The sequence below is a fragment of the Engystomops pustulosus genome, chromosome 1, assembly GCF_040894005.1.
Source record: "Engystomops pustulosus chromosome 1, aEngPut4.maternal, whole genome shotgun sequence".
Taxonomy (NCBI): Eukaryota; Metazoa; Chordata; class Amphibia; order Anura; family Leptodactylidae; genus Engystomops; species Engystomops pustulosus.
The window spans coordinates 184,886,200-184,958,288 of record NC_092411.1 but is presented as its reverse complement, the minus strand read 5'-3'; the positions used below and the strand labels follow the sequence as shown (position 1 = coordinate 184,958,288).

The 72,089-nt window shown below is 41.0% G+C and overlaps 1 protein-coding gene across 2 annotated transcripts; it reads right to left on the bottom strand.

Annotated features, from left to right (window-relative positions):
* Positions 1-14,463: 14,463 nt before the first annotated feature.
* Positions 14,464-62,950, bottom strand: UBA6 (ubiquitin like modifier activating enzyme 6). Of its 2 annotated transcripts, none has more exons than XM_072114985.1 (33): positions 62,778-62,950; positions 61,036-61,099; positions 59,106-59,200; positions 57,581-57,609; positions 57,406-57,500; positions 56,793-56,904; positions 56,508-56,588; positions 56,309-56,431; positions 56,009-56,132; positions 55,493-55,596; positions 54,298-54,360; positions 53,754-53,830; positions 51,219-51,285; positions 50,345-50,488; positions 48,575-48,642; positions 46,470-46,548; positions 45,237-45,317; positions 43,854-43,931; positions 40,710-40,891; positions 40,516-40,621; positions 39,704-39,793; positions 37,843-37,923; positions 34,215-34,343; positions 32,774-32,825; positions 32,309-32,372; positions 30,329-30,398; positions 29,424-29,495; positions 28,538-28,655; positions 26,068-26,261; positions 22,691-22,818; positions 21,817-21,904; positions 20,565-20,659; positions 14,464-18,965 (listed from the first exon to the last, which is right to left on the bottom strand). In XM_072114985.1, exons 2-33 carry the CDS (start codon positions 61,074-61,076, stop codon positions 18,830-18,832), a joined length of 3,066 nt encoding a protein of 1,021 aa, XP_071971086.1. In that variant the 5' UTR covers positions 61,077-61,099; positions 62,778-62,950; the 3' UTR covers positions 14,464-18,829. The 2 variants fall into 2 exon arrangements, with proteins under 2 accessions (XP_071971086.1, XP_071971095.1); XM_072114994.1 differs by having other exon boundaries at positions 62,851-62,916.
* Positions 62,951-72,089: the final 9,139 nt, after the last annotated feature.

The following is a 72,089-nucleotide window of genomic DNA, read 5'->3' as shown; positions in this document are numbered from 1 at the left end:
AGACTTCCTCTGACAAAACCCTGCATATGTTTTATGGGGGTCGTGTGCTCTGGGAACCCGATATCCATCCTGTGAAGTTAAGGGGCATTATTATACTTCCCTATAAAGGAATAAATTGCAAGAGTGAGGTGCACTGATATTATTTTTGTTATCATAATTTTGTACAAACGGAGATGAAGAGACTCCAATGGAATATGTGGTGCTCAGTCTTGCACATTGCAGCAAACAATGACTTTAAAAGCTAAAGCAGAAACAGATGTCACTTACCAGTTCCTGTACCCAGACCACAGCTTTACCAACTTGTTGTTACAAAAACATCACTGGACAAAGAAAAAAATTTAGTGGATGAAAAGTTAAGAGGCAACAAAGGATTCATGCCAGAAAAAACACTAAGTGGCGCAAAATGGTCATTGCCTATGCACCTTTGCTCCACCACATTTCTTCTCTTCCCATTGATGTTTTTGTAAGAGCAAAGTAGATACAGTTCTGGTTTACACACAGTAACTTGTGAGTGCTGTCTGATTCTACTTCTCCCTTTGAAACAAATTATACTTAGACATGCGGTCTATGCACTTTCGCTTTCATGCGTTCCACTGATCGATATATCCGGTCTTCCCGCTAATCTTAGTAATCTTAATAATTCTAAGTATTTTTTTTTTTTTTAATTTTATTATCCAACATGTATATAATACCTTATCCTGATAGGTCATGTTTTCAGGCAGTCATGACATCATTTCCTAGCAGATACATTTAAAAGCTTCCCCAGTTGTATGCTCACTATGGACCTGATGAAGCGTCCAGTAGGTTGACGCGAAACACATTGTCATTTTATTGTTTTTTTTAAACTAATTGTGTTTTAGATTATTAGTGTTTTTATGCTAATTCAATAAATTGAAATACTGCCTGTACCACGTGCCACACCAGAAAGGCAGCGGGAGATCAAGGAGGTAAATAAGTGGCTCAAAAGTTGGTGTAGGAAGGAGGGGTTTGGGTTCATGGAGAACTGGGCTGACTTTTCTGTGGGCTACAGGCTCTACAGTAGGGATGGGCTGCACCTCAATGGGGAGGGGGCCGCTGTTTTAGGGGAAAAAATGGCTAGAAGGTTGGAGGAGTGTTTAAACTAGAGACCTGCGGGGAGGGCAATTACACTTGTGCAGGGCAAATAGACGGTGTACATAGAGAGCTGGGAAGAGTCATAGTCCATGGGGGAGGAAGGGGGGCTGGAATGAGATTGGGGAATAAGGACAAAAGGAACACGGACAGGGAAAACCATATAAAGTTTATGTACACAAATGCCAGAAGCCTCACAAACAAAATGGAGGAACTGGAACTCCTGATGTTGGAACGGAAATATGATATAGTGGGTATCAGCGAGACATGGCTGGACAGTAGCTATGACTGGGCTGTTACTATAGATGGTTATAGTCTTTTTAGAAAGGATCGTATAAATAAAAAAGGGGGAGGGGTTTGTTTATATGTGAATTCTTGCCTCAAGCCCGTCTTGCGAGATGACATCAGTAACGCAAATGTGGAGTCCCTATGGGTGGAGATAAGAGGAGGGAAAAAGAATAATAAAATATTACTAGGGGTGTGTTATAAGGCTCCAAATATAATGGAGGCAGCAGAGGAAATGCTGATAAGTGAAATGGATGCGGCTTCAAAGCATGGTGAAGTACTTATCATGGGGGACTTCAATTACCCAGATATTGACTGGGGGGCAGAAACCTGCAGGTCCTTCAAAGGCAGCAGGTTCTTGTCAACAACAAAAGACAATTACCTGTCGCAACTAGTCCTGGAGCCAACAAGAGGGGGGGCACTGCTGGACCTTATCCTTACCAACAGACCTGATAGGGTATCAAAACTACAGGTTGGGGGGAACCTGGGGAATAGTGATCATAATATCATTGATTTTGTATTACGCTTTACTAAGCATGTTAGTGAAGGGGCAACCAACACTCTAAACTTCAGGAGGGCAAATTTTCATCAACTAAGGGAAGACCTTAAAGGCATAGACTGGGATAATGCTCTCAAGGACAAAAGCCCCCCCAAAAAATGGGACTTTTTCTCATATATTCTGAAAAAGTCCTGTGAGAAACACATACCTTATGGGAAAAAGCATAAAAGGAACAAGAAAAACCCTATGTGGCTAACTAGTCTTGTAAGGAAAGCAATAAGCGAGAAAGATAAAGCGTTTAAGGTGCTAAAACGTGAAGGTAGCGATGAGGCATTACAGGATTATAGAGAGAAAAATAAATCCTGTAAAAAGCAGATAAAGGCCGCAAAAATAGAGACTGAGAGAAATATTGCCAGGGAGAGCAAAAATAATCCCAAATTATTTTTCAAGTATATAAATGATAAGAAACTAAAAACAGAGAGCGTGGGTCCCCTTAGAAATAACATGGGGGTCATGGTGGAAGGAGATGAGGAAAGGGCCAATCTACTGAATGTTGCCTTCTCAACTGTCTTTACCTGGTGGAAGACACAATGAGGAATATTGTAAATTCTTTTTATAATGTCAACAGTTTAACCCAGGAAGAGGTACGGCGCCGCCTCGCAACCACTAAGATAGATAAATCACCTGGGCCAGATGGCATACACCCCCGGGTTCTGCATGAATTATGTACGGTGATAGACAGACCGTTATTTTTAATATTTGAAGATTCACTGAGGACTGGTTATGTTCCACAGGAATGGCGCATAGCAAATGTGGTACCAATATACAAAAAAGGATCAAATAGCGATCCTGGAAACTACAGACCTGTAAGTCTAACTGCTGTGGTGGGGAAAATATTTGAGGGGTTTATTAGAGATGCTATCCTGGAGTATCTCACTGTGCACAACCTTATAACCCAGCGTCAGCATGGGTTTATGAGAGATCGGTCCTGTCAGACTAATCTGATTGGTTTCTACGAGGAGGTAAGTTCAAGACTGGATCTGGGGGACGCTGTCGATGTTGTATATCTGGACTTCTCAAAGGCATTTGACACCGTGCCACATAAAAGGTTGGTATATAAAATGAGACTGCTGGGAATAGGAGAAAATCTGTGTATCTGGGTAAGTAATTGGCTTAGTGATAGAAAACAGAGGGTGGTCATTAATGGCACATTCTCAGATTGGGTTGATGTTACCAGTGGAGTGCCACAGGGGTCAGTATTGGGGCCACTTCTTTTTAATATTTTTATTAATGACCTTGTAGTGGGTTTACACAGTCAAGTTTCAATATTTGCAGATGATACTAAGCTGTGTAAAGTAATAAATACTGAGGTCGATAGTTTAGCATTACAGAGGGATTTGTGGAAGCTTGAGGGATGGGCAGAGAAATGGTTGATGAGGTTTAATGTAGATAAATGTAAAGTTATGCACTTGGGCCATGGAAACAAAAAGTATAATTATGTTCTAAACGGTCAATTACTTAGTCAAACTGAAGCTGAAAAGGACTTGGGCCTATTGGTGGATGGTAAACTTAATTTTAGTGACCAGAGCCAGGCGGCTGCTGCTAAAGCAAATAAAATAATGGGATGTATCAAGAGAGGAATAGATTCTCATGATAAAGACATAGTTCTGCCCTTATACAAATCCCTGGTCAGACCACACATGGAATATTGTGTACAGTTTTGGGCACCAGTATATAAAAAGGATATAATAGAGCTGGAACGGGTGCAGAGGAGAGCAACCAGGATTATTAGGGGAATGGGGGGACTAGAATACAATGACAGATTACAAAATTTGGGATTATTCAGTTTAGAAAAAAAAAGACTGAGGGGAGACCTCATTACAATGTACAAATACCTGAACGGACAGTACAAGGATCTCTCCAAAGATCTTTTTATACCTAGGCCTGTGACCAGGACAAGTTGGCATCCTCTACGCCTAGAGGAGAGGCGATTCTACCATCACCATAGACAAAGGTTCTTTACTGTAAGAGCAGTGAGACTATGGAACTCTCTGCCGCAGGAGGTTGTTATGGCCGACTCTATGTACATGTTCAAGAGAGGCCTGGATGACTTTCTGGAGAGAAAAAATATCACGGGTTATGGGGATAAAACATTTATTTAATTCTTGAAGGTTGGACTTGATGGACTTGCGTCTCCTTCCAGCCTTATATACTATGATACTATGATTTTATATGCCAAATTTTATCGGATTGCGCCAACGAAGAGTCCATTTTTCTCCTCTACTGCCTGTGGAACGGTGTCGTCCTTCTCCTTGGGCTATTTCTGCATATACTTAGTTTGGTTTCCGAGGCCATCCAGAGAGACATGTTCTCCACTAGGGATTTTTATGCAGGTCCCCAACAGCCCTCTTGACTTTTGTAAGGTGAGTCCTAATTAACCCTAAAAGGGAGGATGAGATAGCTGCCGGCAGCGAGATGACAGAGTAAAACAAAGACACAGTCCAGTTTTCCGATGCACTCAAATTACACTGTTTATTTCAAAAAACCACAGCTGTATTTTAGATCAGAGAAAATGTTCACAGACATGCCTATCTACAGAATGGCTCCAGAAGCTTCTTCATAACCAAAACAAGAAACCAAGAAAACAGAGGCCGAAGGACAGTAAAAAATCCAAGGATAATGTGAAAGGCAAACAACACTTAAATAAGAAAATTAGCTGAATTAAAACATTTAACTCTATAGTTTCTGAGTGGGCAACATACCCCCCCCCCCTGGCCAGGCCTGTGTAATGGCGCCTTAGTTCTCTTGCTCAAGATGGCCGCCGTAGAGGAATATATCACCAACAGCCTTCCAGTGTGTCTGGGCTCTGCTCCTTAATCCAATGTGTGCACAGTGACAGTAGATGGTGGCAAGCAGAGCTGGGAACAATAATTGGAGGTACCACTGTTCTTTTCTTCTTCACTCCTGCTGTGCCTTATGCTGGGGTAGTCGATGGCCTGAAGTGCTGGTAGAGTCTGTTGTTTTCCTGGTCGCCCATTCTCCATTGTGGGACCACTGGAGAATGCAATAGAAATTCTTCCAGTAGGGTGGTTCTCACTCTTCTTCACCATTGAGAGGTTTGTGCCTAGAGCCTCTCCATGCCCCCTGTTGCATTTCAGGAAGTTACTTTATAACAGGCACTCTCCTTCTACCCTGACGTTTCTTCTTCTATACACAAGCAACATGCATACTTCAGAGATACACAGACAGCTCTGGATTAAGAGATATAAATACACTGTCCTGTATCCAGAAAAACTGTGACTGCTAGATAGGCACGTGGCAATTTATTTGTGAATCTGCTGAGTGGAGCCATCCTCCATTCCCCTACAGACTAAATACTGAGGTCTCTGGGGTCAATTTATGCATTGCTGCCTTATTTACATTGTTTTGTTTTTCCACTGCCTTGCTTTATTTGATCTGCTTTATATTTTGCTATTCTATCGTGGTTGCTTTTACGCTTCCTTCTTCCATCATTATTACCTGTGGTTGGACTTTATTATTCCTGGTTTTTTTTGTTGTTTGTTTTTGCTGCTTAAAATATTTAGCTGGAAATTAGATGATTAAATTTCAAGTTTAAGAGAGCTATAACCTTCAATTTTATAAAGAAATAAGCCCCCAATAGTATCTGTTCACAGGAGACCTACCTTACTGGGCAGAAAGTCATGTTTCTTAAGTGAGCTTATTGTTCCCTACTTCAGTGGTCCACAACCTTTTTACGACCAGGGTCCTGCCATTAGCATACATTTTCTTGAGGGATCAGTGAAGGGGGTGTTCTGGCTTTGTTCTTTTTGGAGCAAAAATCTATGTAACTATTCTATTACTCACTGTGTGGTCAGCTGATATTGTCCCGTTTCCTAAAGCAGTGCCCCCTGCTTATATTGTTCCATTTCCTGCAACATGCCCCATACATATATGGCCCCCTTTCATTTACATGCCCCACTTCTTATTTTCCACTGTTCCTTCAACATTTCCCCTGCTTATATTGCCCCATTTCCTACAACATGCCCAATCTGCTTTTATTTATATCTCTCCTACAGCATGCCCCCCCTTTATATTGTGCCCTCCTGTGCAGTATACCTCAACCTGTTTCTATTATGCCTTTTAATGAAGCACCCCCTGTTTCTATTGTCCTCTTTCTTGAAGCATGCCCTGCTGCTTCCATTGTCGAACTTTCTGTAGCTGCCACCACACCAAACCTCACTTCCTTTTCATTGTTGCATCCAAATTCTGTAAAAAAAAATCCAATACTTACATTCCCTGTTCCCTCGCAGCAGACTTCTCTTCCTTCCCTGCGTTAATGCACTGTTCTATTGTCAGCAGACACAATGTGATGATGTCACCGCACCTTCCTGCAATAGAGCCATGCATTGACAAGGAAGAGAAGACTGCTGTAAGGGAACGGAGAAGGTGAATTTTGGATTTTTTTTTTTTTTTTACAGAGTTTTACCCCAGACCGGTCTTCGGCCCAGGCCTATTTGCTTCTGCTTTTACAATGGTCTTTGCTTATATCCCCACATCCTTTCAAACTTCTTTACTGAGGGGGATTTTGGGGAGGCTGGTGCTACGCTAGGAGAAATGTGCCTTGGTGACTTTAATAAGGTCTCGGAGGTGGCACTGGACCCTGATAAGTTCTCAGTTTATCTGAATGCTTGTTCTTCAGCCCTCCCCCTTACTGAAGTGTGAGGTTAGAAATATCTGCAGGACCTAGCATTGCTCTTTTTATTCCCCAAGGCACACACCATTCTCTAGAATTGATTTGACCTTCAGCTCTCTTGGTGGTCAGATACACCCCACAGGGAAACTTTGAATTGAAGGGGTACTTTAATTGATAAAGTCTATCGCTTTGCTCTTGATACTCTGGTATATTTGGTGGATGACAGTCATTTCCTATTCTTTTTCCTTGGTCTTAAAATTTTTGTTGATCTGATATTGACCGATTCACTGAATTGAAAGTAATAGGGGAGACACAGGGCGCTACAACTCAGGTGTAGTATTAGATAAACACTAATTGAAGGTTAGGGTGCTTACCTTTGGGCCATCTTGAAGCCTAACATGTAGTATAATGGTTGTGAAGAGCTGCCAGTGGAGAGGTGGATCTACAAGGATTAAGTGCCCATGGGTTTATCCCGCTGGAGGTAAATTTCGATAGCAAGGCAGAATTACAATTAAAATTTTTGTGTCATTCTTCAGGTTTTGTTTTCATTGTCTCAAGACTGGGTTACAACCGGGTTTTTAAGACTAAGGGCCAAGGGAGGAACGGAAGGGGGTGAGGGTAAGAGAGGAATTTAAAAATACATAGAAAGCCTAGGTTAAGTCAGGTTAAGTCATAACTATATGTGAACTTTCTTATCCACCAGAAGAGTGGAAGGGAATGAAAACAAAGTTATGGTCACAATGGAAGAAAATAAACAATAGAAAGAGTTAGGATAAGTTCACACTACTGTCGGCATATCCGTTCTTTATCTCCGTTTAAATTTTTTTTAAAAAAGGATGATAAATAAAGGTAGATAAACTAAAAGTTACTGATGACATAGTTTACTTAACCGATACCCTAAGGTTTCCTTGTTAAAAAATGGATACTTGTCTTTTAGTCAGTGTCAGTTAGTATCTGTATTATTTTTGAAGAATCAGTTTTTTAAATTACACTTTTAATAAATCGATCTATAGCTTCTATATCTGTCTATCAATCATCTATTTATCCCTCCCTCATAATAAATACCATCTATAGATGTCTAATTTTTACCTACCTATCCATCTCCCTTTTCTATCTATCCATCTATTTATCTACCTACCTATCGGTCTCTCATTTCTAATAACCTATCTACCGTTTGATCTCTTATTTCTATTTGCCTACCTATCTTTCTTTTTATACCTCACGTCTATCTATAATCTATCCATCATCTTTTTTTTTTGTATTTATATAGCTATATATGGAATTTTTATCAAAGGCTCTGCTAAAACTAATTTTTGTCCAGTAATTTTACAGTTACACTTTAACTTTTTCTGTCTATATCTGTCTATTTCTTCATTGAAAAGAAATGTAAAAACTGACACTATCTGTTCCATTGACTTAAAAGTAAAAAAATCATAATGCCATCTGGTGTGGTCAGTTTGGACACATCCGTTTTAAATCTTTTTTTTTTTTTAACGGAAAAAAAGTACTGCAAGCTTACAAATATTGATACAAAATACTGACCAGAATACGGTCATGTTAAAATGGCCCTAGGGAAACTAGCTGTTAAATGTTATTTTTAATTTTAATGGCAATAAAGGGTGTGGTATTCAAGCCAGTTCATGCCAAAAGTAAAACAGAACAAAAGTTCTCACTTAACATTTTGTTCCCTATTTGTGTTGGCATTTATGCAACTTCTTATTTTTAACAATGGCTTCCTAAGAAATAAAACTAGTCTTTTTTTTAGCCGACCATATTTCTGTTGAATCAGTGTTAAATCAGTCTAACCATATTTATTATAGTCAATAACTCTAAATAATCTTAAATCAGGTTAAGCTGACATTTGTAATAAAGTACTAACTGAATGATACAGCAATAAGATACTAACCTGCAATCTTAATTTACAATTTTGGCTCCAAAAGATTTTCCAGAGAATTACACTAACCACTAGGGGATTGAGCCCTTATAGAATGTATTAATTGTCTTTATGTGCATTTATAACTTGTAATGCATTTTAGTTTCAACAAGATTTTATTGAATTAAAAGCATAACAGTGCCTTACAATAGGTCATGGCATAACATATGCCCCTTACAGGGGGATCTGATAGAAGTGATTTCAGAGTGATGCATAACCAGCTACTGTATAAAACAAAATGAACAAATGATAGGGGAAAGACAGTGGGGGAGGGTAAAGAGTTGGCAAAGGTTGGGTTGACTTGATGATGGAGTTAGTACAAGATCAGTATAGGTGGTCACTAAAGATGAGAGTGGTAACAAGCATACGTATCGATGAGCCATGTGTAATCTATCAATGTCCTTAAGGGGACAAAGTCAGAGCCCTCTCAAGGGTAGGTGAACCCTGTGCAGTGATCCATGGGAACTTGTTATGCATTTTAAGGTATCTGATCTAAAACCATTACCATGTGAATGTCTGTGTAGAAGTGATCAAAGTAAACCTCAATAATCTGAGTTTAAAAATTTAAAATATAAAATGTGTTTTCAGTGCTCATCCTTTTATCAAAAATCCTAATCTGTTTGGCTCCAAATGTCAGTCCTTTCTTTCGCTGTATTCTTCGTATACCACTGTGTCTTTCAGATCTTGGTGTGTTAACCCTTTCACGACCTGTGACGTAATAGCAAGTCACGGGTCGGCTGCGGGTGCATGGAGAGGACTCAGCCGCACATTGCCGCCAGCACAGCTGCCAGCGGCTTCAAAAATATGGTGGTGCCCTTGCCGAGGAGCGTTGCTCCCCATGACGTCATCGCCATGATCCGTCGCTGTCTCGTTTTAACCCTTTCATTACAATGTGCTATCAGTCCCATTAGGTTCAGTTTTTATATTAATCTAATTTATATTATCTAATTAAAATCATACATGTGATTTTCAGAATTTTTTTAGATTTTGTCTTTCACAGTTGAAGCCTACAATTTATAGATTGATACACTACAAATGTTGCAAGTCTTTCTAATATTTATTATTACCACTGTAGTTGGATGGGAAAAGATTGTGTATAAGACTGCATTCTCACGAATTAGGGGAACCTATGTACGGCCACAAACATGTCCTATCTTTTCCCGTGCTACGGCCCATATGTTGTGCATTTCAATGGAGAGGGGTCAGCCCTCCTACTCTCCATCGTGGCGGACGTATGCCCGCCCAGCCGTAGCTGTGCATGTGGCCTTACTGGTATATTTTTCATTTACTTCTTTGTTTGGAGGCTCAACAACTTCTGCGCCTTTAACATCTTAAAGGACATCTACCACCAGAATACTGGTGGAAGAGTGTCCTAATTAGGCTGCTTGTTCGGTGTGGAGGATTGGGGGGGTTGTATTTCTTTTCCAAGTTTTCGAGACTTTTCTAGACTTCAATAACAAAATATTAACCTTGTAAAACAGCCTGAAGAGCTTAGGCTAACAGTGCCTGAGTGCCTCTTGGCTTGCCCGGCCTTTAATTTATGCAAGCCCCCCCCCCCGTTGCTAGTCTCCTCCTTAGGATCCAGACGGCGACGCCGGAGCTGCAGTTTGGAGACAGTGGGGGCGTGTGCTCTCTCTTAGTTCCCCCACCAGCAGCAGGAGGAGGCTTTCAGCGGGGGCGTGCATAAATTGAAAGCTGGGGAAGGCGAGAGGCACTTGGGCGCTGTCAGCCTAAGCGGCTCCAGCTTTTGTACAAAGTTAATATTTCGTTATTAAAGATGCCTGAAAACTTGGAAAAAAACCCCTAAAAGTTATTTAACTCTTTCCTATTACCTATTTTATAAATAAACCTAGTGCTGTTAAAAAGATACCAAACAAAATAACCCTGCCAAAGAAGAAGAAGAGCTATAACTACCTTTTTTTTAAATTCCCAAATCAAAAGAACATCATTGGGGCTAGTGTGGCATAGTTTTTTTAATTTTTATATGCCTCTCACAGTTCTGGTAAAATAATCAATACAGATTTAGTTTTTTACTTAATATATAATAACATGAAAATAAGTTCATTTGTTAACAAATAATTTTTTAAAATATTTTTTAATAAAACTTTATTTTAAGGGGCCCATCGTCGTTCTCTGAGATGAGCAGACCAGACTTGCTGCTCTATTCATCTCCATGGAGTTGATAGAGATTGCCGAGCAGAGCGTCAGCTCCATATAGACGAATGGAGCAGAAGGGACATGCACGGGCGCCTGCTCTGCTCATCTATGGGAGCAATGAGGAGTCCAACAGAAGTACCTCAGACCCGCCCCCCCATTCTCATGATCTGTGGAGGTATTATCATGGAGCCCCTCACTTATCAGCAAGTTAGATATCCACAGGATAGGGCCTAACTTGTTTTGTGGGAAAACGCCTTTTAATGAGTAACTACCTTATGTACTCGTGTATAAGCACAAAAAGTGTGCTGAAAAAGCCTAACTTGGCTTATACTCGAGTAAAAAAAAAAAAAAGTGTACACTCCTTCTGACGTTCCCTCGGCAGGTCCTCCTCCATCCATTGCCGCTCTGGCATCGGCTCCGTCGCACCCATCTGCACACACTATGATGTCAGCCCCGTCGCACCCATCTGCCTTAAGGCATTATATTGGGGGAAGGGCTGGCAGGCTATATTCTGGGGGGCTGGCAGGGTTTATACTGGTGTGACTGTGACCAATGCATTTCCCAGTCAATAGGTATTTCCAGTTTTTTGTTTTAAAATTAGGAGTCTTGGCTTATACTCGAGTATATATGGTAACTTATTTTCAGAAGTATACAGAGCAGATAGGAATAGTAAACTTTGTAATATAGTTAATTCAGGAATGGAGTTTCTTATCACTTTTGTCTGCTTCATTCGCCTGCATTGAGTAGTGTGTTTGAAGGCCTTCATAGCTCTGTTCAACTCTTTCCATGCCTAGAGAATATTTCCCTTTATGGTTCAGCTCTCAGAGATGAATTTAATCAAGGACAAACTGAAAAGTTTGAAAGGAGGCGATTCACAAGTAAGCAAAAAAGCAGTGGGGCTTACATCAATGCAGGGGCGTTGCTAGGGTGCAAAAAGATCCGGGGCACGGGCCCCAATGCATGTGTATCAGACTTTTCGTACATAACCCCCTCACATGTACTTGTGCCAATAACAACCTGACAGTGTATACAGCTACAGAAACCACAGGAGAAATCCCTACTTTTTCCTTCCAGTGACTGCAGGTGACGCATCCTCCATCTTCTCCATTAGACATCACCACATCTTATGTTCCCCATTGTCACTACATCTTGGACAGTGTTATCCTGCTGCTGCCCCAACAATCTCCCCCAAATACTGTAAGGCTTGCATTTAAACACCAGGAGCTTGTTACCCATGACACTGGTCTCACTAGAAACGCAAATGAGATCAAACTGAGGCCTTTTCTAGTGCCACGTGTGAACACGCCCCAAGAAATGTCCCCCACACAGCCCCCCAGTAACGTGCCCCACACAGCCACAAAGCAATGACCCCCATACATCTACCACCCCCAAAATGTTCCCCACACAGCCACCCTCAGTAGCTAATGTGCCCCCACACAGCCACCCTCAGTAGCTGATGTGCCCCCACACAGCCACCCTCAGTAGCTAATGTGCCCCACACAGCCCCCCCCCCCAGTAAGTAATGTCTCCAACACAGGACCCACAGTAAGTAATGTCCCCCACACAGCCCCCCCCCCCAGTAAGTAATGTCTCCCACACAGGACCCACAGTAAGTAATGTCCCCCACACAGCCCCTCCCCCCAGTAAGTAATGTCTCCCACACAGTACCCACAGTAAGTAATGTCCCCCACACAGCCCCCCCCCCAGTAAATAATGTCTCCCACACAGCCCCCCCTGTAGGTAATGTCCCCCACACAGCCCCACTTACCTCAATGATGCAGGTCTATGTGTTCACTGTGTTTCCCCGGCAGGTCATGTGACCATGACATCATCACAGGGTAAAGAGTATTTATTCCTCCAGCGGCTGCAGCCCCTGCTGGGGTAAACAGTGACTGCACTCCTTCTTATCACGATCTGTGGAGATCATGATGAGAGAGAGGAGGATGCGTAGGGGGGATCCGGGGCTCCAGCCAAAAGATCCGGGGCACGAGCCCCGGATCTTTTGACCTAGCGACGCCCCTGCATCAATGAGCATCTGGGTCTCCCGGGTGTCTCCTGGGCCTAGTAGGAGATGTCCTCCAAGCAAAATTTGAGCGGGTTCTGTTCCGGGTACTACTATTTTATGGTAGGAATGTTATCCTGCTAAATTGGAAGCCTCCTAAGCTCCCCACGTTGGCCAAATGGATATCACTGATCAATGCAGAACTCCCAATGTACAGACTCACTTACGCGACTAGAGGTGCTCCGGACCTTTTTTCCTTGATCTGGGATGTGTGGGTGACCGCTCAGACTGCTTCAGGAGAGGAGAAGGGATAGCTGTGTGTGTGAGGTGTGAATAGGAGAGTGAATGAGTGTTCTCCGCCTTGGGGAGGGGGATGCCTCCTGTGAGGCAGGATACGGGTTATTGCATCACTGACCGATGTATTCCCTAATTTTATGATTGTGCCTTATACTGCCCTGAGGTGGATGTTGTTGCCTTTTGTGTGTTGTTATAATTTTGAAAAATGAAAATAAAATCTTTAAAAAAAAAAGCAGTGGGAAGAGAACACAAGAAAATATTTCTTCAACAATGTAAATTACAATGTTTGATCAATAATACATGTACTAGTAAATGGTATATATTGGTACTGTAATTTGGTTGAAAGTTTAGTTGTGGTCCAAATCAAAAGTTGTGCTATGACAAATACGTCCTTTGTCTTTATAATGGGATTCTTGTTAATGACACCTGTCTATTTGTATTTCAGAACAAATCACTGTGGAACAAAATTCTGGATTACATCATACTGGAATAAATGAAGAACCATTTATATATAGCTGAACTAAAAGGAAACAAGTGTTACCAGTTATGTTCAAATGCATGTAACAACCAAAGTCATTGTAGGAACACCAGTAACTGTATAGCTGCTTTGTCTTTTATAATACACTTTTATAACTCCTATATCTCTCTGTGGTAACCGCTTTGTTCTGGACGCCACCAAAGGCACTACTATTACCGCTGCTTCAATAATATTGTATATAAAAAAAAAAAGTAAAAGTCTATGAATAAAATAAATGATTCAGCTATAATATCCCTATCACTTCAAACAGAAATAATGTGAAGACAAAAAATGCCATTATTTTTAATGATAGATTAGGGATTGTCACACGCAACGAGTTTGCTGCCACCAACATCATGTTTCCCGATCAAACAAAAAGTAAGGCCCTATCAGATCTCTAAAGCGAGAGGTCTGGTGGGGTCCCACGTACCTCCGTCGGACCCCTTGTCTCTCTGTCAGAGTAATGGAGCAAACGGCCTTGCATGACCATTCTGCTCCATTAATCTCTACAGAGCTAACGGAGATCACCTAGATCAGTGGTGGCGAACCCATGGCACGGGTGCCAAAGGCGGCACTCGCAACCCTCTCAGTGGGCACCCAGGTCATCGCCCCAGCATGAAGTTCACCAGACAGGACTCAAAGAATCTTCCTGCAGAATCTTCCTTCAATGATAGGCAGATTTGCCCTCCTCCTTTAAACTGCGTTGGTGTCCTTAGAAGGCTGAAGGACTGAAAGTTGTCAAAGAACAAGGAGAAATAAATTACTGCTTAAATTGTTGCGCTGGCACTTTGCAATAAATAAGCGGCTTTTGGTTGAAGTTTGGGCACTCAGGCTCTAAAAGGTTCGCCATCACTGACCTAGATGGTATAATTTTGAAGAAAATTTATATTCAACCCCCATAACTAGTTCACCTAGTTCAAGACAAAAAGGTGATAAAACAATGGTTATAAGGGTTCTATTTTGAAGTACCATAGGGCCTTATGGGCTAATAAATAATTTAACTGGGGGTGAGTGGCTTATTGTTGGAACGACAGGACATATCCATGTATTACATGGATAATTAGTAGTTGATTTAATTGTTCATCATTCAATGTCCAAAGGCTTTCAAAGCTAATTTAATGCAGCAATGTGTGAAAAAGTGGTTGGTCCTTTTGTATGTGTCCCAAAGTGAATTTAAAAATGCACCAATTCTTGAAATTCCACCCATGTATTGCAATGATCCAGTCAAAGTTAATATCTCAACCCAACCAAAATACTATGGCAGGACCTGAGAAAAGCTGAGCATTATGAAAAGGTCACAAAACATCAATGAACTAAAGTGACGTATCAAAATGGGCCAAATTTTCTTCTGAAAAAAGTCATACAAAAAAACCTACTTCTTCAAGTTATTGCTGGTATCAGAAAATTTACAATAAATATTTATACCTATACTTTATTAGAATGGACACTTCATGAAACACTGCATATTATGGCTATGGATGTAATGTGTTCGCCCCCCTGAGACTGCTTTCCTGAACTCCAATCTTATACATTAGTGCATATTAATGCAGAAGGGCCACTAGAAAATGACGTCATACAGTATCAAGTTATCACTTACGTGGTTAGATGTATATTCTATAATAGTATGATTTCACATCCCATAATAAAATCTAGATGAAGCACATCTGCTTCTTTTATCATGTTCCCATTTAATGTACTTTTCAAAGAGCTCATTTAAAAGGTCAAAACAGCTATAATAATGGAGTCACAATAAAAACTCACAAGAACTTAAAAATATGAACTGTTTTTTTTTATTCAAATATTGACTATTTTTATTCTGTGTACTGAAAAGTCAGTCTTTCAACCAAAATATTACATCTTTAAAACACTTCATAGCTGCAGTCGTTGTTGCAATGGCCTTTCTTGCATACGGCAATGAATGCCCCTGAGCATAAAAAATATATATACATAAGAAAACAAGGAACACAACTCTTATTTGATAACCTGGCTCATTTATCCACTTTCCATACTGACCTCTGGACTGAAATTTTATCAAGTTCAAGTCGTATGTAAGATATCATGGAGTTTATCAATTTTGCTGTGATTAAAAAAAAAAAAAAAGGTCATAGGCAGACCATGTATATCCTGGACCATATTTAGTCCAGTTTCTTGAAGACCCCCTCCCCCAGCTGTGTGATTTATGTCAAGAGGCTTTCCACCAGCCTCTACACCTGACACAGCATCTAATGTGTGAACATGTGGTCAGTGGGGGATATTTGTTAACCGGCAGCTTTTTGGTGGTAAAAAGTCACGGCACGGAACAATAACTCCTTAGTCTGTTGAGTACTCCAATGCTGCGCAAGGTCAAATTAATAAAACTGCGACTTTTTACGAAGTTGCAAGTCCTCTTAAGTCCCCCCTGTTGAATAAGTAATTTACACAACTTTTCACACAGCAAAGCCCCAAAGATGTCCCCCAATACCTCTATTCATGCAGCTGAGTAGCACATGCATGGAGCACATGCCTGAACCTTATCACTACATTCAGGTATCAACTGGATATCAACCCACCGACGTTTAAGTAATGCAAATCGTGGAAAGTGTTCATAGGAGAGTCTTTTCATTATTTTTATAAAATGATGCTTTATCAATATATAATGTCTGTGACATCAATTCTCTACCATTTTCAGTATATTTGCTTGCTGGCAGTAAATGTCAGTTTTGTCAAGTACAAACCATTACTAATTGATGTTAGCTTTAGGGGCAATCTACCAACAGGATCAAAGATTGTGAACCAAGCACACTTACATGTTGGTGTGTGCCCCCTCTGGCAGGAACTTATGCCCTTCATTTTTTTATTTAAAAAGTTATTTAGAAATGAGCGGGAAGGGCTCGAGGCTCCATTGCTGTTCATTGAGCCTGGAGCCCATGAGGCTCATTTGTATAATTTCTAAAACCTTTTTTGTAAATACAAGGGCATAAGAAACTAAAATAAGAGCAAATCCTGTCAGAGGGGGCACATACCAGTCTCACTTACAATAACTTGCATTAGACATAGGCAACATGGAGAATTATTGAACCTACTGCTTTCAGGAATGACAAGCAATGATTATGAAAACCATATTTCTCTAAATCCTTAAAAAATCTAAAACAAGAAGACTAAATGATATACATTATATGATATATAATTGGTCTCTGACAATTACTGTTACTCCTAGAACATTACTTCTCTAGACGTGAAAAGCCTCACAGATGTGGGTGAGGCATAGCTTGAAGGCAGTTTTATCAGAAGAGTTCTTTGAGTGCCATCATCATTTAAAATGTTCTGGCTATTAAGGTGGAAAAAGTTTTCTTCAGAGCTGTTCATGTCTATGAAAACATAAGACAAGACCATCCGGCCACGTAGTTCATTTACTGATGCCCACAGCAACAGGATTTTCCCATAGCAACAGAACAACCTGTAGAAATGACTGGATAACTCAATCACAATAGGTTATACTTGAGACAATATCATATGGTCTACATCTCATGCAGCCAAGCAGTGTAAGTAGGGGACTGGTAGGTTATAGATGAGACAGAGTTTAGGTGTAGGACTTTTCAACCTTAAAGGGCTTGTCTACTCTTATTATAAATGGGTTAGGGGAGGGGTTGATAAAAACCAACCACCTGATTGCTCCGCTGCAGTGGTAAATTAATAGCACATGACAGCTTTGTGTACAGACACCAACAGAGAGCAACGAAGACACAACCTGGGAGAAGGTGGACAAGTTGTTTAATGAGATTTAAAGGTCATCTGCCAGGATAAATATCAGGATAAAAGAAAAACTATGCAAATGAGCCTGAGGGGCTCCTGGCTCCATTAACACCTATGGAGCCTGGAGATCCCCAGGCTCATTTGCATTCAGTCCTTCATCCTGGTGGCCCTTTAAATAAAACCATAAAGACCAATGACAAATCTTTTCATTTAGTAGTAAAAGGGACAACTTTAGGATTAAAAAGACCCTGGTCAGTAACCCATTAAAAATGAACAGCAGAAAGACGAGTTGCATAGAATCTTGAAGCCAAAATTATACCTGACAATCACAGGTAGTGGAAGAACCGGAGAGACTCTGCTCAGTAAGATTCTCCTCCCCCTTCCCCCATGTTCCTGTATTTCCAGTTTATCGTTTTACAGTAAATCATTGTGTGTTGAAACAAGGAAAGTCAGAGCAGCAAAATACTACTCCAGTTCTCTTTTATGGCCACTCTTATAAAAACATTTAAAATAAATTAAAATCTCTTTTAAAATTTTAAATTAAAATCTCGTTTATCCTTTCCAAAATTAATGTAATAGGAGCAGAGAAGTAACTTAGATTAAGAGTCCGGGCTATAACTCAAATTAAAAACGTCCATGAGAGCAGATAGCCGGCATTCATGTGGATGACGCTTACACAACATAAATGGCAGATTCTCCCTTTTTCTATTGTAAAGGGGGTTCTTCCATAACAATCTGTACTGTGATAAAAGAGACAACCTTTAATATTATAATATTTATATTGGGAAATATCACTGTGTACATAAAAATACCTTTCATGACCATTTCACTCTAAGCTATTGAAATGTATAGTCTGACACCACCTAAGATGCTGTTTTGTGGTGTAATGTTCAGCTGTGAGAATGTGTATGTGATCTATGTATATAGAATACACACATAAGCCTTTATCAAGATAAAGGGGTGCGTGTTTAGGCATGAAGGAAGATTACCGCAAAAGTCACATTACACCACTTCATCACATGGTAAATGGCATTCCAGAGGTCAGTGACCTATAACACCTTATGATGTACAGCGGAGGTTACATTATCCAGTGTAAGTACGTACTGTGACCTCACTCACTCACAGTATAATTTAATGAAAAGGGACCATTTTGTAAATGGCAAAGTAACAGTACAGGTTACACAGAATAATACGCAGCTGGATGATCTCAAGTGCACATACTGACTACAAGGCACACAGACGTATTATTACTTTATAGCATTCTAGCACAATCCACTGTTATCATTTCAGGAAAAAGGTACAGTACAAAATGAGCCGCCAATGCTCCTCCTTATTCTCCTTCCTCCCTTTTTTTTTTTTTTTTTTTTTTAAATATGACTATTTTTGGGTTACAGCACAGAATATTGAATCTTAACATTCTGCAATCCAGTTGAAGGAAATGCATACATCAAAGCAAGGGGAGAAACTATAGGTGCAGATTTCATTATGTAAATATTAGTGCAAATCACTACTTCCACTGGTTCCTCTTTGTTAAGGCTTCACCCTGATGTGACAAGTAGTACCAACACATACACAGCAGAAAGTCAGCACTGCTGCTGCGGCTGTCAATTGCTTTCCCTGTTGAAAAAATATCTCACAGGGGGTCCTGGTAAGTCTTCATCTTCATCAGTCTCTGGGGCAAAAGACACCGTTAGGTCAACATATTTTCTTCCAGCTCCAGCCTTCACAAGCTTGTGCATTCTAGAGTAGGAAAAGAGGGGTCAATACACACTCCACGGCAGCTTAACATATGGACGCACACATTTTATTGGTAGCAAACTGAAGAATTTACTTCTAAATTTCAATACTTTCAAGATGTTGAAGTTCACGGATTATGTATAAAAAGTGCTGCCAGCGTATTCTAACTTAGGGGAAATTTGGCACCATTGGCTTGCTTAATGCACTAGCAAAACACTAATTCTAACACTTAGTCTAGATTCACACTGCCGTTGCCTGCCGTACCGTAGCACGGCGGGCACACAGCAGCGCGGGGAGAGGAGGAGGAGGTGAACGCTGCTCACCCCGCTCCTCTCCACAGGGATGTATGGTGCACGGCGCCATATGCCATGAACAGATAGGACATGTCCTATCTTTTCACGGGGCACAGAGCAGTATGGTGCCGCACGTGTGCCTCCCGTAGGGTGCCGTGTGACCATTGCCGTCTATGGGGGACGTATATTGGCCGTATATACATCCTCCTTATGGCAGTGTGAATGAGGCCTTAGGGGGAGATTCATCACCATCATGGGTTTTTTTTTTATTCGTATTAAATTTTTATTTATTTTTCAAACTATTTTTACATTTTTACAAACAGTGCTCTTTAGGAGCGTCTAGAAAACAAAAATAATCCAGCAATTACAACTGGGTTGAATCACCATCAGGTTTTGACAGTTTTCACACCTTCTGAAAACCTGCCCCTAAATTCTTCCTGTTCAAGGGGACCCTGCAGGGTAACTACATTGATTATCCAAATTTCCCCTCCTTCAACGTGTTAAGGAGATCGCACTGGTTTCGGACGCCATCTTGACTACTGTCCGCCATCTTAGATACAGCGGCCATGTTCCCTGACCATTGTCCAGTTAATGTCATGATTCAAACTTCATTTTATGTAACCTGTTTGCTGGCCTGTCAGCTAATACCCTTTGACATTTAATGAGAAGCCAGTCTGCCCTTGATGTTACATTATATTATGATTCTGGAGTCCACTTATCTCCTTCTCACGAAATTAGTCTAAACAATATCTGTGTACAAGGTCTCTGAGAACTGAGCACAATTAATTAATTGTTTTTCCCAGAATGTGCTGATGACCAATAGCTTTGCAGTATACTATTCACGCCCCTTTCAAGACTCTTCTGTCTGTGATATTATGCATTTTGGGAGATTAAACGAGAGAAGATCTTTACATACACTAAGAGACTGACGTGTCTTAGTTTTGTGTTGAAGTTCCTGGTACCAGGACAACCATGAAATGGTTAATTAGGACTCACCTTACAAAAGTCAAGAGGGCTGTTGGGGCCCTGCATAAAAAATCCTTATCAAACGGTATTGTTGTTCTCAAGATTCTAACACGAAAGCAGTGGCAAAGCAGGGAGCGATATGATGTTGACTAATCTGCTTTTAAAAAGTTCACTATCGCTGCTCTAGGAGAAATGCTTGCAATTCTTCGGTAAAAACGGAAAAAAATAAATTCTACAAGTTAACAAAGCCTAAAAAGCTTACTCCCAGCAGCACATTTTATGGTCTGTAACTAAGTGATGCAACTTATTACTTGGTACTTATTATTGCTTGTGAAAAACTTACGTAAGTTTCAGTCTTTTTGCATGACCAGGCATAACTGGGATGTACAACATTTTGACTCCTTGCACAACCATTGTTGGTTCTATACCATACTTCTCCTGTAATAAATAAGCAATTATGAAAAAAAATGGCAAATCACAGCTAGTTTACACACATAAAATCTTACATCTGACATGGTAGTCTTATAAAAGTATTCTCTATCACGAGTGAAATTGCAGGAAAGAGAAATGATCTCTAACATACATCGCAGTCATTTTAACTTGTTTTTCGAACTGAACCGTTTCTATGGAAACAAAAATAGTCTTTTTAAGTGAAAAGTTCAGAATCTGCTCATATAACCCTGCAATACTGCTTATCTTTGGAAAATGGAGGCAGCACCACATTGCTTGATGGTTAACTGCGCTATTTTCCCTTGCATTTGTTTAATGGTGCTGTGTGACCAGGGCACAATCAAGAAAAGTGACGCAGACCTATAGAAAGTCTACATCGTCTTTTGGACAATAAAATCCATAAAACAAAAATCCAAAAATAGGTTTTTAGAGTTTGTCCATAATCAGCAATGGGGTGAGCTCATGGCTTAACCCTAGGTAAAGTTCACAATTGCCCTCACATTTCAGGTTTCTGTTCCACCACGGGAAAGAAAGTCAGCATTGCTGGATTACTTACATAATGCAAGCAATTACCGTATATACTCGTGTATAAGCCGAGTTTTTCAGCACAAAAAATGTGCTGAAAAACGTCCCCTCGGCTTATACACGAGTCATACAAAATCTTTAAAAAATAATAAACTTATATACTCACCCTCCGGTGGCCCCGACCTGCAGCGCTGCTCCCCTGATGTCCGCGCGGGTCCTCTTCTGGCTTCGGCGCCTGTCTTCTGTCTTCACTAACTTCGTGCCGGGCGCCGCCATGTTTTTCCACCAGGCGGCACCTAGTATGACGTCAGCAGCGGCGCGTCATACTAGGCGCCGTCCAGGGGAGAATAATGGCGGCGCCCGGCATGAAGTTAGTGAAGACAGAAGACGGGCGCCGAAGCCAGAAGAGGACCCGCGCGGACATCAGGGGAGCAGCGCTGCAGGTCGGGGCCACCGGAGGGCGAGTATATAAGTTTATTATTTTCTTTTAATGCTGGGCTGGCTGTATACTACTGGGGGCATTTCCCACCCTCGGCTTATACTCGAGTCAATAGGTTTTCCCAGTTTTTGATGGTAAAATTAGGGGTCTCGGCTTATACTCGAGTATATACGGTACTTACTTTGACAGCATTGATGAAATCCAGTAGCGTAAAGTCTTCCCTGCCATGGATCGTCCATCTGTCCCAAATAGTAAAGGAAATGCCATTTCTGCAAGGTAGAAAACAAAAACAATTTTTTAATTGAAAAACAAAAACGAAAAGACACAACTAAAACAGCATTTAATCCACCTAAAATTCCAAAAAAATAAAAGTTCCCCTTAGGTCCTGTACTAGACACAATGGTCCAGTAATACCTCCCAAAGCCCCTAAATTACTTGGAATGGTTTCATTTAATAAAAAGGCATGCATATAGTCATCTCAAGTCTGACAGTTGCCATATCTATGTATCAAATGAGGTCTTGCACCTGCTAGGACTGTAGTGATTATTTAACAAGACTTCATTATTTGGAAAGGCAAGCAAACTGAAGTGCATAGTGCTGCAGCTCAGTGCCGTTCATTCACAAAGGACTGAACTGCAACCGGACCATCTGACAGATGGATAGAACTTCAATGGCCTGTGAAATAGAAGCAGATTCTGATGATTTATGCTAAAAAGAGGTCAATATTTAGATAATGGAAGTGTCCCTTCATAATATTGTATGGGGGTTCAGTATGACAAGACGTCAACACCAAGACGTCTGGTTCAAGCCTGACACACAATGTAGATGCAACACAACTTACACCAAAGCCGCATACTGTACATCCATGCTATAATTTAGAACAATTGTGTCATACTTGAAGAAGGTCTGTTAACAATGAATTTTAGAATTGTTCTCCCCTATCATAAAAGATTTTAAGGTTGGTTTTGGTTCAGTGATTGCTTGAAACAGAAAAACAACATTTAAAGTAAAATCGAGAAAAAAAACATGAAGCCGACTTGACTTCTTCACCTTACCTAATCTTGGTTCTTTTGACTTCTGCGGCCTCAGTGAATACAATAATTGGGATTGCCAGATTGAAGAAACAGTTCTTGTAAGATTCAAATGGATGTCGTCCTACAAGTTTTATCAACTCCAATGCAACCTGGAAAAGAACAAAAACTCTAACATCAACTCCGCCACTATTGTTTACAGGCTGTGGCTGGTAATGTGGTTCATTCTTCTTCTTTTTTGGCCTGAGCTTTAGAAATCTGCTCATTTATGTGACTGAATGGCCCAAAGCAGTTACGGTACTGTGCAAATCTGAAGCTTCCAGTGGTCAACAGAAATATTAACATAGTCATCAATAATATGATGGGTGGGGGGGTCTGACACCCCCCACCCGTGTTACCAGCTGTTCCTTATCATGCACAAGACTATCACATTTATCATGAACTTCTAGATAAGAAAGCTTACTAGGATTAGAAATAATGGACATGTTTATCAATAAGAACACTGAAAAAGGATAGAAAAGTAAAATGATTTGTGTAATACTAACTAGGCCTAGGGGCGTCGCTAGGTCAAAAGATCCGGGGCCCGTGCCCCGAATGTCCTAGATCAGTGGGACACTCGTCCCGCTGTCCAGACATATTTCCCTACTCTCATCGCTATCTACGTGCTCAGGACGTAGATAGCGATGAGCACTGTAGTGGGGAAGGAGTCGCCGGCTCCGTTCTCCACTACAGAGAGCAGGAGACGCGATCACACAACGTCTCCTGCTGCAAGCAGCTCACTACAGCGCCGGGAGCAGGAGACGCCGGGTGATGACATCACCGCTCGTGTCTGACAGTGAACAGGGAGAAGCCAGAGGAAGAGCTAGAGGGGAGCAGTGTTTTTTTTTTTAATTATGAGTGGGTGGGGGGGCACATTGAGGGGAATTGGCATGGGGAACATTACAAGGGGCTGTGAATAAATGGGGGGGGGCGGCTTGGGGAACCATACTGGGGGTTGTGAAGACTTTGTGGGCTTTGGGGACATTACTGAGGGCTTTGGGGACATTACTGAAGGATTTGGGGAACATTACAGGCTGCTGTGAAGACATTGGCAGAGCTGTGGGGGACATTACAGGCGACCTTAGGAATACTACTGGGGGCTGTGGGGACACTATTGGGGCTCTGGGGGTCATTACATGGGGGCTCTGGGGGTCATTACATGGGGGCTCTGGGGGTCATTACATGGGGGCTCTGGGGGTCATTACATGGGGGCTCTGAGGACATCCGGGGGGCTCTGAGGACATCCGGGGGGCTCTGAGGACATCCGGGGGGCTCTGAGGACATCCGGGGGGCTCTGAGGACATCCGGGGGGCTCTGAGGACATTATTGGGATCTGTGAATGGACGTTACAGGGAGCTCTGGGACATTACAGAGGTCTCTGGGGAACTTCTCAATGGGGACATTACTGAACTCTAGTGGGACTTTGCTTACTGTATGTATTTTTATGTGAGGGGATTTTATGTGGGCACTATTAGGGATGGCATCACTTAGTTTAGGGTCACATTCTTACTTGTTAGTTCAAGAGCGAACATTATTAGGTGAGTGTCACAATAAGGGGATAATATAATGTAAATTATGGAGCAGGGGCAGTAATTGTCAGCTTAATTATAAAGTGTGGGGGCCACAATGGGAACCATGTATTGTGAGTAAACCTGTGTGTGTGTGTGTGTGTGTGTGTGTGTGTGTGTGTGTGTGTGTGTGTGTGTGTGTGTGTGTGTGTGTGTGTGTGTGTGTGTGTGTGTGTGTGTGTGTGTGTGTGTGTGTGTGTGTGTGTGTGTGTGTATGTATGTATGTATGTATGTATGTGTGTGTATATATATATATATATTTATATATTTTATGGCTTGTACAAAATGTTTTACTAGGAAGCGTTTATTGTTTCTGTGTTAACAGTATTTTAAGGAGGACTCTGTCTCTATTAGGCCCCTTTCACAGCGGCTAGCATACGGTCACCATAGGAGTACATTGTGCACAGTACGGTGTGTCGTGTGTCACCTTGCCATTTCGCCGTAAGAACGGCCCTGCTGCAGGGCTTCTTATAGAGATGGGAGGGGGGAGGAGAGCTCACCCCTCAACCTCCCCAACCATAGCATGTGTCCGTGTGAATGGGGCCTTACAGTAAAGGAGAGGGAGTGTTAGGGGTAGTAGCAGGATAACAATGTTAGGGGACCAAGATGTAGGAACAATAAAGAACATGAGATGTCTGTGTGGTGATCAACACAGGGAGGACATGTGGCTGAAGAAAAGACGTGGTGATGCCAGGACCTAATGGAGAAGATAGAGGGCACATCACCTGCAGTCACTGGATGTAACAAGTAGGGATTTCTCCAGTGTTTTCTGTAGCTTGTATATACAGGAGTGGGCATTACTGAAATTGTGATACATATGCATTAGGGCCCGTGCCCCGGATCTTTTACCACCCTAGGCCTATACTCTATATACATGCCTCACAGGTAAAATTCCTGCTGGATAAAAAAGGTTTACCTTTTATTCCGTGTTGTAATAAAAGTAATTTATAAACACAAGTGCAGTGCTCTCTTGTGAGCTTTAAGAACACAATTCTATGTCAGGATAATGTGTATGTAGTGTTCATACAACACTGTACACTTTACAGAGAGAACATAAACACAGGGATGAACATTTCGGACATAGGTTGAGGTCAGTTATAATTCACGTTTACTTGAAGGCATTTGTGTACATGGAGTTACTGTTTTGTGATTTTGCTAAATGTCAAATACTATTCCATAAACAGTCCATCATCCTATAGGGGCTATTCCAGGTTTTCCCTGAGGTCCTAAAGCTGTATACAAATGACCTGTGACATGTCCAATGAAGCATTAGCATATTCAAGCTGTCCACCTTATTCATGAGTGGGAGGCACAGCCACACCCCCAGTGCATGACTGACTGGTGCTGGTGGCCACACCCCCTGCAGCCTGTGTGTGCATGTGTGTGTGTGTATAGGAGAGATACAGCAGCTCCAGGCAGCCATGTTACAGCAGAACATGTCAGATTCATGTGTAGCTGATGTCTGTGTCTCTCACCTGTATATTAGGAGGATGCAGCAAGTCAGCAGATGCAGCACACACACTAGCAATACTTTACTTTACACACAGACATGAGCAGGGGGAGGAGTAACAGGGGTGACATCACTGCCTCTGACCATGTGACCAGCCTCATTTACATGATAAAAAATAGATGATTTTACAATGATTAATGTATGAATTGACTAGATAAAGGCTGTGATGGATCCTTGTGAGCTGCTCCAACAGGTAGTAGTGACAAGACTAGTGACAGACCTGATGACAGGTGTCCTTTAAATAATTGCATATAAAAAAACACATTCCCAATGATAACACTAACCAGGCCTGACACAGCTGCCGTAGCGGTAGCTATAGCTGGAATAATCTTCCCTGCAATGCGCTTGGTCTTCAGTCTGTCCGCTGGTTCAATGCTATACATCTTTGCTCTCAAATTAGAAGCTGCTGTGATGAAGTTGATATGTTCATTGCTGTCATCATCTTTCTCAAACGATAGCATCTTCATTTGAAGTTCCTCTACAAAGGCAAAGACACTTTATAAGTAAAACGATGACTAATCCAATCTACAAGTAAAAAGTCTGCTGTGCATATCTATTCACCCCCTGCATACCCATAATTACATCTAGGATGTCTAGAGATTACATCTGAATGTAAGTTGTTCTCAGTATAACTACATCTGCTTTGTGAAGATCTCAGAGGTTGGTTAGAGAACATTAGTGAGTCAACAGCATCATGAACACCAAGGGAACACCTGGAAATAAAGTGTGGCAAAGTGTATTACAGCGTTAAGTTTTGAAAAACTAGACAAAGCTTACAACGTCTCACAGCGCTTAGGAGTATGGTATAGCCGCTATCCTACCAAGACATAGCCATCCACCTAAGCGGACAGTCCAGACAAGGTGAGCACTAACAAGAGTAGCAGCCAAGAGGCCCAAGGTCACTCTGGAGGAGCTGCAGAATATCCATAGCTCAGGTGGGAGAATCTGTTCGCTACTACTTCTTGTGAGCCGCACAAATCTCGCCTTTATGGAAGAGTGACAAGAATTAGGCCATTTTTGGAAAAAAACCAAAAGAAGTCACATTTATAGTTTGCAAAAAGCTGTGTTTGAGACACAACATGCATAAAGATGAAGGTGGTCTGATCAGATCAAAGTTGGTGACAACACTGAATGTGGAATCTGGTCAGCATTGATCAGGAAGATGGACGGAGCTAAATAAAGGGAAATCCTGGAGGAAAACCTGTTAGAGAGTGCAAAAAACTTAACACTGGGGTATAGGTTCATCTTCCAGGAAGACAAGAACTATAAACATACAGTCACAACTACAATGGAATATTAAAGCATATCCCTGTGTTATAATGGTCCATTCAAAACCCAGACCCAAATCTCATTGAGAATTTGTGGCTTGAATTGAAAAATGCTGTTCACAAACGTTCTCCAACCGATCTGACTGAGCTACAGCTAACCTGCAAAGAAGCATTGGCAAACATTTTAGCTATTACTGAATATAAAGGTGGTCAAACTAATTATTGACCCAGGGGGCCGAACACATATAAATGCCACAACTTCAGTTTCCAAATCTAGAGAAGCACAAATCATATTCACTTATAACATAAAATATCAAAATACATTAACAGCATAACTATGAAGCAATTTTTAAATGATAATATTAAACTTTGGAATACATATACCAGTGATGGCGAACCTTTTAGAGACCGAGTGCCCAAACGACAATGAGTACCCACTTCTTTATTGCAAAGTGCCAACATGGCAATTTAAGTAGTAACTTATAGCTCCCTTCTCTGTGAGAGCTTTCAATCGGATCAGTGTCCTGATGACACTGATACAGTAGAAAGAAATTCTGTGGATCATTTTAACTTTCCTCCAGGGTCCCCTGATGAATAAGAAACACAGGACCTGGATTCGTAGCTCTAAAGGTCACCCAGCTGTGTCCACACCATCTCTCTCCTCCAGTCGTCTCAGGTCCAGGGTGTGTTTGAAAATAGAACCGAGCACGGAACGTCCTGGGTTTCCTTGGACTGCAGGAGGAGGCCTTGAGTCCTGTCTAGCAAACTCTGGGATAGGGTGACAGCCAGGGTGCCCACAGAGATTGCTCTGAGTGCCACCTCTGGCACCCGTGCCATAGGTCCGCCACCACTGACATATACTATTAAGTAAAAATGTCTGTGCTCACTACAGGAGAAAGAAAGAGCAAAGAAAAAGGCAGCCATTTTGTAGCTTAAAGCTCACCCCCATTTTTTGTATTCTGACTTGTGTCGCTTATAATTTTTGAACACTTTTACTTATAAGAAATGTCGAGGGAGGGGACAGAAGGACTTGGATTCTCTTATCTTTAGTTCCTGCCATTTACTTTCCTTATGTGGTCAGCTGCTACTGGGCCCTGGGATAAGGGGAATGCCTGAAAGCGAGGTTATACATACGAGTCTTATTTTTAGTCCATAAATGTCCGAGGAGTTGGAACCAGGCACATAAACTATAACAATTAATATAAATTCGCTGCAAAAATCCATATAGCTGTAAATGGGAATTCTCCTAAAGGTTGGATTGACATTTGTCTGTGATCAGTCCGTGGTAATGGACTGTGAAAAGTGGCGTGCATAATACTGATATAGAATGAACGGAGTTCTTGTTTCCCCAATATGTGAAAGAGCCGACAAAATACAGACAAAAGGCCAGGGGCAGCACCCCGTAACCTGGAAGGGTCAATAAACCAATCAGGAGGCATAAAGATTTTTCATTTAATAATGAGATATACTCAATTACAGAACTAACCCTGTGTGGTCTGGCCCTCCTCAATGACTCCTTCTAACTGCATGACAGCAAGCCTCTCGTCTTCACTGCTCACTGGGATTTGGTCAGGCTTCTTTGCATTCTCATCTGTTTCGACTATCTAATATAGGATAAAAAATGAACAAACTGAATAATTAAAACAACATGTATTTTTCACATACAATGAACATTTTGAAAGTGACCACCATTATCTCTATTGCCAGATAAATAATAATACATAGTTATGGAACCTAACCTAATTTGTTAAAAACTCTTTTTTAGTAATATTTAAATTGACTGCAGAGGCTACTGGGGAGTGGAGTAGCCTTAGCTCCCAGTGCCTGACCAGGCTAGTACACGCCCCAGTAGCCTCTGCAGTTAATTTACATATTACTAAAATAAAGTTTTTTTTATCAAGTTAGATTAGGTTTAAGGATTACTAAATTACAGGTAAGGGCAGAGGCAGACAGGAGGAATCACATCTACTTCTGATAGTAGATACCTCATGGTAGGTTTCCTTTAATTTAAAGCCAACGCTAAGCTTCATGAGGAGAGAATGAGACAAACCATAGAACATGTTTTTCTTTATATGTAATGGGTGCCAACCTCTCCTCTAACATATGGTGTTTGGAGAAAGAGGGATCACTTCAATGGACATTCCTCTTATTTTCAGGGGCAGTAAGCAGACAGCAGAGGAGTGACAGCGATTCACTGCCCTTTCCCTTTTCAGAACACATGTACCCCTGCTTGAGTAGGCATGTTTACAGGGGGTTGGCAGGAATAAATGTCAAATGTTTGTTCAAACAACATCTACTGAAGGTGTACTGGCACTATTAGTTGTTGTATTAAAGTGGGTTCCTAAATCCATGGAAACATTTTATACTCCTACCTTGTTTGATGGTGTAAATTCTTTAATCTTCACCCCTGAAATGGTTTCCTTTATCATCTCCAATGACAGATCCTGTAGGGAAATAAACAGTTAATACCCTATTTAACTGGTCTTTGCAGTCCCTTGTATTGGTCACTCAAGAATCAAAACAGTGGGAAGAAACAGAGCTTAAGAAACCATCTGACCCACCGCACCTACACTATACCACATGGTATAGATCCTTCAGTTTAACATATAAAGGAGTTTTGGAATATGGTGGAATAGCAACAACATCCTGAATTTGATGACCTATGGTCTGAGGTAAACACTGAAGGACATAGAGGCAGATTGGACACCACTGAACTCTCAAAACGCACTACGTATTGTAACATTTCAGCACTAAGGAGATTTTGTTCTATACACAATTGGGTCATTTACATATGTGGGAACTGTGACGACTCAAAATAGTTACACAGAGTTGTGGAAATATTACAAGGGTTTGCCAAACATTCAAGAAAAACAAGTTTGTCTGTAGAAACATGCCATCACGTACGCCACTTATTCACATATTTCAGAGCTTTACAGGAATAATATTTGGGTGTTTTAAAAAGGAATTCCAATGTAAATGTGGGGGAATGAAAAGTGTAAAAGTGACGACACTGCTGAACATACACCGTACAGCAGTAACATGGTGGTAGCAGTAATGACGTTATTTAAAAAGGGCACACTACGATCAATAATACAGTTATGAAAGAAATAAAAGCGGTGCTTTTTTTTTTCTTCCAATAAATAATCTTTTAGCAAATCTACCAACAAAAACCAACATGATAAACCAAGGGCACTTGCTCACAGATCCAGCCGCCATAATCTATGTTGGGTATGAAGATCACAAGTTAAGAAATGCTGGTTTCCATACAGTACTTTACCTTTTCAGTGAAGTTGAGGCTGTAAACTTCTGCATATAGTTTGGCCGCACTGAGAATAAAGCTGAAATGCCTAGGGAAGTGATTGATACTAGATCAGAACATTCTGTGCATAATAATACCTCTGTTAAAGTTGTCAAAATGACAAAGCTTGTATTCTTCTACCAAAACAAATCTGGCAACTTTACATTAATTTGGTCATGGAAGCAGAGGCATGACCATTTCTTCAGTGTCAAGCTATTCCGGTACCTGGAATATAAAGTTAGAGGGGCCTGGCTACTGTATATTATGCCGCTCCACACCATAATCAATAAGGTAGGTCTGGTCTGGTGTGATGTGATGTTCCCAAGTGAAGACCTCTATGTGGAGTTGTCAAAATGGTCTCCAGTTAAATCTCTGTCTAGTATGGTGTCCACGACTCCTTGCTGAAAAGGACAGACCGCCATCCCAGCCTCCACAGCACTACTCCAGGATACACTTGTGAGGGCATGAGGAAAATAACCCCTGTAGGCGGTAAAATCATATGCCAATGTTATTCCTACTAATGGTTTGTACCATGGATATTCTTCCCTTTTACATCCAACAGATTCACAACTGATTTCAGATCAGTCAAAAGACTAATTCATCCTCTTAAAAAGAGAACCTTTAAGCACCACCACAAATCTCAAAAGTTGTCCCACAACACTTTCCAGAGCAGTTTGTCTGCCTGTGTACCGAAACAGGACACTAAAACCAAATATGGATATAAATGAAAAGTGATGCACCAGACCAGACTACCTTCGTCTACTGTTCCATCTTTGATGTTTCTGTGCCCATTGTAAGAAATATGCAAATTATGATAAGAAAAATTTCAAGGTACATCTTACACTGGAGTCACTGCATATACAAGTATAAGTGGAGGTACCCAATTTTAACACAAAAAAAACTATTGACTCTAGTACAAGAGCAGAGTGGGAATTGTATTGGTCACAGCCTTCCCCCAGTATATAGCCAGCCAGCCTGCCCCCCCCCAGTATATAGCCAGCCAGCCCTGGCTCCCAGTATAGAGCCAGCCAGCCTGCCCCAGTTTATACCCAGCAAGCCCTGGCTCCCAGTATATAGCCAGCCAACTTGCCCTCCCCCAAGTATATAGCCAGCCAAGCCCTGGCTTCCAGCCTGCCCCCCCCAGTATATATAGCCAGCCAGCCTGCCCCCCCAAGCATATAGCCAGCCAGCCCCCAATAAATAGCCAGCTAGCCCGTCGATGCCCCCAGTACATGGCCAGCCAGCCACCTGTCCCCCAGTGTATAGCCAGCCAGCCTGCTCATGCCCCCCAGTACATAGCCAGCCAGTCCTCTGCCTCCCAGCATATAGCTGGCCAGCTCATGCCCATCAGTAATTTTGACTATGTATTGGTGCAAATCAAGTTATTGTAGCCTGTGTACTTCAGGATTATCCAACTCCAGATAATGTTAAACATAATCCAAGCACTACAAATTTTCTAATTGCATATCAGAGTGCTTGGTTTATATTTTACATGCCCCCCAGTATATAGCCAGCCCCATGCCCCTCAGTATATAGCCAGCCCCATAGTATATAGCCAGCCCCAAGCCCCATAGAATATAGCCAGCCCCATGCCCCATAGTATATAGCCAGCCCCATAGTATATAGCCAGCCTGCCTCTTTTTGATTGCTGTGGGTGGCTGTGATGGTCGCGGAAACCTCGGATGACCTCAGCCGCTTGCTGATATCATAGCGTTTGTTCTGCTGTCAAGCAAGAACCACTAATGGGTGAATGCAGTATGATGTCAGTAAGCAGCTGACATCAGTGTGTCTGTGACCAGCAAGCAATGACCTTGGATTTTTTTTTTCAGCACATGTTTTGTCCTGAAAACCTCACTTATACTATAGTATAGTATACCATGGCAGATATCAGATATAAAATAGAACCAGGTTGAGCACTATATGTGCACTTTAAACTAAATAAACCAGATAAATACTTACAATGGATTCTCTATATCAAATTCTATTGGAGTAGGTGGTCGCTTTGGAGACTGCCAAAATAAACCTAAAAAGAAAATTGACCTTTATACATGCAATGTAACTAGTCTGCATTTTTTTCCATCGGTTTCATCCAATTTTTCTCTTGATAAGACAAGTTTTTGTTTTTCATTTATTTTCATAAAAAGAAAAAAGCTGCACTTATTTCAAGATTCAGGGAGACGAAGCTGGTCAATAGACCTGGGAACGACACCTGTTGGAAATGACAGGGTCTCCTATAAGAAGGCCCACATTTGCTTCAGAAGTAGAGCCCAGTTGGGGGACAACTTAAGCGCTCGAAATGCAAGTAAGCAAGTGTAAATCTTTCAGCTATGGGAATGTATTTTTTGACTGGTGATTACAAACATTCATGTCAACATGAAAATTTAAAGAAAAACAAAAGTGTTTTATTTATTAGCTGGTACTTACTGCCATCTTTTAATCGGGTGTCAAGAGGAAATGAATGCAGTAACTGCTGAGCCTATAAAAACAAAAAGAATACATTTGGGGTAAAACTCAAGCACACCCAAAATGTACATATGTACAAAGAAGCAGAACTATGACTCATTCAAATAAGAATACCAATATGAAAATTTGCAGCAAATGAGGATTTAAAGGTTTCACAAAATTTTTTTTTCAACAAGTCTCCATGTTAACCTTCCATAATGGCATGGAAACATTTTTAAAAAGCATCAAAAATACCCAAAACATAGATTTAGGTAGTTCAGTAAATTTAAATTGATAACTGGCCCCATCCTTGTAAATTAGGAGCGGCACTACACAGTATGATAACCAGCAGTGTAGGGACACTACGCTATCAGGTACCACTCAGTTTACATTTCTGTTATGAATTTTTCTATGGAATAACAAACTTAAAAAATATATATATGTTCTAAATATACAATGAATAACAATTATTTAGTACTAAATATTAAATGTGGTATAGAGTATAAAGTGGAGATTTATTGTTTGGAGAGTGATGCCCTCCTGGATACATCCCTCTTGATGTATTTGCGGGCTGGGCTGCACAGTGTTTATTTCTATACCGGATCCTACCTAGCATACAAATAATGCACATCAAGGAGCAAGGCTGGAGCACTCTGTGTCGGCTCTCTTCCATGCCGCAACTCTCCCTGGTGGATCGCACAGTTTTCTGGCATAGAAGACCTGATAAATCTCCCCTTACAAGTGTACATAATCTTTACACAGAACACATTTAGCTAAAGATCTAAATAGGGTACTATGCCTGCAGCAAGGAAACTGATTTTTTTTTCTACAAATAGTGTATCTTCTGACAAATAACTAGGTTGTCTCTACCATAGGCAGTGCTAAATATGAAAACTACAAAACTCTCAAATGTGCTGGGCACATACAATATTGGTAATGCGCATAATAATAAACAACAGCAACAACTCTCATCCCCATATGGTGGACAGTCCAGGTTACTGCAGGTCAGCTGCCATATACTTAAAGCAAATCTACAACCAGGATCAAGCATTATAAATCAAGCACACTTGCATGCTGGTGTGTGCCCCATCTGGCAGGTTCCACTGTGTTTTAGGATCTTCTGTCCTTGTTTTTATAAAAAATTATGCACATTAGCATGAGCGTCTCTGGACGCCACAACTGCTAATTGAGCTCAGAGCCCCTTAGGCTTATTTGCATAATTTTTAATGCCCTTTTTCACAAAAACAAGGGCATAGAACTAAAAGAAGAGCAGATCCTGGTGGTAGATTTCCTTTAAATAGGAGTTAGGCTGCAGTGTATGTGGGGTGCTGAGTGTCTCCCACAGATGAGATATTTAGGGCCTATTTGATGGATGTGTTATAAATATTTTTAGCCTGGAACATCCTTTTAAGGTTTTACTGACCTTGTGATTGAAATACTTTTCAAACTTCAGTCTTGCCAGTTCCACGCATTGCGACCAGCATCTGGGTTTTCTACTTAGTAGTTTAACAACATGGAAGCAGCCTTCTAAGCTTTCACAAGATTTTATTTTCTGAGAAGAAAGGGGACAATGACACAAAGATTATTATGAACTAAAACTCAGTTTTTGAGTTTGCTGTAAGTACATACCACCGTCTTCCTATATTGTATTTTTGTAACAAGCACACCATGCCACTAAAACAGTGTTTTACAAAATTACCAAATTTTATCAATTTAAAACCTTTATTTTGCAAATAAATATTAATCATAATTAGAAATTCAGTAAGAAGTGTACAGGCCTTTGCTTTGAATGACTTCCGCATATCTGCGGCTACAGGACATTACTAGTCCTGCACACTGCTCTGGGGGGATTTCGGTCCACCCTTCTTTTAGTCTCTTCCACAGTTCTGTGACTGTTACAGCTTTCTTGGCCATTACTTTGTTACCAAGAAGATTACAGAGGTTTTCTGTTGGGTTTAGATCACGAATCTGGACCGGCTATTCATTGTTTCAATGTTTTTTTTTTTTTCACGGAACTGCTTTACCCGTTTTGCTATGTGACAGCTGGCATTGTCCAGCATGAGTGAAGAGTGCAAGGAAGTAACCACTTGTTGAAGGTGGTTCTGATACACACTTGCATTTGCTCTGACATCTAGCTGTATGATGTGATCTAATAAAACATAACTTTTAATAAGTCGCATAAAAATGGATAATTAATCCTAAAGTCCAATTAAGATAAAAAGCTGAATGACGCCACACAGCCAAAGACATATATAATCTCTTGAAAAAATATACCAATGAGCAAGTGTGCCAAATAACAAGTAGTGTAAATGGCCTATATAGGTATATACAGGTATATAGGCTTTTTATCTTAATTGGACTGTAGGATTAATAATCCATTTTTATGCGACTTATTAAAAGTTATGTTTTATTAGATCACATGTGCTGCTTTGTATAATTCAAATTAATGTGACTGAGTACTGGTCAAAATTTGGTATTGTTATATTGATAGCTCTAGTCTCCATACTTTACAGTACCATTAGGACTTTACCTAACTCTGCATCATTGGTTATAGTGATGGTGTCCGGATTGACCATTTGCTTGTATATCTAGCTGTATGATGGGTTCAACTCCTGTTGCTGAATACATTACCCAAACCATGACACTTCCTCCACCACCTTTCACTGACATCTTTAAACACTTTGGGTTTCATCTTTCCCTAGTTTGCCAACAAACATAATGTTTCACATCAATATCAATCTCCTTAAAATAAACCGTGGACCACTTCCCCTCAGCCCAGACAGAATGCTCCTCCTTAAAGGTATGTCCATCCTTTTGATTCTTTCTGCCAATGAGATTTTTGGACACTGCAGAGTGGGCTTTCAGTAAAAATGCTCTTAAACGTGAAGACACTGTATGACGAGACAGATCTTTACCCTTTTCAGAGCTTAATAAGTGAAAAACTCCAGCTGCAGTGTTGAAATGACTACCTATGGAGATTCTCTGCATTATCCTGTCCTCACTTGCATTTGTCTTTTTAGGGCATCCTGCATTTTTGAGGAATTAGAATGTGTGACGTAAAGATGCAATATTCCAGAATTCACAGACTTGGAAAAAACTATTTCTCTTGCCATCGGTGATACGGTCACCCCTCCGGCCTTCATCTGGGAAACTGCTTTCAGGAGGGTTTCAGTTACTTTGGAATAGCTATCCATTTTTGCAAACTCTGTGAAAACTGGAAAGTTAGACTGCCAGTTAAATAGGCTTTGTCAGATAATTAACCCTTCGCGCACCAGGACGTTATAGAACAGGGGTGTATGGAGAGGACTTAAGGGCTGAGTTCTCTCCATATACAGCTGGCAGCTGACACCCGTCTGTTACTGCCACGGTCCTGACGTCATCGGAGGGCAGCAATCGGTTGCCATGTCAACCTACAGTCTCATTGAGAATCGTAGGAAGCCATGGGTAATGATCTCTAATAGCCAGCAGATGGCATATATTGCAGTATTATTGCAGTACATAGTACTAGCAATCAGACGCTGAAGGGTTAAAGTACCCTGGAGGGTCTGAAATTGCGTAAACAACCTTAAAAGATTTTTTAAAAATTGTAAAAAGAAGTAAAATGTTTAAATCACCTCCCTTTCCCTAGATGACATTTAAAAATTGAAATAAATTAATACGCCAGCACATACCACATAAAATAACACCTTACACACACCAAAGTGTAAAAAAGTTATTGGCCTCAGGATTTGGCAAAATGGAAAATAAAAATATGGAAAAATGGAAAATAAGAGATCAACATTTAAAAAAAAAAAAAAAAAACTATTAAAACCTATATCAATTTTGTATCCATGCGATAATAGCGACCCAACGAACAAAGAAAAAGTGTCATTTGGAGCACAGAATAAAACCCGTAAAGAAAGAGCCCACAAGAAAACGCCACAAAGGTTTTTTTTGTCAATTTCACTGCACTTTTGTTTTGTTTTTCCAGTACATTGCATCGAATATTAAATGGAACCACTAAACAGTACAATTTGCCATGCAGATAACAAGCCCTCACACATCTCTGTAAAAGTAAAAATAAAAAAAAACTGTTGCTTTTGGAATGAGGGGTGTATAAAACAGAAACAATAAAAGGTCAAGTCCTGAAGGGGTTAAGGAAATTAGCAACTGGTGCAAGATTAACACCAATAACTTGCAGTTACGTGAAAGTCTAGTCTTTCATGTAATGAAATGCAATCTAGATTGAACATGTGAACGCAACATTCACACGTTCCATCTAGATTGCATTTCATTACGTGAAAGGTGTGAACGCAGCATTCACACGTTCCATCTAGATAGCATTTCACAGCTTGGACTAGACAAGGAACATAGGACGGATAGAGCTACCAATAGGGTAGCAATCCTTTCAAAACTAGTTATCTCAGTGGAAACATATTTTTTAATAAATGTAAAATGCTGAAATTGTTTACAATGCACTGAGCTGAAGTACATCCATGTGCTATGGTGGAATAACCCCTTGAAGACCAACAATAGTAAATGGTACTGGTTACAGGTTTTCAGAACTCCAAAACAGTACTCATTACTATAACTTCATATTCTACAAAACACCTGAACGAAAAAAAAATGCATGCTAGGAAAGCTATAAAAGACCTGCAAGCGTTGTAGAATGTAAACAATTCTAAAAAAAATGGTTGGATTGTTATCCCTCATCCACACAAGAGGAGATATTTAATATGACTGCTATGGGCCCCACTGATTAAAAGAATGATCATGATTACTTGTTGCTTCATTCACGTACTGAGTTAAGGATGCGTCCTAGTACTTCATTCAATACTACAGGAGTGATGAAAATTGCAGAGTACAGTGCTTGGCTATATCCAGTACTCAATATTAGCGAGGGTATGGACAATCACACCCTCACGTAACAGTCTGTTATACCACAAACTATGTATAAAGGCCTTAATATAAGAGGCAGTGGATATTATTTATGGTTCTTACATTTGATTAAATGCTACTAATGCTCCTGTGTATGAGGATGTGCAGAGAAAGAGGATTAACAACATACATACCTGTAGAACATCTTCTACTGTAGAATGTGTCTGCCAAAATTTGTTGTATAGAGAAGGCTTGTGGGTAAAGGAGTTCTCAAACTAGGGAAAAAAAAAAAAGAAGAAGAAAAAAAAAAATAAGAAATGAGAACAGGGCATGTAGAGCTTACAGATGACCTTTCACCACCATAGCCAAATCTAACTCTTTGTATCTTTTAATATATGCGGAAGTGATCTTTATGCGGTTTCCCACTAAGCAATAAATCTCAATATTTTTGTACCAGACATCTGCTCCTGCCCTAACCACACTTTTAAGAGTTAATAGAAGAGTTAATAGTTAATCTTGCATAGCTGCAGGATAGTTTCACTACCCAACATGCCAATCAAGCAATCAAGCAGTCTACTGTGAGATTAGTTTTTTATACAGTGGGTTTAGTGGCACTTATTGGTCTCTGTTCAACCGGTTTTGGGTGCAACCACAATGGGTCTTAACACCAAAAAGGCCCAATGAAAAAATTTGGAAAATGTTTTTTGTGTATGTGGGCACGCTCAAAAGTCGGTTTCGGAAGTGAATCGCAATTTTAATAACACTTTCTAGCAAACATAGATAAAATAGATAAAACAATAACAATAATCCTTAATATGATAGCAGGTGTACAATCTTAGTGGGTAAAAACACTGTAGATTTCTTACAGATGGGTATCTATCACACCATGTGTACAAGGGCGATTTGATTTCTAGATGTGTACTAAAGGTGGAGTGTGTCTACACTTAGATAGTGGGAGTATGTATCCGATTGTGTATTTTGACCTGTTTCTATTAGGCATAAAACAAAGTTACATACAGATGACCGAATAGAAAATGCATGCTTAAAAATGGACAAAATAAAAATAGAATCATGGAATAAAAATAGAAAGTCAAAAGTCCAAAATTGTAATCCTAAAAAATAAAAACAAAAAAGTCCAAAATTGCAAGTCCTAAAGGACAAAAATCCAAAATCAGTGTCGGAATTTAACTTTGTATGGTAGATTGTTATCCAGGAGGTTTTGTTGTTTAATCAGGATGCAGGGCCCTACACCTGTGAAGACTCATATATGCTTTCGCCTTTAAATAAAATTAAACGGAAATGTATGCACTCACGGTTGGTTGGCAACAATGGTCCTAGGCGTCCCTAGAGTTATGTTGCTATTCTCGATGTGATGGAGTAGTGGGAGTCCAAATGTCCGCGTATGTTGTAGTCCGCGGCTATCCACATGTGATGGAGTTTGTGGACGCCGTTCGGAAGCGTGGTCACAAGGCGTTGCGGGATGTCAGTTCACACACATCCGTTGTGCCGCATAGTTCCTTGTCCTCCTAATTCAGACCGGGCGACTATATGCGATTGAGATATATCGCAGGTGGTGCCGTACTCATCAAGTGAATGTGGTCGTGCTCGTTACTGAATGCGGATATGCAAGTCAAGGCTCCCAGTGGCTTGCTTGGGTTTGCAAGCCTCTTCAAACTTATTCGAATTTTTTCAGGTGAGTGTCTCTTCTTTCCTTTTGTGGGAAGGAATGTGTAATTCCGTATGAGTCTTGTAACTGGTAGCTAGACGCGTTTCGAAGCGTAGTGCTTCTTCCTCAGTAGCTTTATAAAGTGTGAAATTGCGATTCACTTCCGAAACCGACTTTTGAGCGTGCCCACATACACAAAAAACATTTTCCAAATACTGTGAGATTAGCCCTGGGCTGGAGCAGGCAGCCTGGCACTGCCCAGGCAGTAGAGATGCTTAGATAATGACACTGATAAAGAAAATTAACACTACATTGGAATCACCAATTAATTCCAGTGCTGATCGAGGTGGTAAAGCTCCTCTTTAGAACAAATATTTGTGATCTATTACCTTATCCCTGGCCCACTGAATGGTGTGCTCAATGGTGGCTGGAAAAGACTTCAAAGTGCAAAATGGGATTTCTTCATCAGGAGGATCCCGCTACATAAAAACACAAAACAGATGTTAAAAATCAAAGTACTTTGCATTTTAAAATGTCTTTTCCTTCTTCTTTTCCCAACAAGTAGTACTGTAATCAGTTTTTCCAACTGGATCCTTTCATTTATGAAAACCTGTAGTAACTGGACAAAAAAAAAATCCACAAACTCAGCTCACCTGGCCCCCTCGTCCAACTGGTACCAAACACAGTGAAATAAGATTGTACTCCGGCACTCAGTCCAGCACAAAACGAATGTTCTTTATTAGAACAGTAAAAAGTCCATAGTGATGATCATCACCGTGGACTTTTTACTATTCTTATAAAGAACAATTGTCTGAGTGGCAGAGTACAATCTTCTTTCACTGTAGTCACTAGACACTTCCCACAACAGCTAGATCAGCGGAGGTTAGAAAAAAGATCTCCTATTGGTTTTTATGCATGAATAAATTACATGTGTCTTAAACACGTGCACATGTGTCAGAACACCACGTGTGAATATGTAATCTTCTTGGTGTAAATCCTAAAAGATATGTATTATGAATGTGACTGTAAGGAACTTTACTGGCAAGGGAATTGAATTGTGTAATCTATTACTATCAAGTAACGGGTGTTCATTACATATTTGCCCACCAACACACAATTTTTTTCCTACAAATATATATTCAATAGATATATTTTCTGAAAGCTTAAATTATTAAACCATATTGTACTACACATTGCTTACATAACTGTTATAAGATTCCGTTAACAGAGGTACAATCACTTCTGTGTGTCCTTTCGTCCCCATGGTTCCCGAGTCTAGAAGGGGGCGCATGTTAGATACCGAGCGACTGTACATTAAAAGAAATAAAATGTTTGATTAACATGAAGTAGCTTAAGCAACAAATCTGTTTGACACATTGATACAGGTACAGCTACCTGTCTACATATCTTCTGGCTTCCACATTGTCCAGGGCAGTCACAATGATGTCCTGTTTACTGTAAAAATCATCCGTATAGATATTCTCCGTGGCAGGACAAACCTTATCCAAACGCGGTTCAATTCTTAACTGGGGGTTAATACTTAAGGTTGCAGCAGCAGCTGTACAGCTTTTAGGTTTCTGACAAAGCAAAATAGAAAAAAATATAAGATCTTCAGAAGGATTTGTCCCATGATGCCTCTTGATGGTAGAGCATGGCAACAACTTTCAGGTTTCACCAGATATAGCTACATACTAAATACCATATGAGAAAAAAAGAGGAGCCACAGTTCTCAAATATAAAATTAAATACCAGTCCCACACCATTTTTACCACCACCATGGATGTGACCCGAAGGGATTTCTTGTAAGAGGCATAGAAGTGGTGCACTGTGGAGTCAGAGGGGGTAACCTGAAAAGGATTTTAGCTCAAAAAGAATGTAGGTGGATTGTGCAACTTGGCACTATGTCCCCAGCAGGCCTCAATGAAGCCCTTAGCTTCATTGGAAAGCCCTAATATGTTTAGTAAATAGTTTACTGTCGGGGGAGATTATAATGTATTTGTAAAATGTAGCACTTTATTGTAAATAGAATATCCTCCTTCTAAGGCTGCATTCACACTACCGCAAGGGGGACGTATATACGGCCGACGTATATACGGCCGATATACGTCCCCCATAGACGGCAATGGGCGCACGGCGCCCTACGGGAGCGGTACGGTGCAGCACACGTGCGGCACCGTACTGCTCCGTGCCCCGTGAAAAAATAGGACATGTCCTATTTTTTCAGGGCATACGGCGCCGTGCGCCATATATCCCTATGGAGAGGGGCGGGGGTGAGCAGCGCTCTCCCCCTCCTCCTCTCCCCGCGCGCTGCCGTGTGCCCGCCGTGCTACAGTACGGCGGGCACCGGTCGTGTGAATCCAGCCTAATACAGATAGAGAATATGAAATCATACAGTGTCATGAGAGGGAAGGTAACATGTTTATTATTAGCACTTTTTCTGTAGAAGATAGGGGGATTATTACCCCTTCTCTTCATGTTAAATATAGAATTGAAATATATGTAACATGCACTTTGAATAATTGTATGTTTGTAATATTGCACTTTATTTATATAAATATTTTTGCACTTTAGGTATAGAAATTTATATTATATTTTGATAGTACTCATTGGTTTCCTGCACTTTATATGAGATATATATAAATAGCCACAGAAAAATATATTTATAAAAACATAATATTTGTGACTCCACTTTGGGCTACACATACCTCCCAACATGTTTTACCTTGATATATGTATGTAAATTGCTACTTGTTTCCTCATTATCATTAATTCTTCCGCAGCCCCCCTTTTTCCTCCTTTCCTTTATTCCCCCTCTCATTTTTTCTCCCCCGTTTCTCCTTCCTCATTATATTGACAGCCTCCCGGATGAATTGGCGCATGCCCGGTAGATGTCTCCGGCCGGCTGGCATCCCCCTGTGACGTCCTTGGACGCACTGCGCATGACAGGAGATCTGATAGCGCTGTCGGACTCCGAGCGACCGCACTAGCTCCCGGGCGCCGGAAGTGGGGCATGTCGGAGAATTGTTCGATTCGCATGCGCCAGTGACGTTCATCCGGTTAGGTAAATATATAAGTTCCGGTTCCCCGGCGTGTGTTTCGTACCCCCTGAGGAAGCGTGGGCGAAACGCGCGTTGGGGTGTCCGAGAGCTTCTCCTGCCACACCACATTATGGGTAAGACACTGGTCTTTTACTCTTATTTCCACCAAATGTATTAACTTCAGTTATTAGGTGCATCCCAATTGGGATCTATGCACTTTGGAGATTACATAAAGACAACAATTGTGCTAGGTGTTACTTTTTTGGTGGATATACCCCTTATGTGATAGTGAGGTGGGCAGCTAACTCGGACCATTTATATTGGATTTCTTCCATTAACATCCATTGTAATTAATTTTGTTTTAATATGCTAATTGAATAAAATTAATTTTATATTAATTTTATATTTGAGAACTGAGTGGCTCCTCTTTTTCTTATATGGTATTGAATATGTTTGGGAGTGGTTCTGTATTTTGAGGGTGGAGGGCTTGACGCCCAGTCCCATTATGTAGCAAGATGAAGATGTGGTTTCTGATAGCTACATACTAGTATAGATGCGAGATCTGGTACTGCTGGTTAGTCCCACAAAGAAAATTACAAAACTGCCCTTCTGAGGAGTGTTAGATCTTTGTGTGTTACTAGCAGCAGGACTATGAAACATACATTCATGTTTAGGCTACACACTTTGGTGGCTTTGTTCTTTGGTGGCCACCACTTCACATTGCGGGACCAACCACAATAGTCTGCCAAGGTTTTTCATACCTCATGAATGTATTTTAGCTTGTCAATTCGCAAACTTTTCTGTTTTCCATATACTAAGCATTTACCGTGTATACTTGTGTATAAGCAGAGTTTTTCAGCACAAAAAATGTGCTGAAAAAAACTCACCGTGGCTTATACACGAGTCAAGTAAAAAATTAAAAACTTAATACTCACTCTCCGGTGTACGAATCGCGATCTTCGGCGTGAGGCGCAAGGCTCCCGATCTTCGGCGCGAGGCTCCCACCACCTCCTCTTCTCTCTTCTTTCTTCGCTGCATCATAGAGTGCGCCCAGATGCGAGAGGTGTCGCGGCTGATGACGTCATCAGCCGCGACACCGCAGCATCATAGAATGCGCCTGTTGGCAGATTGCATGGACACGACTCTGCCGGCGAAAGAAGAGAAGCCACCGGGACCCGCGCCGAAGATTGGGAGCCTCGCGCTGAAGACCGGAAACTGCGCCAACGATCCGGACACCGGAGGGTGAGTTTTAAGTTTTGGGTTTTTTTTTGGTAGGGGGCTGGCTGACTATATACTACACCCTCGGCTTATACTCGAGTCAATAGGTTTTTGCCAGTTTTTGTGAGGTAAAATTAGGGGTCTCGGCTTATACTCAAGTGTATACGGTATATGTAAAATGAGTGACTTGAAATCCAAATTTACATGTGGCATTTGAATTGCATTTTGAATTGCAATGCAAACAATGCCTAATACATGCTGCATGTGCAAACAGTGAGTATACCTGAATGTGGTGAGGCCTGAAGAGAAATTGTCTGTTCAAGTTTGATTTTTCAATTAAGTCGGGGTCTGTCACAGTAATCTACAAAGAAAGAAAACAAGCAGCATATACACAATCCATTAGTCACTCTTAAACAACAATAAATCCATCCAACCAACCAGTGAAGGACAATACTTCACCTGTCAGAACCCACCACATGCTCAACAATAGGACATGTAGTGACAAACAGTGAAGAACTATTGTCAGCCTGATCGTGGTTACACTTTATGCCAAGAGCAAAATCCATTTTACTTTTTACAAAAAGCCACTTTTTTTTTTAAGCGTCATTTATAATGGACAAAAGGTTGGAAAAGTGTAACCATGTCAGCTCTATTCTTCATATTTCTAGGCCCCTACATTAAACACGACTGAAGTATTATATTTATACAATGTTTGGAAATACTCTGATAACACAATCTCAAAAATAGACATGGCTATTATATCCCCAACTATGCATAATAACATCTCAGCTGTAGACTATTTACCCCAAATGGTATTGGACCACTCTCTGGTTTTCATTAAAATAGTAAATAACTTCTCTTAGCTATAACAAAATAGAATGGGTTGACAAAAAATATTTTATATGTAGGTCCCGGTCTCCCAGTTTCTGTCTCCGACCTTCTCTGTATTTGTCTCTTACTGTCTTTGTCTCTGACTCTCACTTCGTCCAAGGGGAGATTTATCAGAAGTGTCTGAGAACAGAACTGCTCTAGTTGCCCCAATCAGAGCTTGAGTTTCATTATTGCACAGCTTTTTTTAAAATTACAGCTGATCTCTTATTGGTTTCCATGGGCAACTGGAACAGTTTTACCTCAGACATTTCTGGTAAATCTCCCCTCATCTCTGTATCCCTATCCAGCTTACCTCACACATAAGCGGTTTAATGGTCAGTGCCTATAGTAACCAATCAAAGCTCAGAGCTTATATTAATGGCCTGTGACAGAATAGTAACCAACCACAGCTCAGCTTCTAACTGCCACAGCACCAGCAGACAATGGATCCTGTATATTGTGGTTAATAAGTGTATTTTGGAAAGTGTGCAGTGAAATTTTTGGTTAAAACCTAGTCTATGGCTTTCCCTGAGTCACAGAGAGTGGCTGTGCAAAATTTGCTGACTGTACACAGGATGGTGCAGATTCCTTTTGCGGACATACACTCCGCTTTATTCATTAGATGTCATGTTTCTTCATAGCACTCAAATGTCCTGCTTCCGGTGACGGTCTTGATATCCTGTTTGTGTGATAACTTTTAGTGTGTTAATGACACAATCAAGACTATAACTAAAATAAAAATATATGTATTTAAAAACCCGCACTCTTCCTATTATTATATGCTCTGTGTACTTACCAAACCATTTTGGGCGTCAGAGCCAGCCCCCAAAAGTGCAAAGTTTTTCAACATTTCACAACCAATAGCTCCACATCCAACCTGCAGATTAAAATCCATTGCATTTTATTAAATAAGAGTTTTTCTTTAAAATTACATTTCTGAAGCATCTCTCTTAGCACTCCTCACCCATTCCCTCTCCATAGAAAGATGAGTGACCACCCGGCTTGGTCACGTTGTGGTGACACACTGTGTGCTCCCTGCACCATGACCGGAAGCCATAGACCTCAATGGAGGGCACATTGTGTGACAGTTGTATGAACAAACCCTTAGAGAGCTACACTGTGCTATTCCTCTACACTCTAGTCACAGCGACACATTACAGGAATAAACTGTAAATTTTATTAAAAACATGATTTTAACACAAATAGATAAAATACTACAGAACATGAATCTGGGAAATCATACAGCACTCCTTAATACTGCATAAAAACCCTCATGTAGTAATATAGTTAAGTAATCACAGCAAATGCAGAATATAAATGCAACATACATTAAAACCCTTAACATCATGTAACAATAAAAAGAGAAGAATACAAACTTGGGGACCAGCAGATCAAATGCAAAACGCGTTTCTCTGAATAGGCTTAAACTGTTTTTTGCCATTATAAAATCTAAATTCCTTGCAGATTTTTTTGATTAATGTTCTGTTGGACTTTAACCATTTGTAAAAAAAACGTGTCTAATAAACTTTATTTTTATTAGCTACTATAATGTGTTGCTTTGATATCAAAGTAAGCTAAATTTGAAGTAGGGGGGCTAGAGACCTACATATTAATTTGATGGCTATGGAATTAATAGAATTCTACACCTTCATGGTGTATACAACATCCCAAGGGGCAAATATATATTTGAAGGTGGCTATATGACTCCGACCAGAATAACATCTCACAAAAACGCTACTTATAAAATATCAAATTCCGTAATTTCAGCCAGATTGTTAGAGCAAAACTAAGATGCTATGTTCGAACAAATTTCCGTGCTGAATTCCAAAGAAAATCAGCAACTGAAGAAAACCGAGGCTGCCCCTTGTATTTCAATTGGGAATATTCCATTTCTTATGTGGTGGATTCACAATCATTTGTATGGGATATTTTTTCTTTTCATTAAGATGGATTCATAAATCTTGACTTCATTTTCTTTTATATGGAGTCTATATGTATCAGCAGATAAAATAACTGACAGGTTACCTACCACAAAGAGATTTAAGCTATGAATCTTCCGGCAAAAAGTATCTCCAATACAAGCTCGGATGGCATCATATCTATCACCTCTGTGGATGAAGTAAAACAGTGAGTAGATTAACACAACATCAAGATATAGTAACTGATCTTTCACTACCTTATATTATAAAAGTGAATGTAACATTTTGATTATTATTTCGAGTTCAGCAAAATACTTTCTTTTACAAAGAATTAAAATACTTCACATCTAAAAAGATGTGTTTATGCAAATTAATTGGAGAGTAGAATCTAAAAGGGGCCATACAAAATATACATAAGTAGGCTGATAGCTAGCTAATCAGTGGTGAAATTAAGGATTGTCTAGCGCAGTGGTGGCAACCTATGGCACGGGTGCCAGAGGTGGCACTCAGAGCCCTTCCTGTGGGCACTCAGGCCATCACCAGAGATGACTCCAGGTATCTTCCTGCAGTCCCACTACTGCTGGAGGAGTGGAGGGGGGGGGGGGCAGATCTGGATTATCATTGTAGCTCCTGCTCTGGCCCTGACAATTCTTGGACCCTTGAGCGGAGCTACAATGATCATCCTATTTTCTTCTGCTTTACTGGTTTCCTCAGGGTGCTAAAATGAATGAAAGCTGCGACAAAGCAGGGAGTATTAATCACAAATGAAATTTCTATGGTGACACTTTGCGATAAATAAGTGGGCCTTGGTTCTAGTTTGGGCACTCGGTCTCTAAAAGGTTCGCCATCACTGGTCTAGCGAATGATTGTTTTAAAAGTTATTTATAAAAGTCCTTTAATAAAAAAGTGAGGTTGTAAATTTCACTGAACAATCATTTATTATATATCAAAGTTGTAAATTTTTAACAATTTAAATGTGTATGATCACAATTTGACCATTACTGGAGTAGGTTGCTGCATGCACAACAAGCTCATCTTTGTTGCAGGATTCTGTAGGGTACACAATATCACTAATACTATGGTAATTCACAACCTGCTTTTATAATTAACATTACTTCTTCTGCTCCATTTTAAAAGAGTATAAAAAAAAAAGTATACCTAGATCCCTGCCAGCAAACTGCATTGAATCACAGGCGTGCAGGTCCCTGTGTCGTCATCATCATTATCTCCTCTATGCTCTGCTAGTGTAGCACCCTCCACTTCGTGTAAAATGTCGGGTCCTACATCAATGGCAATGTTCTGTGTACATACCTTTAATTGTTATATGTTTAATAAAAAAGGGGCCAAGGTGAGAGAGTAGCAAGGGATTATGGGAAGAAGGGAGGAGTTAAAAGTTAGTGTAAGTCAGTCTGCAGTAGCAATCTGTTTAGCAGCAGGGAGAGCGTGTAGACATAAGGAGACATAAGGAGACAATCAGGAGTGCTGAACAGCAGTTGTTGAAACATGTCCTACAGGAGACAGGCAGGAGGGCCCGAGTCTCAGAGAAGCTTAGAGGAGTATTTACTCCTCTAAGCAGAGCAAGCAGGAGGTTGTGCCTGTAATATGCGGAGTGCAGTGCAGCTGAGGAACAAGTAAGAAGCATATTGAGGAGCATGTGGAGAATCATATTGAGGAGGATAGCTCACTCACCAAGGTGGCTGGCATCCCTATAGCTAAAGTCAAAGTGTGCAAGTGTTTATTTGGCACCACCATCATCGCAAGGCAAGTGTTATATACCTCCTCCTCCATTCATCCCCCTGGGAGCCAGTCCTAGTCAGAAAGGGTTCATAACAACACGCTGACGCACAACACCTACCTCACAGGACCAAAGTTAGCAAATATTATCCTGACTGGTGTCACGAACATTTCCTTACAAGTCCTTTCCTTCCCCCCTTTTCAATGAGTCTAATGGCGTCCCCTGGCCTAAGGGTACAGGGCACGATACTAGCGTATCTTCCCTCCCCTCACCCTTATGCAGCCATTAGAGCACCCTATGCTTCCAGCAAATCTTTCTCAGGGAGAGGAGGAAGAGCTAGCAGAGTAGTTTGCAGATAATGATGATGACTTATATCGTATAAAAGCAAATTGGGAAATGGTATTAAAAAGGCTATGGAAACCTGTCTTTAGGTGAAGATGTGTGATCCCGTTCAGGAGACCACAAAAGCTAAAGCCATACCTTGGAAGGAACTCTTCTTGACTAATTTGGTCTAATGAAGTCACAATGTCCATGGCATCCAGAAAAAGCTTATAAAATAATAGATACAGTTCAAAACAATATTAATTAATGCAAACTCTAGTTTATAATAAAATATAATAAAAGCAAGTGCTTAAAGGGGTATTCTCATCTGGCATTGACATTAACATAATTAATCTGCCATTACTAAATTGCATGTAATTAAACAAAATGTCCCTATGGGAAAATTATTTCCCATAAATGTAGCCATATTGTCTGTTAGAAACTAAAAAGCCGTCCATGGATATGACCCCCCTGTACTCTTCCAGCACTGGCCACACATGTACTGTAGATGCATAACCACCTGTATTCAGTGTTTAATACCAAGGGACGGCTGTGAGACAATATGTAACTTCCAGCCTTTTCATATGCAAAATCAATTTGATTCTTTGTGTAATCCCTCCAACAACATTGGTCATATCAAATGACAACAATGCTATTTTTAAGGGACAACATTGCTACTTTTATGGAAAATTAACATTTTTGATAACATCCAAGAAATATGTGTAGGTAGAACATTAATTAAATTAATGCTCCGGCATCAGCTCACCCTGAGCTGGTGCGAGGTATTTGAGTGTTACAACTACCAATATAAAGTGGCAGGTTTCCTTTAAAGGACACCTGTCATCAAGTCTCTGCCACTAGTCCTGTCACCTCTTGGAGCAGCTCACAAGGATCCCATCACAGCCTTTATCTAGTTATTTCATACATTATTCATTGTAAAATCATCTATTCTTTATCATGTAAATGAGGCTGGTCACATGGTCAGAGGCAGTGATGTCACCCCTGTTACCCCTCCCCTCTCCTCCCCCTGCTCATGTCTGTGTGTAATGTATAGTAAAGCATGGCTAGTGTGTGTGCTGTGTCCTCCTAATATACAGGTGAGAGACACAGACATCAGCTACACATGAATCTGACATGTTCTGCTGTAACATGGCTGCCTGGAGCTGCTGTATCTCTCCTAAACACACACACACATGCACACACAGGCTGCAGGGGGCGTGGCCACCAGCACCAGGAAGCACATCATTATACAGCCTCACATCATTATACAGGCTGTCAGTCATGCACTGGGGGTGTGGCTGTGCCTCCCACTCATGAATAGAGTGGACAGCTTGAATATGCTAATACTTCATTGGACATTTCACAGGTCATTTGCATACAGCTTTAGGACCTCATTGCTTAGGTTTACAGGCATGTAGAGGGACAATGAAGGGATAGAGGCAATGCTCTCTAATGGCAGTTTATGAAAATATATTTAGTTTAGGGGGTTATTTTGCATGACGGGTTCTCTTTAAATCTCAATCCACTTTAGTCTAAGCAGGTCATACATTGGTTACAGGGGACTGGCATCACAGTGGAATACCATTAGTACCATATGATGAGGGTTAAGGTCAATACTAAATCCTGAAAATAATGGGGTGCCAGATTGAATTTCCACTGTGGCTAACCTGAAATTTTAAAGATTCCTGAAAGGAAACTTAAATGCCACCAACTATTGCTGCTGGTTCAAGACTTTACAAATGAATTCTAAAAGATGTAAGAATCTAAATGTACCACTTGGAACTAGAATCTTTAATCTGAGAGTGGAAGGCATTAAAAATGATAAGACCAGGGGCTACAATAGAAGCCCTACTCCCACCTTTTCTATCAGAAAATTATAAAATCACTTTCATAACACGAAAAAATGCAGACAGGTATGGGGATACAAACCCATTGTTGTAAAGGCGAGAACTTTTCTGAAACAGCTTTCAGGACTTCTTGGCTAATAATTCCACCCATTGCTGCAGCAAGAGGGGGCAAATAACCCTTCGCCGTCCAAGACAACCACTTCACCAGGTGCTTGTCAAGTAAAGGCTGAAATTTAAAATACATTAGTTCAGTGAAGAAAAGGTTAAGCTTTACATGTTTTATCTTTGTACCTGTAAGCACAGAGTATAGGACGATTTAAAATTATGACACATTCCCCTTTAGGGAACGCCGGCATTTACACTACTAAACTAGCAGTACACCCAAGTTCGGTAAGAAATATCACACAAGTTAAAACTCAAGTCATTAACCTATTAAAATAAATCACCTCCAAAGTCAAATGAGTCACATTCTACCCAAATTATAAACATAATGAAAGCGTGGGTGTAGTGGCTATAAAACATGCACAAAAGACGAATGGGTATTAGCAGTCAACAGTTGTCAATTTGGTTCATAAAGGTCTAGATGGAATAACTGGGGACAGAGTGCTGCTCAGATGAGGTTAGAGGTAAAGAGATTCTGCTTCTAAAAGGAAGATCCCTCCACTGATGCTAAAGCACTCATCCAATGTAGGAAGCCTCTTCCATTAATTATAATGATGAAGAGATCTTAAAAATAGGAATAAGTAAGGTGTCTAAACCAGATAACCAAATAACCAAATGGTAAAACTATTAGTAAAAATGATAGTTTCCTGAGAGGCTCTAATGATATCAGGTTGCATGCATCCAAACTAGAGTCAAGCTAAATTTCATAAATGTAACAATGGTTGTGGATATTAAAAATATCAAAACAATAAAGCCTTTAACCTGGGAAGCAGTCTTTAGGCTGTGAAACCTACTTTACTCTGCAGACTTTCTGTTATAGACGCTGCTATATTCTGCATCTCTTCGGAATCCTGGATGCACCTACACAAATACAATTCACCTCATTGAAGTACATACGTATTAACAGTGCATTTAAATCATCGTATAAAGTGACAAAATTATATGAAAAAAAATTGGATACACCAATCATCTCAACAGCGATTTTAAAACCTAGAACAGTGTTGCAAATTAAGGGTATATGAACCAAAAAAAAATAGTAGAACATCAACTCTCAGCATGTATTGAGACATTTACAGAGTCAAGTCTACTTTCAAATGTGGGACAACAGCCAATGCGGAGGTTTAAAGTGGACCTGTCAGCCTGAAAAAGTGCACTAAGGCTACATTCACACTAACGTATGGGGAACGTATATACGGCCGACGTATATACGGCCGATATACGTCCCCCATAGGCAGCAATGGGCGTACGGCACCCTACCGTTCCGTACCCGGGAAAAAGATAGGACCTGTCCTATCTTTTCCCGTAATACGGCGCCGTGCGCCATAGGTTGCTATGGAGAGGGGCGGGGGTGAGCTGTGCTCACCTCCTCCTCCTCCTCTCCCCGTACACTGCCGTTGCCCGCTACGGTACGGTACGGGCGGGCAACGGCAGTGTGAATATAGCCTTAGAGTTGCTTACTAAAGTAAGCAGCTCCTAGTGCCAAAACAAACGCAGCAATGTTATACTGTTAGCGCTATCGGAAACCTCCGACAACGCTAAGTAACACCGCTGTGTTGTACAGTACAAACGTATTCTTGAGGGGGCGGTCCGAGTTGCTACTTTTCCCTGGACCGCTCCGCTCGCCCTCATGAATAGTACTGTACATCGCAACGGTGTTAGTTAGTGTTATCGGAGGTTTCCGATAACACTGCTTCATTTGTTTTAGCACTAGGATCTGCTTACGTTAGTAACCAGCTCCTAGTGCACTTTTTCAGGGTGACAGGTCCTCTTTAATGAGGTGTTATTTATGTTGCAGAATATTTTGAATACCTATATTATCCAGAGGGCTCAGATATTGTCACCCATGTTCACACACAGAAGAGTTTGTTCATTCTGTACCCCAATTCCCTATGCATTGTTCCTTGCTCTAAACTTCCTTAAATTCCATTGTGTGTACCATAAAGAGTACACTAACTGAGGCATCTTTTCTCCATAACTAAGGGTGCATTTACATAAACATAATGGGGACCGATACCCGAACGCACTAATTGCGTCACCATTGTCGCCTATGGAGCCCGGTCACAGCATGCTAAAAGAGGAAGTTGGCATAGCTAGATCAATATGGCCATGCATCAATTTGAACCATAAAAAGTGCACAAGAAGCCATGCAATAAGTGCCCCGAAATATAGATTTAAAAAACAAAACAAAAAAAAACAAAAAAAACAACAGACTCTTAATAATTCATAATAATCACATAGGACACAAAACAATGATAAAAACATCTAAAAAGGTGCATTTTGATGCACCTAATTACAGGGACAAAGAAGGCGACAAAGCAGTGTCCCTGTAAACTCCGCTTACTCCAAATGTAGAATACAATGAAACAAAATGTTGGACCTTTCAAATAGATGGTGTAACAAGTAAATACAGCCCAGTAAATCAGAAAAAAATGCATATCTCACAATATCACGGTCGGTCAGGCTGACAAACTGTGAACATATTGGAGGTCTAGAGAGGTGCAGGGGAGGCAGACCCCACACGTATCGTCACTCCAAAGTGACTTCCTCAGGGGTAGGTAAAGGTTCCGTTATGTGGTCCCCAATTAATTGCCAAAAAACACTACCCAGTACAAATGGTCCTCCTCCTAAAACCAGTGTCAAAAGCAGGCTCCATCGGCGTCCTCGTTGAGAGAGCTTCCGCTTTGGTGTATACGTAACCATAAGTGATGTAGTAAGGTAGCATGAATGTCACCAAGACAACAGGGACGCTTAAAATTTAAATGCATGCACATAACGCCTATAATCTCATTTCATGGAGCCTGGTCATGGTGTGGTGAGCACACGTTGTCTCACTGCACCGTGATTGTGCACTGAGAACAGGACATTTCCTATATTTTGCCATGTTACAGCGCCGGCCCTGCGCTTCTCTTAGCCAAAGAACGCTGTGGGTACGCACTGGTATGCAAGACTTCTTAGAATACCGGGACATCTCCACGCACTTAGCCCCAGGTACTTGGCTGGGCTACTCCATGCCCCAGTATCCTCTGAAGCTCATTTACAAACACAAAAGAGAATGTTTTTATTTAGTGAAGGAGAAAAGATAAGGTGAAAGACAATGCAGGCCTTAGAAGGAACAAAGGAATCTACAATCAGGAGAACTTCAGTTAGTGTATTCCTGATGGTAGGTTTCCTTTAGGTACAGATAGCAATCTATGTCAGGCTATAAAATGATGGAATGTACACCAGGTCTGTGGCATGACCGGTCTGCAATGCAATACAGTAGTATTATTTGTAATGTAAAATGTTGTGCAGAATGTCTATTTTCTTGCTCTTACATTTACCAATACTACCTTATGTTTGGCAGGCGGCTGTTATTCTCCTGGAAATTATCCAGTGCCAACATTGCTGAGTGGATGCTTAAAGGTGCCTGAGAATCCAGAAGAAAAAAAAAAAAAAAAAAAAAGGCCATTAACCAAAGCTGTCTAAAAGTTATGTCTTATATTGAGCCAAATACACCTCCACTTAAGACAATTTAGTCTTTTATTACACCTACTGTTTGGTTTAGTTCATGCCATTTTTGGCTCCGTGTGTCCCAATTTAGGAAATGCCCACCTTTCGGCGACCCCACATCCCTTTTCGTACAAAAGTCATGAAAGTCTAAAACACTTGTTATATGTGGCTCCAGAGATGTAAGACTTTAGTTTTTGGCAAACCTTGCACCAGAATTCTAATGCATCGCTACTAGTAAAAAATCTCCCAAGTATATGTAACGTAACTTATTTATAATTTACCAATTATAACCAGTTAGTCAATGTACTCCTGCCTGTGGTAATACTAAGACAACTGCTGTGTAAATTTCTATGTCCTCTCTCATATTTTTCTTTTTTGGTTTACCTCAGGTTTGCTGAAATCTGCAATCAGATACTTTGGGTCCATCAGCTGTTTTTCTAGTCTCTCCTGAAAAAAGAAAAGTAGTAACCAGGTTGTGACATATCTGCATTTCCATTCAAAATAGCAAGACACCAATGCAGGGGACACACAAAGGATAGTGGCCAGACCCTCCTAACAACTTCCCTAAAGATCAGGAGATCCTCCCTCCTCGTCTCTGCCTGAAACTGCCCTACATGCAGGTGGATGACAAGAGCGGCAGTACAGGGAGCACTGAGAAAAACATCTCCTCCTGTGCAGCTCTACATATATTTCTGGAGGTCTCATGGACCTTATTGGTTTAAAAAAAAAAATGAATGTGATCAGTTGTAAACACCAAAGAAGTCAGCAAATTTTACAATACAATGTAACATTGTTTTCCATCCCTATACACTCTGTTACATTGGTTGTTTTACAACAAAAAATTTTTAATAAAAATGATTGAAAACAAAAAACGTGTAAATATTTATTAGTCCAAACTGTTCACAATTTGTGTGTCCCTTAAGGGAAACCAATTTAAAAACCAAACTAGATATAATAAAAAAAAAAAAGGACTAAAGCTATTAGTCTGACATAGTTAGTATAACATGGCATAATTAAAAACATGAAAAAACAAAACAATGGGCGGGGAGGGTGTTAGGTAATAGGCACAGATGGGGAGATTTATCATAAGTCTCTTAGAGCAGAACTGTTCTAGTTGCCCATGGCAACCAATCAGAGCTCAGCTTTTATTTTCCCACAGCTGCCTATTAAATTAAAGCTGAGCTCTGATTGATTTCCATGGGCAACTAGAACAGTTTTACCTCAAAAACTTGATTATAAATCTCCCCCAGACTGTTTATCCTAATGAGAATCCATTAACAATTATTTCTGGAAAACCCCTTGAATACCAACAGTATAAAAAAAAGCTATTACCACAATAACTTATTCAGAAGGGACTTCCCTCCCTCGCTTCTTCTCATTCCAAGAAGGTTGTCAGGCATCTTTATTGCACAATCATATCTGCATAGCTTATATTATTCTACAACTACTTATCTCTTCCTAGATTTTCTTGCTAATTGCTATATTCTATAGCAGCTAAACTTACCATATCTACCGATAGCAGTTCCCATCTGGTTTATTGGAGTTACAAAATTCTTTGTTAAAAACATAAGATACTTACAAAGTTGAACGACTGTGGCATTTTAATTTGAAGAGCTAGACCACCATGCTGGTATGGATCCATGCCTGATGTATCTCCAATGCTGAATGAGTATGGTGATGTAACTGAAAAGAGTATAGAGGAAGACATTGTTGCTTACGTGTATAATACAGCCTATAAAGCATACATATCAAACAAAACAAAAAAACCCACAAGACACAAATCCTCTTGTACGCGCGTTAAAGGAAATCTACCATCCAAATTAAGCATGGATAAACCTGAAGACTGTGGTGGTATTCATCTTTTATTTGTTATTCATGGCTACACTTATCCATTATGCTAATGAGCTAGAAGGGTTCTGGGGCGTTACAAGAGTTCCTCTGAGATGTAGCTTTACAGGCTCCCCCATTTCTCCCTCAGCCCTTTCCCCTTCCTCTGCCTGCTGTAACATCACAGCAGCACAGGAAGTTTCAGCACACGATGGAGGAGGGAAGTGTCCCTTGCACTGTAACAGCCTGTGAAGCTAGAGTAACTTACCTGTAATCTGATGTGTGGAGCCATTTAAGGAAGACATTCCATTCACCTCACGGAAGGTCACAAATTGGCCAGATTCAAGATTGTGAGGACGATTATCAAAACACGTGACTACGCCAGGATTAGACTAAGAATAAAACCAGGGAATTAATATTGTACTAATTCAAAAATAATGTGCGCGAGATAGGTCATAGTTTTAAGTGAACTAGGCAGCACGTTTAGAGACCAATAACATTTTAAACATTGATTAAACAGCTTTGGACTTTAATTTTGAAAATGATAAACCGAGAAAACTACAATTACCTGGGTTATATCTGAAATGAAAATCTCTTTTGGCTCCTCCCCTGTGGTGTCCAGAACTTGAAATTCATCTCCGAAGTCACAAAACACGAAGGAGCATATGCCGTAAGAATCTGCGCAGATGAACTGTAATAAGATGAAAGACTGGGTAACAAATGGCTAAATTGCAAGGATATAAATTACTTACAGTCATATACAGTACCTTTATAGGTGGCTGTTGGTCATGGCAGAAGTTATTGATCCTCTTCCTCAGTGATAGTCTTGCTTCTGTAAGTATTACACACTAAGAGAAAACAGTATACAGCATTAGCTAAATTGGAAGTAAAGTTAGCCAAACAATAAGAAAATTAATGGTTAGCCACCCATGCAAATTAGATCAAAGGGGAGGAAGGAGTGGGGCCTATACCATACACCTCTGGTGGGGGCTTATCTATCAAAACAGATTGACAGCCTTCATGTAAAACAATAACAAGGGTAACTTCTTAACCTGGAACTGCTTCAGAAATGAAAGATCTGATGACTCCTCCAGTGCAATAGTTGATGAGGTTATTTGGACATAAGGGTTTAGCTCTGCAATGTGGTGAAGGCAGGTTTCAGCTCTGCAATGTATTAAAATAGAGAAGTTATTCAGAAGGAATTTTGTATAATATTCATAGGGATTTTACCAAGTTTGATTGATATCCCCATCTACAGAATAGAGGATACAAATCTGATAGGTGGGCCTGAATGCTGTGATCTCCACCATGCACAAGAACAGGGTTTTTTTTTTTTTATTAAGGATTGATGGCGTGTCAGATTAAGCATATACTATATACATGCCAAAACTATGCTCAATAATATATATATCTCCAATACTTCCACACATTGTTTATGGGTGTGCCAGAGATAGCTGAGCGCTGTACTTTAAGATTTTGGACAATCCCCATATTAAACAGTTAGGCAGGTAAGATGCTAGATCCGCTTCTTAATCAATTATTGACAGCGAGACCCCATTTCCATTGATTGGTGGGGGTCCAAGCATTCTAAAAATCAAACTTGATCCAACCCATTTAAGTAAAGTACAGAATACCACAAAAGACGACATTACACATCGCACTAACCTATTTCTTTGATTTCTGACATCATCTTCCCTGATAAAGAAATTGGTCCCCAAGTCCCATGTTTCACAATGTCTTGTGTCATGGATTGTCAGTGCCTGATGGATGAAAACCCAGTTATAAATCACAAGCTTTACCAGAAAAATAGAACACACAAAAGACAAAAAATAGTTTTTACCTTTATACCAGCTAAAACAATGTTCTTGGCTAGAAAACAAAGAAACATCGTAGGTGAGAGAAGTCTATAAGCCACATGTATAAGTCACAGGTATTGCTTAAAAGCAATCTAATGCAAGTTCATTTTGCAAAAGCAAAACACAAGAGGGCCACATTTATTAAAGAGGACCTGCCACCCATAAAAACCACACTAGAAGCTGCATACTAAAGTAAGCAGCTAGCGCTACCACATTTTTAGCAGTGATAAACGGCTAGCTTTATCCGAACCCTCCGATAAAGCTAGCAAACATTGTAGTGCCGTACCTTTAGAACGCTGGTCCAAGCTCAAAGTGGTCTGGCGTATTCATGAGGGGGTGGTCCAGGTTGCTGCTTCTTCCCCAGACCACCCCTCCCACTCTATATGCAGGCGGTGACTGCCAGGCTTCAAGCAGCAGTCACAGCCTCCTAGTCCCGCCCTCTCATGTATGCGGCCGACCGTTCTGAAGGTACGGCGCGGCAGAGTCTACTAGCTTCATTGGAGGGTTCAGATAAAGCTAGCAGTTTATCACTGCTAAAAATGGGGTAGCTGATTACTTTAGTATGCAGCTCAGAGTGCATTTTTTTGGGGGGTGACAGGTCCTCTTTAACTGACTGCACCAGTTTTCAGTTTGAAAAGAACGTGCAAACTTCTTGCACATGTATTTATAAAGTCACTTGGCCAGTTTTGTGACACACCACAAAATTTTGCATCTAAAGGGGCGTAATCTGGCACTCTCTGCATACTAGTGAGACAACGTGCACATAGTACAGTTTGCACTACTTCTGATAAATCTGGGCCGATGAATAAGTGGAACCAGCAATCGCATTAACTGTAGAGATGCAAATACTTTAAATGGTATATGAATACAGCCTGTGAGCCCTCTTAAAACATCCTTAGCTGTAGTATGATTAACTAGTATATAGAACTGTGTATATATGCAGAGGGCAGCATGTGGATAACAGGGAAAGGCTGAAACTCTCAAAGTAGGCAAAGGCACAGGAACATATACGTGCAGAGACATGTCTAAGAGAACAGATTTATTGAAAAGTGGCCAGCCCCTTTAAGGTGTTAAGGTCTTTTCAAAGTTTTGCCAATTTTAGGTTGTGGATTGTGTTAGGCATCGGTCATAGAGATCTGTGTAACCAGACCTTTGTGTGTGTTGTTAGTGGCTGGGGGACTGTGAAAAAAAATGCATTTATATTCCAAGATAGTAGCTGACTTGGAGCACAGGTGTGTGAGATCTAAGAACAGCACTCGGGCTGGAGAGCAGTTTGAATGCAGAGTTGTAAGTACACAGTTTTAGGAGTCTCTGCCAGTACAGCTACAATCATGGACTAAAAATGCATTTTGAACAGTCCTGCTTCTACTAACAACACACAGGAATACTTACACAGATCTCAAGACTGCTAACTTATGGTCAAAACTCCTGGTAGACACTCTTTATGAAGAAGTCTACATTTTAGAGAAATTCATGAACTGAAACACAAAGTAAGGTCATCACACTTACCTATTTCAATACCAAGTCCGCCCATACCACTAAGGAAAACATGGGACTGAGCCATTTTCTGCATAGCTGTATCACCCAGGACATACCTTTGCCGGCTAAAATATAAAAATTAGCATCTGCTGATGAATAAAAGTTACAAAAAGGCACAAAATTTTTATCTTCACATCATGGATCAGGAAACAGAGAGCAAAGGTATGAAATCAGAAAAATTACAGGTTTACAGTTTTCATGTAGGCTTTTTGTGGTCTTTGCTTATCCTCTTAACAACTTGGCCATTTTGCACCTTCCTGTCAAGGGCCATTAAAAAAAAAACAAAAAAAAAAAAACTGCCTTCTGTCACTATAGGTGGTTTTAACTTTGGAACGCTTGAACATATCCAGGGGATTTTGAGATTGGTTTCTCGTGTCACATTGCACTTCATCTTAGTTGACCAATTTGGGTATGGATATGTTTAGTGTTGACATATGAAAAAAAAGATATTTGGCGAAAATGTAACCTCTTGTGCTGTACCGTTACGTCCTATGTCGTGAAGGGGTTAATGTAGGTGGACATGGGAAGTGGAGGCATAGTGCATAGACCAGAGCTACACAACAATGCTCAGTCCACGAAAAAGAAACTGTGCATAGTGCTGGGGGCAGGACACCAAGCATCATAGTGAAATATTAGGCAATGAGTTGCTGCTTGATGGCAAAACAGCAGCACCGATTAGGGAAGCAGGGTCCTACATGCAACATAACTCAATATGATGCAGAAAGTCACGTCAGCGGCACTGTATGCAATTCGGCAAGCAATGGCCAATTTTTCACAGGCCAGTCATGTGGTATTACTGCCGAACAGTTCTGTCCCTGAATCCCCCCCCAAAATTAAATGGTCACTTTCAGGGTATGTTCACAGGTCTCATATGCAGGTTTTGCTCCACATTCAAGCTGGCTGTGGCCAATGCCGACCCCAGACCCCCCACAGAGTGGGCCGGGGCTGACACCTGTAAATTTATTTCATTTATTTTTGGGAGGGGTTGATGCATAACGCTTTATTTTTTTTTTACACCGTTAATTTTTTTACTTTTATTTTTTAATCTGAAATAGGGGAAAGTGTGTTCCCGGTTAATCTATATATAGATCCCATATAACAGTGATCTAACAGCCCATTGGATCACTGTTATCAGTGATCTGTATACAGAGACATGCAGAGAGGTTGCATATAGCACCTTCTCAGCATGCCTCTCACTGTATACAGGGGCAGGGGTGACTACAGGGGGCTGATAATATCAACCCCCTATCAAAGTAAAGGATCGGGCAGTCACATTGACAACTCAAACCTGTTGATGGCTGCTCGTATACTTCCAAGGGGATGGGCACAGCTCATAAGCTTGGTGTTTTTTTGGGGGGAGGTGGAGTAAATCAGCCTGTACAAGGATGCTTATAGATGCTTGTAGAGGCGTTATCACAATCTCTGTCCCCCACAAATACCATTTGAAACACTCATCTTGTTTTTATGATTGTACTTTCAGTTAAAGGAAACCTACCACTTAGTATGGCAGGGGTAAGCTGTAAGTACCGAGCACCAGCTCAGGGTGAGCTGGTGCCGGTACTTACTTTCGTTAGTGTTAAAACCGCGGTATCGCGGTTTTAACACTTTTTAAACTTTAGGGCAGAAGGGGATTCGGCGCTGCGCGCGACCGTGCGCGCGCAACATCTCCGCTATTTCCTATGGCGGCGCGCGCGCGATCGTGCGCACGCAGTGTCTTCTGCCCTAAAGTTTAAAAAGTGTTAAAACCGCGATACCGCGGTTTTAACACTAACGAAAGTAAGTACCGGCACCAGCTCACCCTGAGCTGGTGCTCGGTACTTACAGCTTACCCCTGCCATACTAAGTGGTAGGTTTCCTTTAATCTTAGCATTCTTTTATAGGATGATATCACTTTACTAACCTGTACAGACCATCATCGATTTCCATGGAGTCTGCAGCCATTGTGAGAATTGATCCTTTGTGTCCTGGAGAAGGCCAAAAATATCAAGTCAAAATCTGAAAGTCTTCTGGTTCCCTCCTGATAACTGAACTTGTTTATAGGAGATTGGTCATTTTGATCATCAGGCTAGTTGTCAGAGCCAGTTGACATTTTGTATCATAACATGCATCCAAGGGATACAGATGAAGCCTATATTTTTTTAGATTCCTTAGTCTAATGAGGTCAGCTAGGGTTACCACCTTTAACAGACATTATTTATGACCATCTAGTGTAGCTCCTTCTTGATCATTCTGTAACATCTTAAAATATCTCAAAATTATTAGTAACATACTAAAAACATCCTGCTCCCTGTAATCCATTGTCAAATTGGGCAAAAAGATTTGTTGCAGTTTTGGGAGTGTCACATCAATCTAAAAAGGTCAACAATGTAGCCCTATTTAGTTGAATTAGTGGGTGGACACAACACTTCACACCCCTGCAGATCAGCTGTTTTAAGAATAGTGGTGCAGCCTCTTCACTGCACAATACACATAGGGGCTCATTTACTATGGGTCCGCAGAGCGCATTTTCGCCAGGATCCCCGACGATTTACGAGTTGCGGCGCATTTAACAGGGAATTTTGGCGCATGCGATTAGATTTTGGCACATCAGCGCCAGATTTCAGGCAACACAAATTAAGGGGCGGGCCATCGACCGATGCGACGGATTCGGACAACACGCAGGATTTAACATCGGAAAGACAGGCACTTACAAGCGCCGGGAAGAAAAAAGTGAACTCCGGCGGACCTTGGGAGGGAAGCAACAGATGCAGGAAATCGGGCGCACAAGCTACGTGAATTACGCCGGACTTCATGTTCCTCGGACTGTCTGGTTCGGGGATTGGGTAAGTAAATTTGCCCCATAGTGCCTTATCATTTACGTCATTCGTGCTTGGTATTGTAGGTCAGCACCACTGAATGGGACCAAGCTGCAACAGGACATGTGACGTGTAGACATGACATCACAAGCGCTGCTCAGTGTATTATCTGGGCTACTTCACAATTAAAGTTGACTGACCAGAACTTTCTGTTCAAGGGTATCCCGCGCGACCTGAACATATTGTCGGCCGAACAGCCAATCCAGCAAATTGACAACCCTGGCCAACTAGCCATGGCTGTGATTGGCCATATTTACCAGATTGGTTGTTCGGCTGGCAATATGCCTGGAAAGTTTGGATCCGCTTATCTGTATTCCCAATAATAACAACTTATCTAAGGCCAGGAACCCATCATTCATTGTTTCCTAACTGTACGCAACAAGATCATAGAATCCAAGCACACCAAATGCAAATATATATATGTTAGTCCAAATTTCATGTAAAGAATGACATTTCAGCTGGCACAGCAGCCTTCATCAAACACTGAAACAACGATAACACATACAAAAATGAGACACTGCAAACGAAGACCAAATGATTATGGTATTATTAATAAAATTCATTCAATTCAGAAAACAGAGGTGGAATATGGTATACACATCATATAGTACTCAGATCCACATATCTACACGTTCTGCACAGTCATGGTTTCAACCACCATTCATATCTGGAGCCCGATCTTGGATGCAGACTATAAGATGTGGGAACTACAGGTAGTCTGAAGGCCGGTGACACCCCAATTGTCATACATTCCTGAAAAAAGGGTAAGTACAGGGCGCAATCTTACCAATGGCAGTGCTAGGAGCAGTGGCGACAGTGACAGGAGATAGTCAGCGAGCTCGGGACGGGCACATCCGTACCTTATAGGGAGAGCGTGTGCACAGAAAGGAGGAATAGCGCTCTAAATGGCAGATGCTATTTCCTAGTGGTCTGAAGGACCTCCGATGACGTCACGATCATGTGACACTGGTGTGGGAGGAGCAACTCTAGAATTTACACAGGAAGCGTTTCTGTCTGTGGGAAGTGCCTGCTGCCATGTGCTGCTGCTGAGAGAAGGGATGCAGGCTGTGCGAGCGGGAGTGTGGGGGTGCAGTGTGAAGGGGATAGGAATGTGGGGGTGCTGTGCGAGCGGGAGAGCAGAATGTGGGGGTGCAGTGTGAATGGGATAGGAATGTGGGGTGCTGTGCGAGCGGGAGAGCAGAATGTGGGGGCAGTGTGAAGGCGATAGGAATGTGGGGGTGCAGTGTGAAGGGGATAGAAATGTGGGGTGCTGTGCGAGCGGGAGAGCAGAATGTGGGGGAGCAGTGTGAATGGGAAAGCAGAATGTGGGGATGCAGTGTGAATGGGAGAACATAATGTGGGGGTGCAGTGTGAAGGGGAGAACAGAATGTGGGGGCGCATTGTGAAGGGGATAGGAATGTGAGGGTGCATTGTGAAGGAGAGCATAATGTGAGGGTGCAATGTGAAGGGGATAGGAATGTGGGGGTGCATTGTGAAGGAGAGCATAATGTGAGGGTGCAATGTGAAGGGGGTAGGAATGTGAGGGTGCATTGTGAAGGGGATAGGAATGTGGGGGTGCAATGTGAAGGGGATAGGAATGTGTGGGTGCAGTGTGAAGGGGATAGGCATGTGGGGTGTGGGCTCCTGGGGATCTCCAGGCTTCCTGTGTAAATTCACAACATTGAGAATTTACACTCCCAAAAATGCTAAAACAAAAACTGTGACATATTTGGTTGCTAGCCACAAATGTGCTTAAAAATATATAACACACACAACAAAAAGCTCCTATTCTGTCAAAAAAAATCAGTGTAAACGAGAATAACTTTTTAATTCCTACACACTACCACCTTCATGCAACTTTGGAGCAAACGGCAATAAAATGCAAAAATTGCATGTAAATTCAAATTTACCTCTGAAATATGTACAAATCCAGAATACTTATATAAAGAAAATATACTTTCCTTACAGCAAGATGTGAGGTGATCATACATTCCCCACATCTGTATATTCATCAAAATCTGAAAATGGAACATTAAATCCACAGGGGATGGCAAACTATCTTTGCAGAAAATTGCACTGAGCCTCGCACAAATCTATCATTGTATGCTCTTTACACAATGGTAACCCAAATAAATAACTATATATCTATAAGCCAAGCTAACGAGATAATAAAAGTCACTTTTACATGTGCGCCATTGTATTAGCCGCACAATAACAGAACCCTCCGCGCTTCATAAGAATTTGAAGGAGAACGTCATAACATAGGTGTAAATATTGGAGGATGGTGTGAAATAAAATCTTTATTCCAGAATATGTGTGTGTTTTTGGTGTTACATATAACTTTATGGACATTGTCTGGGTTGCAGTGTTAATATATAATAGTGACATTAGGCGGAGAGGATCAGTCAATTTTTGGAAAAAACAAAACTCATGAAAAAAAAAAAGGCAATAAGAGAGCAAGTGTGTTCTTAGATAGTTCTGCATAGAGAAGGGTTAAAAACATTAATATTAGTTGATATTATCCCTTATCAAAATGTAGTAAGATATAAAGTGAATATTTCCATTATCTGTGAGGTGCAGCAGCTCCTGTTTACAGCAAATTCTCCCTGTAGCCTGATGGCCAGGAATCTGGAGGGGGACACACACTCCCCACTATGCATCGGGATGCATTTATACGTGGAAACAGGATGAGACATTACGATACAGTAAAAATAAATGTGATATGAGGAAGCGCAACAACACTATGCCTGCCCGTAAACCAACGACGAGTGATTTTTTAGGAGCTCCTCCAGGGAATACACAAGAGACAACAAACCGAGGAGGAGACGAGGAGGACGCAAGCACAGACGGTCAAAAAACCAGAAGTGGCAAGATGATGAAGACCCCAAAGACAAAGAAGAAGTAAAATACCACCCAGTGGTAAATATATATTCTTACAATTTGTCTGATGTTGAACTTAATGTTTTAAGCAAGGGACTGTCTTTTTGCCCCACGATGTTTACGAACTGGTTAGACCTAGATATTGAATTGAATGCTTTCTTCAGATCTATCAAACTGAAGGCCTGGTTCCTGGGGAATCCGCCGGTGGTGAGTGACAACACCCCCATTACGGGGAGATCTTGTGACTTTAATTTGAAGGAATGTGGTCTCTTTTTAATGAGTAATTTCTGTCCACCGACTAATTCACCCGCTGTAGATACCTTTGTTACGGCGGTCCTCAGGGACATTGAGTCATATAAGGAATCTGTAACTACTGTTACACATAAGAACAATTTATCCTCTGATGAGAGAAGGGCACTGGAAGGATTGGTCCAAAACGGCGATCTCATAATCAAACCCACTGATAAAGGGGGTGGGATCGTCGTTATGGACTGATCTAAAGACATGGATGAGGTGTATAGACAGCTTAATGATGATTGTGTATATAAGAGGGTTGATGTGGATCCCACACCGTTTTTTTCTAAGAGGCAAAGGATCCTGGTGGATCATGCCTATGCGCATGACGTGATAGATGGGGATCTGCATGATTTTTTGTTACCTAAATATACGAAATTACCCCTATTATACTGTTTACCAAAAATACATAAGAGTGTGACTTCACCGCCTGGTAGACCGATCGTGTCTGGATCCCTGTTCAGCCCAGCAGCCATTTTTTTGGATAAAATCCTCAGACCCTTTGCGGTTAGCGCTACATCCTACAATCAGGACACCACTGATTTCTTGAACTAAATTTCTGATATTGTTTTTCCTCCAGGTGCCCTATTGGTGTCATTTGATGTGACAAGCCTATACACGTCTATCAATCATGACCGAGGCTTGGCAAGTATTGGCAAAGCCTTAGGGAGGTCTGAGTATACCAATGAGGGCAAGGAATTTATCTGTACCTTATTAGAAATCATTCTTAAATGTAATTTCTTTTCATTCAATGAGGAGTTTTTTGTGCAATTACGCGGAACGGCCATGGGGTCCAACGTCGCCCCGACCTACACTAACATTGCTATAGCCGACCTGGAGGAAACATTCGTCTATGTGTCGCACCACTTTGGCTCAGTACTGAAGTGGTGGCGATACATAGATGATATGTTTGCAATATGGCTGGGGGACCCTCCTTCTTTAGATTCATTTTTTTGACTTTCTGAACAATATTGACCCGGATATTAAGTTCACCATGGTGGTCTCTGATTCACATTTACAGTTTTTAGACACTGATATGTATGTGAAGGACAACACCCTAACACACTGCAACACACTGTTACGGCATGACAGCCAGCATCCACGTAATATGGTACGCTCCCTACCATTTAGCCAGATGCTTAGGGTCAAGCGAATAGTGGATAATGAAGAGGAACAAAACAAGGGGTTAATCGTGATGGGTAAAAAAAATAAATAAATTATCAAGAGGGGCTACCCTAAATCATTAATCACCAAACACATGGAGAAAGTGCAGACTTTAGATAGATCTTCATTACTGTCCAATAGGATGACCAATAAGACAACTACCCGTATACCGATGATCTCTACTTACAGCTCTCATAGCCATAAAATTGCAGCAATTATACAAAAAAAATGGTGTATCCTTAGTACTTATTATAAACAAATCCAACATTTTCAGTCTCCGCCCCTTTTCTCCTACAAAAGAGGACGAAATCTGAGAGATTTACTGGTCAAGACCGATGTATCAGTTCCCACTAGGGAAAGAGTGACTCGTAGAGGCAGTTTCCCGTGCATGTCTTGTGATAATTGTTCTTTGATGATAAGGGGAGACACCTTCATCCATCCAACCACTGGTGTTTCTCTTAAAATTAATTTCTGTCTAACTTGCAGAAGTGACCATGTTATCTATGTGCTCCAGTGTCCGTGCAAGCTTCTATATGTGGGTGAAACCACAACCAAATGCAGATTACGACTAAACAATCATAAATCCAGCATACGCACTAAAAAATTGGATTTACCAGTACCATCCCATTTTTCTGAGGCTGGACATATAGTAGAGGACCTTAGATTCAGGATCCCCCCACAGAAAAGAGGTGGGAATAGGGAATTGATGCTTAAACGAAGAGAGGTCCAATGGATACACAAATTAAGATCTTTCCACCCTAATGGTCTCAATAGAGACCTCCATCTGAATGTATTCCTGTAATTACATTATTGAGATGCCTAACCTTACTAATACGGCTTTTGATCGCTACACTCGACCTCTGTTTAGTGACATGTTTGTCCTATTATTATTTAGATTTACTGATGATTTCTGTAATAACACACAGATTACAGCTTAATGAGTATGACTACTAGTGATGTGCTTTATTCCCAGTAATTCGCCTTCTTTATCCTTTATATTCTAGTGCCTTCTCGGGACTGAGAAGTGGACAACTCCTGGGACTTTCCTTGACACGGTGATCTCCGGAGAATGACACTACGTTGGGAGTATGGCCTCACGAGGAGGAATAATGATTCCGGATGGGACCAGATACGGACCTCTTGGCCTATTGGCAACCAGAGGTCTTGTCAGATGATAATGCCTCCTCACCTGTGGACCGTTCTTTTGTGTCCTCCGTTGAGTCCCGTGTGGATCGTCTCTGTCCCACCTCTGTTACCCCACTTGGATGTCTCCAATGTGGGGCTAGTTCTCCACTGTCCAAGATGGTGACACTGGGACTGTTGTGCGCATGTCTACACATAAAAAATCTGCATAAATATGTATTTTTGGATATATGCCCTTTATAACACTATATATTTGTATCTGTGTGTTTCAACAGACTTTTAATTTCTGCACTTATACACTTTGATCACGGGACTCTCGGGCTGGGTCTGACTCCCACGCCTACTAATGCACCTTAGGTGGAGTCATGATCACCATGGAGACACGTAGGTCTCCGCACTTTGGAGACATGTAAGTCTCCCTTACTTGTTTTTATATACTTACCTATATCGGATGGTCACTTTATGATGTTCGATTGTGTGTGGATATGTTTTAACACTTGTTTTTAATTGTATGTTTATACTTACGGCAGTACTGATGACGTTACTTATGTACACACGTTGTGGTGATTAGTTCACCCTCTATATAAACCACTCAATTGTTTACACTGGATGCTTGAAAATGCCTTTATTGATAAGATGAAACGTTGCATGTTTTTCACGGTGGAATAAAGCCAATGGGGCAGATTTATCAAGTGTCTGAAAGTCAGAATATTTCCAGTTGCCAATGGCAACCAATCACAGCTCAGCTTTCATCTTACCAGTGCTCATGAATATTTTAAAGGGGACCTGTGATTGGTTGCCATGGGCAACTGGAAATATTCTGACTTTCAGACAGCTTGATAAATCTGCCCCAATATCTTTTCACTATACGGAGTGCTGCTTCATCGCTATTTTTACCACTTCAGGGGGCTGTATCTCTGGCTCTGTGACACACAGAACCTCACTTCTTTTTTCATATGAAGGAGGAGAGTCTCCTCTTTTATATGAATCTAAATTTGTGTTTCTAAGTGTTAGAAAAAATGAGATATTAACTGTTAAAATGCCATTGGGAGGGATTTTTATTGCCTACCCATAGCGCCGGCCCTGAGAATAGGGACATCAGAATGAGACCTCATCCTGGTAACTCCATTCTAGCTGCCTCTGTAGTGAACAGACTAGAATACAGGCACCAGGGGGAGACCTCATCCTGGTAACTCCATTCTAGCTGCCTCTGTAGTGAACAGGCTAAAATGCAGGCACCAGGGTGAGACCTCATCCTGTTAACTATTCTAGTCACAACCGTCCTGTTAAAGGAAACCTACCACTTGTAGTGGCAGGTTTCTGATGGAAATACCGGGCACCAGCTCAGGGTGAGCTGGTGCCGGAGCTTATTTTCGTTAGTGTTTTAAACCGCGGTATCGCGGTTTAAAACACTTTTTAAACTTTATAGCCGGCGCAGGCAGGTACGCGCTCGGCGCTTACCATGCGCGCGGCTCTCATTCACTTCCTATGTAGCCGCGCGCACGGTAAGCGCCGAGCGCGTACCTGCCTGCGCCGGCTATAAAGTTTAAAAAGTGTTTTAAACCGCGATACCGCGGTTTAAAACACTAACGAAAATAAGCTCCGGCACCAGCTCACCCTGAGCTGGTGCCCGGTATTTCCATCAGAAACCTGCCACTACAAGTGGTAGGTTTCCTTTAAACTTCATCACACTACATTTCCTTGCGGTCTAAAGGACCTGTGGTGACGTCACAACCATGTGACTCTTGTGATAGCAGAACAAGCAAGTGAAGAGGCACCAAAAACCACCATCACTAAAAGGCGACTTCCTCAGGGGTATCTGTCTGGGGGCCAAGCCCTCTCCATAGCCCATAAGTCTTTGCTGCATATTGCAGCAAAGGCTTACCGGTAACACCCACGTTCGGTGCTGGCACCGATCGCAGCGTTTTCACCTCGATGGGCGCCGCCATCTTGCCCCGGATCGTCGCTCCCCGATGACGTCACGGGGAGTGGCGATCCGTCGCCATGGTAGCCTAGGGTGTTCCGAATACCCGAGGCTACTTCGTTTTAACCCATGCATTACAATGTGCTAATTGCACATTGTAATGAATGGGGAGTAAAATCCACATATACTGCCATAATGTAGTATGGCAGTATATGATAGGATGAATCAGACTACCTAGGGTTAGAGTACCCTAGGGAGTCTGAAAAATAGTAAAAGTAAAAATAAAAAAAAGTTTAAAAAAAAATTATAATAAAAAAAACCTAAAAATTCAAATCACCCCCTTTCCCTAGAACTGATATAAATATAAGTAAACAGTAAAAATAATAAACACATTAGGTATCGCCCCGTCCAAAAATGTCCGATCTATCAAAATATAATAATGGTTTTTCACTGCGTTTAACCCCGTAACAGAAAATAGCGTCCAAAGTCGAAAATTGCATTTTTTTTGCCATTTTGAAAAATATAAAAATTTTTTATAAAAAGTGATCAAAAGGGCATACAGTCCTAAAAATTATAGCAATGAAAATGCCATCAAAATTCGCAAAAAATTACACCACCCGCAGCTCTGTACACCAAAGTATGAAAAAGTTATTGGCGCCAGAATATGGCAAAATAAAAAAAAAAATGTGTACAGGTTTTAATTTTTTTTAAATGTATGAAAACATTATAAAACCTATACAAATTTGGTATCCACGGGATCGTACCAACCCAAAGAATAAAGTAGACATATCATTTGGGACGCAGAGTGAAACCTGTAAAATCCAAGCCTACAAGAAAATGTCGCAAATGTGGTTTTTCACCATTTTCACTGCATTTGGAATTTTTTTCCCGCTTCCCAGTACAGGCCATGGAATATTAAATACCGTCACTATGAAGTGCAATTTGTTACGCAGAAAATAAGCCATCACACAGCTCTTTATGTATATATGTTTATAAAAAAGTTAAAGATTTTTTAATTTGGTGAGTGAAAAATGGAAGTGAAAAAACTAAAAAAGGCCAAGTCGTTAAGGGATTAAGGTGTAGTGTTGGGGGTTTTTGGTGCCCCTTCGCTTGCTTGTTCTGCTGCTCTTACCGAGGTGCTGAGCCGTCACATGGTAACCCTCTGCTTGCCTATATTGTCTTGTTTATTATAGGAATGGATCCAGCACATGCACTTTATTCATATTGACACAGTTGTAGGGTAGCTAGCAGGACTGGTGCACAGGCACATGTTTACTCGGATATATTGTGATCATTAGGTAAATGGGTATTTACCTGATGATAGAAAATTCATGTTTCTATTCCAACAACCTTCAGAAGGGGTGGTGGAGGGAGAAAACAAATACCTCAGATTTTCTCCTTCCTTTGTATTTGTGTTGTACTGGTGAACTTTTTAAATGATTTTTGTGTACTTACCGTATATACTCGAGTATAAGCTGAGACCCCTAATTTTACCACCAAAACTGGGAAAAACTACTCACTCGAGTATAAGCCGAGGGTGGGAAATGCATTGGTCAACACCCCCCCCCCAGTAGTATACAGCCTGCCAGCCCCCAGTAGTATACAGTTTGCCAGCCCCCATGTAGTATTTAGCAGCCCCTAGTAGTATACAGCCTGCCAGCCCCATGTAGTATACAGCAGCCCCCATGTAGTATACAGCAGCCCCTAGTAGTATACAGCAAGCCCCTAGTAGTATACAGCAAGCCCCTAGTAGTATACAGCCAGCCTGCCCCCACGGCCCTTAAAAAAATAAACTTAAATACTCACCCTCCGATGTCAGCGCGGCTCCCCGATGTCAGCGCGCCCTGTCTTCTTTCTTCTCCGCGGCTCCTCTTCTCTCTTCTTTCTCCCGGCATGGACGCGGCCATGTTTTCTTCTACCAGGCGCATACTATGACGCGGCTACGAAGAAAACATGGCCGCTTCCAGGACAGAAGAGAGAAGAGGAACCGCAGAGAAGAAAGAAGACAGGACGCACTTCTTTTTCTTGAAACTTATCTATATCATGTTTGGTGTGTGGGCCGATCTATAAAATTTAAGCTGTGCACGTCCAACTTTGTTTGTGAACAGTATTGTGGTATATATAAATCTGCTCACTTTGTGTTATTATTTTTAAATCCCTATTTGTGTGTTTGACATCACCGATTGTGGAAACTTTACACTAGACCTAACTAGTACTGTAAGGTGTTGCGTTCTCAACTGTCTTCACCCAGGAAAATCCTATTGTATCATAGTAGATAAGGCTGGAAAAAGACTCAAGCTCTACTTTTAAAGAATCAAACAAATGCTTTTCCCCATAACCCGTAATATTCTTGCTCTCCAAAACATCATCCAGACCCCTCTTGAACATGCACAAAGAATCAGCCATAAAACCTCCTGCGGCAGAGAGTTCCATAGTCTCTTACAATATAGAATCCCCGCCTATGATGATGGTAGAATTGCCTCTTCTCTAGGTGTAGAGGATGTCCCCTTGTCCTGGTCACAGGCCTAAGTATAAAAAGATCTTTGGAGAGATCCTTGTACTGCCCGTTCAGGTATTTGTACATTGTAATGAGGTCTCCCCTCAGTTGTCTTTTTTTCTAAACTGAATAATCCCAAACTTGGTAATCTGTCATTGTATTCTAGTCCCCCATGATATAAGGGTAAAACTTTGTCT

What these genes read in the sequence shown, in the direction of transcription:
- UBA6 (XM_072114985.1), bottom strand. Translation starts at nt 61,076, where the DNA reads ATGGCTGCAGACTCCATGGAAATCGATGATGGTCTGTACAG. An exon ending in CAGATTTCAGCAAACCTGAG is followed by an intron (nt 53,831 to 54,297) that starts GTAAACCAAAAA and finishes CTGGATTCTCAG; the next exon opens with GCACCTTTAAGCATCCACTC. An exon ending in GCCTCAACTTCACTGAAAAG is followed by an intron (nt 29,496 to 30,328) that starts GTAAAGTACTGT and finishes ATTTCCCTACAG; the next exon opens with GATCTGTCATTGGAGATGAT.